Source organism: Triticum aestivum, chromosome 2D (assembly GCF_018294505.1).
Source record: "Triticum aestivum cultivar Chinese Spring chromosome 2D, IWGSC CS RefSeq v2.1, whole genome shotgun sequence".
Lineage (NCBI taxonomy): Eukaryota > Viridiplantae > Streptophyta > Magnoliopsida > Poales > Poaceae > Triticum > Triticum aestivum.
In genome coordinates, this window is record NC_057799.1 from 593,552,925 (window position 1) to 593,625,013 (window position 72,089).

The following is a 72,089-nucleotide window of genomic DNA, read 5'->3' on the forward strand; positions in this document are numbered from 1 at the left end:
ACGCCCCCATTCTACTGTCAGACTTAGAACCACGACAGTTGGCGCCCACCGTGGGGCAGGTGTCTTAGTGACTTGTTGGAGAAGTTGCAATTTTTCCGATCCTCATCAGCATGGTTTCAGGCGGAGGGTTGGCCGAGGGCCGCGAGATTCGTCTCGGCGCGCTCGTGTTCGTCGCCGACGACTCCGCTTGGCTTCAAGAGGCTCCGCTCGACGTCGAGGCGCTCCCCGTCCGCGGGGCAACGCACTTTCACGCGTGCGTCCACGGTGTCCTCCTGCGGCAGCCGTCGACCCAGTATCGGTCGACTTCTGCAGCGTCTTCATCCCCCGCTGCTCGTCCGCGCAAGCATTGCGGTCGGTCGCAGCTCCAGCGGTGGGTGAAGCACGCGGTGGCTCGCGAGTCGGCCACCTCACAAGTCGCGGCAATCGAGCCCGACGAAACTCTCTACGGCCTGTTCGACCTGTCGACTGGCTCCGTCGAGACTGCATCCGAGTGCGACAGGAGTGACCCCGCGGCGGAAGTCTTGATGGTCAACGGACCACACAGTCCACCTGGCTTCCCTCGCGATGATGGTGGTGATGGCGGAGGCGATCCGTCGCGTGTCCACGAGGAGTACCGCCCCAAGCCCCTCCCTTCGCAGTAGAAGGAAGAGCTTCGCCGCCATAACATGGATGCACTTCACACTCCTATCATTGGAGAAACCCCCGAGGCCCGGGCCTTGGAGGAGGTGCACCTGGCCAACTTGGCTGACCGCACTCGACTGGAGAACCTCCAGCACGCACTCAACGAGTGTGCTTGGCAGCGGGTTCCTGAGTCCAGTCGACGACAACTTTTTCTGCCTCCAACCCAAGTATATCGAACTCCGATCCAGAATCTCACAGCTGCGGCCCGAATAGCAGAGTCAATTCAGTCGTCCCAGTCAGAAGCTGGTAGAGGTTTGATGCAGGTCCGGGCTTTGCTCCGGGCGGCGGGAGAGCAGAACACAGCAGTGTCACAGTCTCGGAATAGGATTCATAGTAGATCTGTAATGGCAGACACAGTTCAGTCGGCTCACAGCCCAAGATCGCCTCCAAGGCGTGAGGGACGTGGAGATCGACAGGATCTGTACCGGAACCGTGAGCAGTATGATCACCGACTCGATCGCGGTGATCATCGTCGAGTGCCCACGCCTTCCCCAAGGAGTGGGTCATACGCGCCTCGGCAACACGATGATAGACGCCCTCATAGTGGTGGGCGAAGGATTCTAGTTGACCCCCGGGAGCCGGGCTTTGACGCGAGATCTATTCTCGTTCAAGGTCTGGTTGACAGGAACAGGGCACACAGAGATGGCCACGATAAAGATTATCCGACCGACAGCAGAGTGCATGTTTCAGGTCCCGAGTGTTTCAGCAGAGCCATCAGAGCAGCAGTGATTCCTCCCAACTTCAGGTTGGCGACTGGAGTCAGCAAGTTCACTGGTGAGTCCAAGCCTGACACTTGGCTTGAGGACTACCGAGTGGCTGTGCAGATTGGCGGTGGCAATGATGAAGTGGCCATGAAGCACCTTCCTCTGATGTTGGAGGGCTCGGCCAGAGCGTGGTTGAATCAGTTAGCACCCGACAGTATTTATAGTTGGGAAGAGCTTGCCCGAGTGTTTGTTAGAACATTTGAAGGTACATGCAAACGGCCAGCAGGGCTAACAGAACTGCAATCTTGTGTGCAGAAGTCGAATGAAACCTTGAGAGAATATATCCAGAGATGGATCACGTTGCACCACACGGTGGAGAATGTGTCAGATCACCAAGCGGTTTGTGCCTTCAAGGAAGGTGTCAAGTATCGAGAATTGAATGAAGTTCGGTCGGACCGGAGATATGTCTTTTAGTCGAATGATGGAAATTGCCACCAAGTATGCTAATGGTGAAGAGGAGGATCGGCTCCGGAGTGGCAAGCACAAAACAGTCATCCACGAAACCGGAGGAGGGAATTCCAGTCGGAAGCAGAAGTGCAAAGCCGAGCCAGCTGCTCCTGGAGAAGCCTTAGCCGTGACTCAAGGAAAGTTCAAGGGGAAGCCCAAAGGGCTATGGAACCCCAAGAAAATTAAAGATCAAGGTGGAAATGATGTGTTGGATTTACCATGCCACATTCACACCAAAAAAGATGAAGAGGGTAATCTCATTTACCCGAAACATACCACTCGACAGTGTCGGCTCCTAATCCAGCAGTTCCGCGAGAAACAACCCAAGGAGAAGGAAAAAGAGTCGGACAAAGTTGAGGATAAAGAGGAAGATGATGATGGTTACCCCCACGTCAATTCCACTCTGATGATTTTTGCTGATGTTGAGAGCAAAAGTCGACTGAAACTTATCAATAGAGAAGTGAACATGGTCGCTCCGGTGACACCCAGTTATTTGAAGTGGTCTCAGACTGCCATTACGTTCGACCAATCTGATCACCCAGCGCACATAGCCACCCCTGGGAGGCAAGCGTTGGTGGTCGACCCAGTTGTCGAAGGCACTCGGTTGACTAAGGTTCTGATGGATGGTGGCAGTGGCTTGAATATACTGTATGCGGAGACCTTGAAGGGAATGGGCATTTCGATGTCCAGACTCAATGAAAGCAATATGAGTTTCCATGGGGTTATTCCTGGCAAGAAAGCTGAGTCACTCGGCCAGATCGCCCTCGCTGTGGTTTTCGGTGATTCCAAGAATTACCGCAAAGAAAAGTTGACGTTTGAAGTCGTGGATTTCCAGAGTGCTTATCACGCTATTCTGGGCAGGCCAGCTTAAGCACGTTTTATGGCTCGACCATGTTAAATGTACCTCAAATTGAAGATGCCTGGTCCTAGAGGAGTGATCACTATCACTGGCAATCGGAAGAAGGCAGAAGAGTGCTTCCAAAAGGGCTCAAAGATCGCCGATGCACAAATGGCAGTAGTGGAATTGCAGGAGTATCAAAAAAATGCAGATCCGAGTGATTTGTTGCGAGCTAAGAAACCTGCCACAGATTCTGCATTTCAGTCGTCTCGTGAAACGAAGCCGATTCATATTCACCCGACCGATCCAAATGCTGCTCCGACTCACATTTCGACAACACTTGACTCCAAATAGGAAGAAGCACTCATCCAGTTCCTCCATGAGAACTGGGACATCTTTGCATGGAAACCTTCTGACATGCCGGGTGTTCCCAGGGGGCTGGCTGAGCACCGTTTGCGAGTCGACCCAAAAGTGAAACCAGTCGAAGAACATCTTCGATGGTCCGCCGTACAGAAGAGAAAAGCAATTGGTGAAGAAGTGGCTCGGCTCCTAGCAGCTGAGTTTATCCGAGAGATTTACCACTCCGAGTGGCTAGCCAATGTTGTCATCGTCCCCAAGAAGGACGACTCACTTCGCATGTGCATTGACTTCAAGCATATCAATCGGGCCTGCCCGAAAGATCACTTTCCTCTCCCCCGCATCGACCAAATAGTCGACTCGACTGCGGGGTGTGAGCGCTTGTCCTTTCTGGACGCTTATTCCGGGTATCATCATATTCGACTGTATGGACCCGATGAGATAAAAACAGCTTTCATCACTCCATTTGGACGCTTCTGTTATGTCACCATGCCATTCAGCCTGAAGAACGCTGGAGCCACATTCATGAGGATGATTCAGAAGTGCTTACTCACTCAAATTAGTCGGAATATGGAAGCATACATGGATGACATTGTTGTCAAGTCACGTAAAGGTGCCGACCTGTTGGCTGACCTTGCTGAAACTTTTGCCAACCTCAGAAGGTATGATATCAAGCTTAATCCATCAAAGTGCACATTCGGAGTTCCGGGTGGAAAATTACTCGGTTTCCTCGTTTTCGAACGAGGGATCAACGCTAACCCAGAGAAAGTTGGTGCCATACTCCGGATGAAACGCCCTGTGCGTGTGCACGATGTCCAGAAGCTTACTGGTTGTTTGGCCGCCTTAAGTCTTCATTTCTCGCCTCAGTGAAAAGGCATTGCCTCTTTACCAACTGATGAAAAAGCCTGATAAGTTCGAGTGGACTCCTGAGGCTGATGCAACGTTTGTAGAGTTCAAAGCCCTGCTTTCCACCAAGCCGGTGCTTGCTGCCCCAATCAGCAAAGAGCCTTTACTGCTTTACATTGCAGCCACTGGACAAGTTGTCAGTACAGTACTTACGGTCGAGCGGGAGGAAGAAGGAAAAGCCTATAAGGTTCAGCGCCCAGTATATTATGTTTCTGAAGTTCTGACTCCATCAAAGCAAAGATATCCACATTATCAGAAGCTTGTTTATGGGATTTATATGACCACGAAGAAGGTTGCTCACTACTTCTCTGACCACTCCATTACAGTCGTCAACGATGCTCCATTATCAGAGATTCTGAACAATAGAGATGCAACTGGTCGAGTGGCAAAGTGGGCGATTGAACTCCTTCCCCTGGATATCATGTTTGAGGCAAAGAAAGCTATCAAGTCCCAAGCAATAGCAGATTTCCTCGCCGAGTGGATCGAACAGCAACTGCCGACTCAAGTCCACTCCGAGCACTAGACCATGTTCTTTGATGGCTCCAAGATGCTGAATGGTTCCGGTGCTGGCGTGGTACTGGTATCCCCCCAAGGAGACAAGCTCAGATATGTTCTCCAGATTCACTTTGATTCCTCCAATAACGAAGCAGAATATGAAGCACTCTTATATGTGTTACGTATGGCCATCTCACTCGGCGTCCGTCGCCTCATGGTCTACGACGACTCAGATTTGGTAGTCAATCAAGTGATGAAGGAGTGGGACGTTAGAAGCCCAGCTATGACTGGTTATTGCAATGCGGTGAGGAAATTGGAAAAGAAGTTTGAGGGGTTAGAGCTCCATCATATACCCCGACTGAAAAATCAAGCAGTCGATGATTTGGCAAAAATAGGTTCTAAGAGGGAAGCCATTCCCGCAATGTGTTTTTGGAACACATTCATACACCTTCAGTTCAAGAAGATCCGTTCACAGAAGAGCCCCCGCAGCCTAAGAGTGCCACAGATCCGACTGAAGTCGAAAACCCAGCCGTGGTCGACTTGATCATGGAAGTTTTGGTCATCACTCCCGACTGGACAGTGCCATACATTGTGTATATCCTTAGAAAGGAACTCCCAGAGGATAGGAGGCTCGACAGATAGTCCGCCGATCCAAAGCCTTTACTGTAATAAGAGGACAGCTGTTCAGAGAAAGTGTAACTGGAGTCAGCCAGAAATGCATAACACAAGAAGAAGGTCGAGTGATCCTCAACGACATCCACTCGGGGACCTGTGGCCACCATGCGTCCTCGGACCATTGTGGCCAAAGCATGCCGAGCTGGATTTTATTGGCCACGGGCGAATGAAATGGCGAAAGATATAGTCGACAAATGTGAAGGCTGCCAGTTTTACTCCAATATGGCCCACAAGCCTGCGTCAGCCCTGAAGACCATTCCACTCGTCTGGCCCTTTGCTGTTTGGGGATTGGATATGGTTGGACCCCTGAGGACTGGTAGGAGCGGTTTCACTCATGTGCTTGTAGCAGTCGACCAAATGGATTGAAGCCAAGCCTATCAAGAATCTTGAAGCCAGTACTGTCGTCACCTTCATCAGAGAATTGACATTCAGATATGGAGTTCCACACAGCATCATCACTGACAACGGGTCGAACTTCGATTATGATGAGTTCAGAGCTTTCTATGCTTCCCAAGGCACACGAGTCGACTATGCTTCAGTCGCCCACCCCCATTCGAATGGACAAGCGGAAAGAGCAAATGGCTTGATTCTCAGAGGACTGAAACCCCGACTGATGCGTGATCTCAAGCACACAGTAGGCGCCTGGGTCGTTGAACTTCCATCAGTTCTTTGGGGATTGAGGACAACTCCCAATCGGTCGACTGGCCGGACTCCATTCTTCTTGGTCTATGGAGCTGAAGTTGTTCTACCGAGTGACTTGCTTCACAATGTCCCCCGAGTCGAGCTTTTCTCTGAAGATGAAGCAGAACAGGCCCGGCAGGATGCAGTTGATCTTCTAGAAGAGGAAAGAGAGATGGCCTTAATCCGTTCGACCATTTATCAACAAGACTTGCGTCGATTCCACACCAGAAACGTGAGAGGTCGAGCCTTCCAAGAGGGAGACTTGGTTCTTCGAGTGGATCAGCAGAAACCACACAAGCTCGCCCCTGCTTGGGAAGGTCCCTTCATCGTCACCAGAGTTCTGCACAATGGAGCATACCATCTTTACAATGTCGAGCATCAGAAAGACGAGCCACGGGCTTGGAATGCGGAGCTGCTCCGCCCCTTTTATACTTAAGTACTCATTCTGATGAGATGTAATAAGAAATACCTTTGTAGTTTGTTTATCAAAGATAAGAGCTTTACAGTCTTCTTAAACGATTTTTGTGAAGGAAATATGCCCTAGAGGCAATAATAAAGTTATTATTTATTTCCTTATATCATGATAAATGTTTATTATTCATGCTAGAATTGTATTAACCGGAAACATAATACATGTGTGAATACATAGACAAACAGAGTGTCACTAGTATGCCTCTACTTGACTAGCTCGTTGATCAAAGATGGTTATATTTCCTAGCCATAGACATGAGTTGTTATTTGATTAACGGGATCACATCATTAGGAGAATGATGTGATTGACTTGACCCATTCCGTTAGCTTAGCACTCGATCGTTTAGTATGTTGCTATTGCTTTCTTCATGACTTATACATGTTCCTATGACTATGAGATTATGCAACTCCCGTTTACTGGAGGAACACTTTGTGTGCTACCAAACGTCACAACGTAACTGGGTGATTATAAAGGTGCTCTACAGGTGTCTCCAAAGGTAATTGTTGGGTTGGCGAATCTCGAGATTAGGATTTGTCACTCCGATTGTCGGAGAGGTATCTCGTGGCCCACTCAGTAATACACATCACTATAAGCCTTGCAAGCATTGTGACTAATGAGTTAGTTGCGGGATGATGTATTACGGAACGAGTAAAGAGACTTGCCGGTAACGAGATTGAACTAGGTATCGAGATACCGACGATCGAATCTCGGGCAAGTAACATACCGATGACAAAGGGAACAACGTATGTTGTTATGCGGTCTGGCCGATAAAGATCTTCGTAGAATATGTGGGAACCAATATGAGCATCCAGGTTCTGCTATTGGTTATTGACCGGAGAGGTGTCTCGGTCATGTCTACATAGTTCTCGAACCCGTAGGGTCCGCACGCTTAACGTTACGATGACAGTTATATTATGAGTTTATATGTTTTGATGTACCGAAGGTTGTTCAGAGTCCAGGATGTGATGACGGACATGACGAGGAGTCTCGAAATGGTCGAGACATAAAGATTGATATATTCGAAGCCTATGTTTGGACATCGGAAGTGTTCCGGGTGAATTCGGGATTTTTTCGGAGTACCGAGAGGTTACCGGAACCCCCCGGTAACTAAATGGGCCTTAGTGGGCCCAGGTGGAAGAGAGGAGAGGAGGCCAGGGCAGGGCCGCGCGCCCCTCCCCCCAGTCTGAATAGGACAAGGAGAGGGGGCGGCGCCCCCCTTCCTTCCTCCCCTCCACCTCTTCCCCCTTTCTCTCCTAGTCCAACATGGAAAAGGGGGGAGTCCAACTTCCGGTAGGAGTAGGACTCCTCCTGGCGCGCCTCTCCTCTAGGCCGGCCGAACCCCCCTTGCTCCTTTATATATGGGGGCAGGGGGCACCTCTATACACACAATTGATCAACGATCTTTTAGCCGTGTGCGGTGCCCCCTCCACCATATTACACCTCGATAATATCGTAGCGGTGCTTAGGCGAAGCCCTGCGTCGGTATAACATCATCATCGTCACCACGCCGTCATACTGAGAAACTCTCCCTCAACACTCAGCTGGATCGGAGTTCGAGGGACGTCATCGAGCTGAACGTGTGCTGAACTCGGAGGTGCCGTGCGTTCGGTACTTGATCGGTCGGATCGTGAAGACGTACGACTACATCAACCGCGTTGTGTTAACGCTTCCGCTTTCGGTCTATGAGGGTACGTGGACAACACTCTCCCCTCTCGTTGCTATGCATCACCATGATCTTGCGTGTGCGTAGGAAATTTTTTGAAATTACTACGTTCCCCAACAGTGGTATCAGAGCCTAGTTTTATGCGTTGATGTTATATGCATGAGTAGAACACAAGTGAGTTGTGAGCGATATAAGTCATACTGCTTACCAGCATGTCATATTTTGGTTCGGCGGTATTGTGAGATGAAGCGGCCCGGACCGACATTACGCGTACGCATACGCGAGACTAGTTTCACCGTTGCGAGCACTTGTTGCTTAACGGTGACTGGCGGGTGTCTGTCTCTCTCACTTTAGTTGAACCGAGTGTGGCTACGCCCGGTCCTTGCGAAGGTTAAAACAGCACCAACTTGACAAACTATCGTTGTGGTTTTGATGCGTAGGTAAGAACGGTTCTTGCTAAGCCAGTACTGTCGTCACCTTCATCAGAGAATTGACATTCAGATATGGAGTTCCACACAGCATCATCAATGACAACGGGTCGAACTTCGATTATGATGAGTTCAGAGCTTTGTGTGCTTCCCAAGGCACACGAGTCGACTATGCTTCAGTCGGCCACCCCCATTCGAATGGACAAGCGGAAAGAGCAAATGGCTTGATTCTCAGAGGACTGAAACCCCGACTGATGCGTGATCTCAAGCACACAGCAGGCGCCTGGGTCATTGAACTTCCATCAGTTCTTTGGGGATTGAGGACAACTCCCAATCGGTCGACTGGCCGAACTCCATTCTTCTTGGTCTATGGAGCTGAAGTTGTTCTACCGAGTGACTTGCTTCACAATGCCCCCGAGTCGAGCTTTTCTCTGAAGTGAAGCAGAACAGGCCCAGCAGGATGCAGTTGATCTTCTAGAAGAGGCAAGAGAGATGGCCTTAATCCGGTCGACCATTTATCAACAAGACTTGCGTCGATTCCACACCAGAAACGTGAGAGGTCGAGCCTTCCAAGAGGGAGACTTGGTTCTTCGAGTGGATTAGCAGAAACCACACAAGCTCGCCCCTTCTTGGGAAGGTCCCTTCATCGTCACCAGAGTTCTCCACAATGGAGCATACCATCTTTACAATGTCGAGCATCAGAAAGATGAGCCACGGGCTTGGAATGCGGAGCTGCTCCGCCCCTTTTATACTTAAGTACTCATTCTGATGAGATGTAATAAGAAATACCTTTGTAGTTTGTTTATCAAAGATAAGAGCTTTACAGTCTTCTTAAACGATTGTTGTGAAGGAAATATGCCCTAGAGGCAATAATAAAGTTATTATTTATTTCCTTATATCATGATAAATGTTTATTATTCATGCTAGAATGGTATTAACCGGAAACATAATACATGTGTGAATACATAGACAAACATAGTGTCACTAGTATGCCTCTACTTGACTAGCTCGTTGATCAAAGATGGTTATGTTTCCTAGCCATAGACATGAGTTGTTATTTGATTAACGGGATCACATCATTAGGAGAATGATGTGATTGACTTGACCCATTCTGTTAGCTTAGCACTCGATCGTTTAGTATGTTGCTATTGCTTTCTTCATGACTTATACATGTTCCTATGACTATGAGATTATGCAACTCCCGTTTACCGGAGGAACACTTTGTGTGCTACCAAACGTCACAACGTAACTGGGTGATTATAAAGGTGCTCTACAGGTGTCTCCAAAGGTACTTGTTGGGTCGGCGAATTTCGAGATTAGGATTTGTCACTCCGATTGTCGGAGAGGTATCTCTGGGCCCACTTAGTAATACACATCACTATAAGCCTTGCAAGCACTGTGACTAATGAGTTAGTTGCGGGATGATGTATTACGGAACGAGTAAAGAGACTTGCCGGTAACGAGATTGAACTAGGTATCGAGATACCGACGATCAAATCTTGGGCAAGTAACATACCGATGACAAAGGGAACAACGTATGTTATTATGCGGTCTGACCGATAAAGATCTTCATAGAATATGTGGGAACCAATATGAGCATCCAGGTTCCGCAATTGGTTATTGACCGGAGAGGTGTCTCGGTCATGTCTACATAGTTCTCGAACCCGTAGGGTCCGCACGCTTAACGTTACGATGACAGTTATATTATGAGTTTATATGTTTTGATGTACCGAAGGTTGTTCGGAGTCCCGGATGTGATGACGGACATGACGAGGAGTCTCGAAATGGTCGAGACATAAAGATTGATATATTGGAAGCCTATGTTTGGACATCAGAAGTGTTCCGGGTGAATTCGGGATTTTTCCGGAGTACCGAGAGGTTACCAGAACCCCCCAGTAACTTAATGGGCCTTCGTGGGCCTAGGTGGAAGAGAGGAGAGGAGGCCAGGGCAGGGCCGCGCGCCCCTCCCCCCAGTCCGAATAGGACAAGGAGAGGGGGGCGGCGCCCCCCTTCCTTCCTCCCCTCCACCTCTTCCCCCTTTCTCTCCTAGTCCAACATGGAAAAGGGGGGAAGTCCTACTCCCGGTAGGAGTAGGACTCCTCCTGGCGCGCCTCTCCTCTAGGCCGGCCGAACCCCCCCTTGCTCCTTTATATACGGGGGCAGGGGGCACCACTATACACACAATTGATCAACGATCTTTTAGCCGTGTGCAGTGCCCCCCTCCACCATATTACACCTCGATAATATCGTAGCGGTGCTTAGGCGAAGCCCTGCGTCGGTAGAACATCATCATCGTCACCACGCCGTCATGCTGACGAAACTCTCCCTCAACACTCGGCTGGATCGGAGTTCGAGGGACGTCATCGAGCTGAACGTGTGCTGAACTTGGAGGTGCCGTGCGTTCGGTACTTGATCGGTCGGATCGTGAAGACGTACGACTACATCAACCGCGTTGTGTTAACGCTTCCGCTTTCGGTCTACGAGGGTACGTGGACAACACTCTCCCCTCTCGTTGCTATGCATCACCATGATCTTGCGTGTGCGTAGGAATTTTTTTGAAATTACTACGTTCCCCAACAGTGGTATCAGAGCCTGGTTTTATGCGTTGATGTTATATGCACGAGTAGAACACAAGTGAGTTGTGGGCGATATAAGTCATACTGCTTACCAGCATGTCATATTTTGGTTCGGTGGTATTGTGAGATGAAGCGGCCCGGACCGACATTACGCGTACGCATATGCGAGACTGGTTTCACCGTTGCGAGCACTTGTTGCTTGAAGGTGACTGGCGGGTGTCTGTCTCTCTCACTTTAGTTGAACCGAGTGTGGCTACGCCCGGTCCTTGCGAAGGTTAAAACGGCACCAACTTGACAAACTATCATTGTGGTTTTGATGCGTAGGTAAGAACGGTTCTTGCTAAGCCCGTAGCAGCCACGTAAAACTTGCAACAACAAAGTAGAGGACGTCTAACTTGTTCTTGCAGGGCATGTTGTGATGTGATATGGTCAAGACATGATGCTATATTTTATTGTATGAGATGATCATGTTTTGTAACCGAGTTATCGGCAACTGGCAGGAGCCATATGGTTGTCGCTTTATTGTATGCAATGCAATCGCCATGTAATTGTTTTACTTTATCACTAAGCGGTAGCGATAGTTGTAAAAGCAATAGTTGGCGAGACGACAACGATGCTACGATGGAGATCAAGCTGTCACGCCGGTGACAATGGTGATCATGACGGTGCTTCGGAGATGGAGATCACAAGCACAAGATGATGATGGCCATATCATATCACTTATATTGATTGCATGTGATGTTTATCTTTTATGCATCTTATCTTGCTTTGATTGACGGTAGCATTATAAGATGATCTCTCACTAAAATTTCAAGATAAAAGTGTTCTACCTGAGTATGCACCGTTGCGAAAGTTCTTCGTGCTGAGACACCACGTGATGATCGGGTGTGATAGGCTCTACGTTCAAATACAACGGGTGAAAAACAGTTGCACACGTGGAATACTCAGGTTAAACTTGACGAGCCTAGCATATGCAGATATGGCCTCGGAACACTGAGACCGAAAGGTCGAGCGTGAATCATATAGTAGATATGATCAACATAGTGATGCTCACCATTGAAAACTACTCCATTTCACGTGATGATCGGTTATGGTTTAGTTGATATGGATCACGTGATCACTTAGAGGATTAGAGGGATGTCTATCTAAGTGGGAGTTCTTAAGTAATATGATTAATTGAACTTGAATTTATCATGAACTTAGTACCTGATAGTATCTTGCTTGTCTATGTTAATTGTAGATAGATGGCCCATGCTGTTGTTCCGTTGAATTTTAATGCATTCCTTGAGAAAGCAAAGTTGAAAGATGATGGTAGCAATTACATGAACTGGGTCCGTAACTTGAGGATTATCCTCATTGCTGCACAGAAGAATTACGTCCTAGAAGCACCGCTGGGTGCCAGGCCAGCTGCAAGAGCAACACCAGAAGTTATGTACGTCTGGCAGAGCAAAGCTGATGACTACTCAATAGTTCAGTGTGCCATGCTTTACGTCTTAGAACCGGGTCTTCAACGACGTTTTGAACGTCATGGAGCATATGAGATGTTCCAGGAGTTGAAGTTAATATTTCAAGCAAATGCCCGGATTGAGAGATATGAAGTCTCCAATAAGTTCTACAGCTGCAAGATGGAAGAGAATAGTTCTGTCAGTGAGCATATACTCAAAATGTCTGGGTATAATAATCACTTGATTCAATTGGGAGTTAATCTTCCGGATGATAGCGTCATTGACAGAATTCTTCAATCACTGCTACCAAGCTACAAGAGCTTCATGATGAACTATAACATGCAAGGGATGAATAAGACAATTCCCGAGCTCTTCGCAATGCTAAAGGCAGCGGAGGTAGAAATCAAAAAAGGAGCATCAAGTGTTGATGGTCAATAAGACCACTAGTTTCAAGAAAAAGGGCAAAGGGAAGAAGAAGGGGAACTTCAAGAAGAACAGCAAGCAAGTTGCTGTTCAGGAGAAGAAACCCAAGTCTGGACCTAAGCCTGAGACTGAGTGCTTCTACTGCAAGCAGACTGGTCACTGGAAGCGGAACTGCCCCAAGTATTTGGCGGATAAGAAGGATGGCAAGGTGAACAAAGGTATATGTGATATACATGTTATTGATGTGTACCTTACTAATGCTCGCAGTAGCACCTGGGTATTTGATACTGGTTCTGTTGCTAATATTTGCAACTCGAAACAGGGGCTACGGATTAAGCGAAGATTGGTTAAGGACGAGGTGACGATGCGCGTGGGAAATGGTTCCAAAGTCGATGTGATCGCCGTCGGCACGCTACCTCTACATCTACCTTCGGGATTAGTATTAGACCTAAATAATTGTTATTTGGTGCCAGCGTTGAGCATGAACATTATATCTGGATCTTGTTTGATGCGAGACGGTTATTCATTTAAATCAGAGAATAATGGTTGTTCTATTTATATGAGTAATATCTTTTATGGTCATGCACCCTTGAAGAGTGGTCTATTTTTAATGAATCTCGGTAGTAGTGACACACATATTCATAATGTCGAAGCCAAAAGATGCAGAGTTGATAATGATAGTGCAACTTATTTGTGGCACTGCCGTTTAGGTCATATCGGTGTAAAGCGCATGAAGAAACTCCATAATGATGGACTTTTGGAATCACTTGATTATGAATCACTTGGTACTTGCGAACCGTGTCTCATGGGCAAGATGACTAAAACACCGTTCTCCGGTACTATGGAGAGAGCAACTAATTTGTTGGAAATCATACATACAGATGTATGTGGTCCGATGAATATTGAGGCTCGTGGCGGATATCGTTATTTTCTCACCTTCACAGATGATTTGAGCAGATATGGGTATATCTACTTAATGAAACATAAGTCTGAAACATTTGAAAAGTTCAAAGAATTTCAGAGCGAAGTTGAAAATCATCGTAACAAGAAAATAAAGTTTCTACGATCAGATCGTGGAGGAGAATATTTGAGTTACGAGTTTGGCCTACATTTGAAACAATGCGGAATAGTTTCGCAACTCACGCCACCCGGAACACCACAACGTAATGGTGTGTCCGAACGTCGTAATCGTACTTTACTAGATATGGTGCGATCTATGATGTCTCTTACTGATTTACCGCTATCGTTTTGGGGTTATGCTTTAGAGACGGCTGCATTCACTCTAAATAGGGCACCATCAAAATCCGTTGAAACGACACCTTATGAACTATGGTTTGGCAAGAAACCAAAGTTGTCGTATCTTAAAGTTTGGGGTTGCGATGCTTATGTGAAGAAACTTCAACCTGATAAGCTCGAACCTAAATCGGAGAAATGTGTCTTCATAGGATACCCAAAGGAGACTGTTGGGTACACCTTCTATCACAGATCCGAAGGCAAGACATTCGTTGCTAAGAATGGATCCTTTCTAGAGAAGGAGTTTCTCTCGAAAGAAGTGAGTGGGAGGAAAGTAGAACTTGATGAGGTAACTGTACCTGCTCCCTTATTGGAAAGTAGATCATCACAGAAATCAGTTTCTGTGACACCTACACCAATTAGTGAGGAAGTTAATGATAATGATCATGAAACTTCAGATCAAGTTATTACTGAACCTCGTAGGTCAACCAGATTAAGATCCGCACCAGAGTGGTACGGTAATCCTGTTCTGGAGGTTATGTTACTAGACCATGACGAACCTACGAACTATGAAGAAGCGATGGTGAGCCCAGATTCCGCAAAATGGCTTGAGGCCATGAAATCCGAGATGGGATCCATGTATGAGAACAAAGTATGGACTTTGGTTGACTTGCCCGATGATCGGCAAGCCATTGAAAATAAATGGATCTTCAAGAAGAAGACTGACGCTGACGGTAATGTTACTGTCTATAAAGCTCGACTTGTTGCGAAAGGTTTTCGACAAGTTCAAGGGATTGACTACGATGAGACCTTCTCACCCGTAGCGATGCTTAAGTCTGTCCGAATCATGTTAGCAATTCTTATGATTATGAAATTTGGCAAATGGATGTCAAAACTGCATTCCTGAATGGATTTCTGGAAGAAGAGTTGTATATGATGCAACCGGAAGGTTTTGTCGATCCAAAGGGAGCTAACAAAGTGTGCAAGCTCCAGCGATCCATTTATGGACTGGTGCAAGCCTCTCGGAGTTGGAATAAACGCTTTGATAGTGTGATCAAAGCATTTGGTTTTATACAGACTTTAGGAGAAGCCTGTATTTACAAGAAAGTGAGTGGGAGCTCGGTAGCATTTCTGATATTATATGTGGATGACATATTGCTAATTGGAAATGATATAGAATTTCTGGATAGCATAAAGGGATACTTGAATAAGAGATTTTCAATGAAAGACCTCGGTGAAGCTGCATATATATTGGGCATCAAGATCTATAGAGATAGATCAAGACGCTTAATTGGACTTTCACAAAGCACATACCTTGACAAAGTTTTGAAGAAGTTCAAAATGGATCAAGCAAAGAAAGGGTTCTTGCCTGTACTACAAGGTGTGAGATTGAGTAAGACTCAATGCCCGACCACTGCAGAAGATAGAGAGAAGACGAAAGATGTTCCCTATGCTTCCGCCATAGGCTCTATCATGTATGCAATGCTGTGTACCAGACCTAATGTGTGCCTTGCTATAAGTTTAGCAGGGAGGTACCAAAGTACTCCAGGAGTGGATCACTGGACAGCGGTCAAGAACATCCTGAAATACCTGAAAAGGACTAAGGATATGTCTCTCGTTTATGGAGGTGACAAAGAGCTCATCGTAAATGGTTACGTTGATGCAAGCTTTGACACTGATCCGGACGATTCTAAATCGCAAACCGGATACATGTTTACATTGAACGGTGGAGCTGTCAGTTGGTGCAGTTCTAAGCAAAGTGTCATGGCGGGATCTACGTGTGAAGCGGAGTACATAGCTGCTTCGGAAGCAGCAAATGAAGGAGTCTGGATGAAGGAGTTCATATCCGATCTAGGTGTCATACCTAGTGCATCGGGACCAATGAAAATCTTTTGTGACAATACTGGTGCAATTGCCTTAGCAAAAGAATCCAGATTTCACAAGAGAACCAAGCACATCAAAAGACGCTTCAATTCCATCCGGGATTTAGTCCAGGTGGGAGACATAGAAATTTGCAAGATACATACGGATCTGAATGTTGCAGACCCGTTGACTAAGCCTCTTCCACGAGCAAAACATGATCAGCACCAAGACTCCATGGGTGTAAGAATCATTACTGTGTAATCTAGATTATTGACTCTAGTGCAAGTGGGAGACTGAAGGAAATATGCCCTAGAGGCAATAATAAAGTTATTATTTATTTCCTGATATCATGATAAATGTCTATTATTCATGCTAGAATTGTATTAACCGGAAACATAATACATGTGTGAATACATAGACAAACAGAGTGTCACTAGTATGCCTCTACTTGACTAGCTCGTTGATCAAAATGGTTATGTTTCCTAGCCATAGACATGAGTTGTCATTTGATTAACGGGATCACATCATTAGGAGAATGATGTGATTGACTTGACCCATTCCGTTAGCTTAGCACTCGATCGTTTAGTATGTTGCTATTGCTTTCTTCATGACTTATACATGTTCCTATGACACTGAGATTATGCAACTCCCGTTTACCGGAGGAACACATTGTGTGCTACCAAACGTCACAACATAATTGGGTGATTATAAAGGTGCTCTACAGGTGTCTCCAAAGGTAATTGTTGGGTTGGCGTATTTCGGGATTAGGATTTGTCACTCCAATTGTCGGAGAGGTATCTCTGGGCCCACTCAGTAATACACATCACTGTAAGCCTTGCAAGCATTGTGACTAATGAGTTAGTTGCGGGATGATGTATTACGGAACGAGTAAAGAGACTTGCCGGTAACGAGATTGAACTAGGTATCGAGATACCGACGATCGAATCTCGGGCAAGTAACATACCGATGACAAAGGGAACAACGTATGTTGTTATGCGGTCTGACCGATAAAGATCTTCGTAGAATATGTGGGAACCAATATAAGCATCCAGGTTCCGCTATTGGTTATTGACCGGAGAGGTGTCTCGGTCATGTCTACATAGTTCTCGAACCCGTAGGGTCCCCACGCTTAACGTTACGATGACAGTTATATTATGAGTTTATATGTTTTGATGTACCGAAGGTTTTTCGGAGTCCCGGATGTGATCACGGACATGACGAGGAGTCTCGAAATGGTCGAGACATAAAGATTGATATATTGGAAGCCTATGTTTGGACATCGGAAGTGTTCCGGGTGAAATCGGGATTTTTCCAGAGTACCGGGAGGTTACCGGAACCCCCCGGTAACTTAATGGGCCTTATTGGGCCTAGGTGGAAGAGAGGAGAGGAGGCCAGGGCAGGGCGGCGCGCCCCTCCCCCCCCCCCAGTCAGAATAGGACAAGGAGAGGGGGGCGGCGCCCCCCCTTCCTTCCTCCCCTCCACCTCTTCCCCCTTTCTCTCCTAGTCCAACATGGAAAAGGGGGGAGTCCTACTCCCGGTAGGAGTAGGACTCCTCCTGGCGCGCCTCTCCTCTAGGCCGGCCGAACCCCCCCTTGCTCCTTTATATATGGGGGCAGGGGGCACCGCTATACACACAATTGATCAACGATCTTTTAGCCGTGTGCGGTGTCCCCCTCCACCATATTACACCTCGATAATATCGTAGCGGTGCTTAGCCGAAGCCCTGCGTCGGTAGAACATCATCATCGTCACCACGCCGTCGTGCTGACGAAACTCTCCCTCAACACTCGGCTGGATCGGAGTTCGAGGGACGTCATCGAGCTGAACGTGTGCTGAACTCGGAGGTGTCGTGCGTTCGGTACTTGATCGGTCGGATCGTGAAGACGTACGACTACATCAACCGCGTTGTGTTAACGCTTCCGCTTTCGGTCTACGAGGGTACGTGGACAACACTCTCCCCTCTCGTTGCTATGCATCACCATGATCTTGCGTGTGCGTAGGAAATTTTCTGAAATTACTACGTTCCCCAACATGTTGTTGCTTATGTTTGCGTCTCAAATCCCCCAGTGGGTGACTTAGCCGCGAATCTGTTTCGCCTAAGTTTGAAAAATCCTACCGAGTGATGAGCAAGCCTCTCACTCGGGGGCTTAGCCGCGGACCCGTTTCGCCTAAGTTTGAAAAATCCTACCGAGTGGTGTGCAAGCCTCTCACTCGGGGGCTTAGTAGCAGTCCAGTACTCGCCTAAGTTTGAAAAATCCTACCGAGTGATGAGCAAGCCTCTCACTCGGGAGCTTAGCCGCGAACCCGTTTCGCCTAAGTTTGAAAAAATCATACCGAGTGGTGAGCAAGCCTCTCACTCAGGGGCTTAGCCGCGAACCCGTTTCGCCTTAGTTTGAAAAATCCTACCGAGTGGTGAGCAAGCCTCTCACTCGGGGGCTTAGTTGCAGTCCAGTACTCGCCTAAGTTTGAAAAATCCTACCGAGTGGTGAGCAAGCCTCTCACTCGGGGGCCTAGCTGCAGTCCAGTACTCGCCTAAGTTTGAAAAATCCTACCGAGTGGTGAGCAAGCCTCTCACTCGGGGGCTTAGCTGCAGTCAAGTACTCGCCTAAGTATGAAAAATCCTACTGAGTGGTGAGCAACCCTCTCACTCGGGGGCTTAGCTGCAGTCCAGTACTCGCCTAAGTATGAAAAATCCTACCGAGTGGTGAGCAACCCTCCCACTCGGGGGGCTTAGCTGCAGTCCAGTACTCGCCTAAGTATGAAAAATCCTACCGAGTGGTGAGCAACCCTCTCACTCGGGGGCTTAGCTGCAGTCCAGTACTCGCCTAAGTATGAAAAATCCTGCCGAGTGGTGAGCAACCCTCCCACTCGGGGGCTTAGCTGCAGTCCAGTACTCGCCTAAGTATGAAAAACCCTACCAAGTGTTGAGCAACCCTCCCACACGGGGGCTTAGCTACAGTCCAGTACTCGCCTAAGTATGAAAAATCCTACCGAGTGGTGAGCAACCCTCCCACTCGGGGGCTTAGCTGCAGTCCAGTACTCGCCTAAGTATGAAAAATCCTACCGAGTGGTGAGCAACCCTCCCACTCGGGGGCTTAGCTGCAATCCAGTACTCGCCTAAGTATGAAAAATCCTACCGAGTGATGAGCAACCCTCCCACTCAGGGGCTTAGCTACAGTTCAGTACTCGCCTAAGTTTGAAAAATCCTACCGAGTGGTGAGCAACCCTCCCACTCGGGGGCTTAGCTGCAGTCCAGTACTCGCCTAAGTTTGAAAAATCCTACCGAGTGATGAGCAAGCCTCCCACTCGGGAGCTTAGCTGCAGTCCAGTACTCGCCAAAGTTTGAAGCCCATCCCTATCCGCAAGGACGACGAGGTGCAGGTCGAATGCAACCTTCTCCTTTGGATCTGCTCCACAAGTACAACAAGCGCTCCATCCCTATCCGCAAGGACGACGAGATGTAGGTCGACTGCAACCTTCTCCTTCGGAGCTGTGCCACAAGTACAACGTGCGATCCATCCCTATCCGCAAGGACGATGAGGTGCAGGTCGACTGCAACCTTCTCCTTCGGAGCTACGCCACAAGTACAACGTGCACTCCATCCTTTTCGCAAGGACGACGAGGTGCAGGTCGACTGCAACCTTCTCCTTCGGAGCTGCGCTGCAAGTACAACGTGCGCTCCATCCCCATCCCTATGGGTGACGAGGTGCAGGTCGACTAGCTCCTCCTCAAAGCTGCATTTCAAGCACAAAGATTAATCCAAATCAAGAACAAGATTCACTCGACGACAAACACGAGCATATTCAGAGATAAACCAAGTTCGGATAAATCCTAAAGTTCCGGATCACGGATCGAAGTACTCAGGCTTCAAACCCGAAGGAGTTTAACGATTACAAAATCACTCGTCATTCAGAGGCAAATTTAAAGTAAGGCATAAAGTTTGTTCATTCTACAGGAGGCGGGCTAGGAGGATCAACGAACTCGTCCAGGTCAATTCCGTCAGCAATCCGAGTGGCAGCAGCGATGAAGGTCTCCATGAAGGATTGGAAGTCGTGCCTTTTGGTGTTGGCGACCTTGATTGCTGCTAGCTTGTCTTCTCGCGCCTCCTTGCAGTGGACGCGTACCAGGGACAGAGCCACATCGGCGCCGCACCGCACAGAAGACTTCTTCCAATCTTGCACATGGCTGGGGATCTCATTAAGTCGAGTCATCAAAGACTCGAGGTCATTTGGAAGAGTCGCCCTTGGCCAGAGTGTTGTGTCGATCCTTGACACCGCAACCTTCAAACGAGCAAGATAGTCGACGACACCAGCGACGCGGGATTCCAGTCGGAGCACGTTCATGGCAGCTTCATCCTTCACCGGAGAATTGATGGGGTCCAAGCTTGTCTCAACACGCCCAGTCTCTTCTTCAAAGTTCTCACAAAATTCTGCATGCACAATTCAAAGACAAGTCAATGATTGTACATCGAGTCGACAGCATCAAGTCAGTCGGAAGAAAGAAAATACCTTCAAGCATGACGAACAGCTTCTTGGCAAGATCTCCCAGATAATTTTCCAAGTCATTCCTCTTGCGGGCGGTTTCTTCAAACTTGTCGTTCAAGGATATCTTGTCCTTCTTCAGACGAGTCACCTCCCTATTGGCTTCATTCAAAGCAGTCTTCAGCTTAGTATTCTCTTCCTCCAGTTTGCCGACTGAAGCCAGCTTCTGGTCAGCGAGTGCAGTTTTCTCGTCAGCGGTTTTCTGCGCAGCTGCAAGGTCCAAATCCTTCTTTGCCAGAGCTTGGTTCATTTTTTCTGAAAAGAAACGACGATAAGCTCAGAGAAAAAACAAATACCACCCGGATCAAAAACAAAACAGTCGAACGAATTCCTCTTACCAGCAGCTTCATCCTAGGCCTTCTACAAGTCCTTCTTGGCCAGCTCCAGATCGAGCCAAACACAAGTCCTTCTACAAGTCCTTCTTGGCCACCTGGATCAAAAACGTCTTTTCGTCAGTCTGCTTGTTCTGTTACCAGACTGACGAAAAGACGTTTCAAAAGAAGTTTTCAGGTACCATATCCTAACAGAACAAGCCAGAAGAGTCAGTCGACGGTTTGCTAACCTGGACGTTGCTCTGGAGAGCAGAGCTGGCATCATAAGCAGCTTGGCTGACTTCCCGCACCATCTTCATCTTCTCCATCATAATGCCCGCCTGGTGTATAGCCTCTTTTGCAGCACCCACCTGGTCCTCTGGGACGTGATACGCAGCAAAAATGGATGGTGGGTCGGCGGGAGTCTGTGCGGCTGACGCTGAAGGCTGAGCACTCGACAGCGCTATGGCGAAGGAGACAGAAGTCCGATTGGCATCACCGGCGTCCTGAATTACCGGTTCCGCCAACGGCGTCGACTGAGGCGTTTTGCCAGCAGACGTTTTCCTGCTTCTCCTCACCAAGGACCTCTGTGGCTCGTCCTTGTCGTCGTCAGGGAGGTCAATGACGTTGAGAGGAGCTGTAAAAGATCAGTCACCAAAAGATCATCTTTGATTGGTTATATCGCAGTTCAAACGACAAAGCAAAGACAAAGATCGCAAAGATTATACCTGGGCGGGAAGTGACCGCATCTTCCATGTTCTCATCCTTGTTTTTGTAAGCTGAGGTCCCAGAGGTAGCGGCTCTGCTAGTTTCAAGATTCGATTGGTCAAACCAAGGAAAAGCAAACAACACAGAATGTTGGGTAAAACTGAAGACAAGACACTTACGCAGAGGCGACAGGGATTTCGATTTTGATTCTGGGTAGCGCATTTCGGGTCTTCGGCGGTACGACCTTGGATTGTTTCGGAGCCTTTTCAGTCGGTGCTGGAGAAGATGTCCGAGGATGCTTTGACGACTGCCCAGTCGGAACAGTTACCATGTCGCGGGCGCTTGCGGGATCGTGAGTGAGCTTGGATCGCCTTTCCCTGCGAGGAGGTGAGTCGACCTCCTCTTCATCACTCGGATTGCCGCTCTCCTCGTCCCCCTCACCATCAGAAGTCCACTCGCCGCTTTCGCCTCCGCTCGCCTCTCCCTCTGGGTCCTGCTCCTGCTCCCCGTTGGGCATTGAGTACATCTCAGTCAGGGCCTAGAAGACAGCAAGCAAGACAAAGTCAGTCGGTTGACTATAAACAGTTGCATGATAAATCAAGATAGCACTCGGCAATCCAGAGTCGGACCTTGTCTGCTTCGAAAGATTGGTCGAGTGGAGGAATTCTCCTGGCTCCCCTGGGGTTATCTTTGTTGCCAGTGATACTCCTCAGCCACCCCTCCAACGTAGCTTCGTCGACTTCTTCTGGATGGATCCGAGTGGTGTCATCAGTGCCCGAATACATCCACATCGGATGGTCACGAGCTTGAAGCGGTTGAATGCGTCGCCTGAGGAAGACCTCGAGCAGATCCATACCAGTTACCCCATCACGGACAAGTTGAACTACTCGATCGACCAGCACCTTCACTTGTGCCTTCTCCTCCGAGATCACCTTCAAGGCGGAGGGCTTCCCCACTCGGGCCATGGAAAAAGGGGGAAGTCCAGTCGACTGACCTGGAGTCGGCTGGTCTTTGCAGTAGAACCAGGTCGACTGCCACCCTCTGACCGACTCGGGGAGGATCATGGCTGGGAAGGAACTTTTACCCCTCATCTGAATCCCAAGACCCCCACACATCTGGATCACTTTTGTCTTCTCGTCACTCGGATTGGCCTTTTTGACCGACTGGGAGCGACACGTGAAAATGTGCTTAAAGAGGCCCCAGTGGGGTCGGCAACCCAAGAAATTTTCACATAGAGACACGAAAGCAGCAAGATACACGATGGTGTTTGGGGTAAAATGGTGGAGTTGCGCCCCAAAGAAGTTCAAGAAACCTCGAAAGAAAGGGTGGGGAGGCAAGGAGAACCCGCGGTCGATGTGAGTAGTGAGGAGAACACACTCACCCTCCTGCGGCTGCGGCTCGGTCTCGTTCCCCGGGAGTCGCTCCGATTCATGGGGGATCTGTCCCCCCTCGCCCAAGTCGTCGATGTCGTCCTGACGGATCGCCGAGCGAATCCAGTCGCCCTGGATCCGTCCCGGCGGCACAGCGGACCTTGAGGAAGATCCGCCCCGGCTGGACTTCTTCCCCTTCGCCTTCGCCGTCGCCGTCTTCGCACGCTCCAGTGCCACCGTCTACTCCTTCCCCATCGCGGCGAGCAGAGCTCGAAAGGGGCGGCGGCACTGGCGCAGGAGCGGATGCAGCGGAGAAAACTGAGAGGAAAAGAGAAGAATGAAGACGCACTGTTCAAAAAACCCTGACCCAGCGCCTTATATGGAGTCGCTTCCGAGTGACTGGCCTGTAGGCCCGGGCAATCTTATCAAATCCCGCAATAGTTGCACGCGCGATATGTGGCGAAAAAGGTGGCGTAGAAATCGAGGCGTCCCTGCCTTATCCAGCCCGATTACTGCGGCCTCCTCCGCCCCGCACGCTTCCCAAAATTCGAATCCCGCGAGATCCGCGGACAGCAGAACAACTGGTCAGACGGAAGATCTTCTCCGTATCAGCACTCAAAGTTCCTCTAGCTGAAAGTTCACTCGACGAAAATCAATAATGGACCAAGGCGACTGAAAAAGAAGTTGGCGCCACCACGATTGATTCGTCAGTCCGGACAAAACGCACCTGAAGCGCGAAAAGTAGGTCGGCAGTATTTTCAACTCCTTCCCCACTCAAACCCTGATCCATTCGGGGGCTAATGATGAAACTACGTACCTAGGGTAGGGTCATAGGCCTGTCCAAGATACCCTCCCCAAGGACATCACCCTAAAACCAGAAGCATTCGAAGAAGAATCATCATCCACTCGACCATGAAGCGTTCCACTCGGAAGACTCGAAGTCACTCGACCATGGAGACCGTCACTCGACCGCTAGAAGGTCTAAATCCACTCCGTACTGCAACGATCGGACATTACGTCATAGCTTTAATGGTCATTATGTCTCTTCATTACTAGCGTTACTAGTAACGCCCCCTCTTGATGTACCTTAAATCTCTTGTAACATGGGCTGGCTGGGATGCTGGCGCACTCTATATAAGCCACCCCCTCCACATGCACAAGGGTTCGCACCCCCTGTAACACACACGCATATAATCCAGTCGATCGCCTCCGGGAACCGAGACGTAAGGCTGTTACTTCCTCCGAGAAGGGCCTGAACTCGTAAAACTCGTGCGTACAACTCCTCCATAGCTAGGATCTTGCCTCTACATACCTACCCCCCATTCTACTGTCAGACTTAGAACCACGACAGGTGTCGCCCCCCTCCTTGTCCAATTCAGACTAAAGGGGGAGGGGCCGCGCGGCCTACCCTGGCCGCCCCTCCTCTTCTCCACTAAGGCCCAATAGGCCTATTACACTCCCCAGGGGGTTCCGGTAACCCCCCGGTACTCCGGTATATGTCCGCAACCTCCCGAAACACTTCCGGTGTCTGAACATAGTCGTCTAATATATCGATCTTTACGTCTCGAACATTTCGAGACTCCTCGTCATGTCCGTGATCATATCCGGGACTCTGAACTACCTTCGGTACATCAAAACATATAAACTCATAATACCGATCGTCATAGAACTTTAAGCGTGCGGACCCTACGGGTTCGAGAACTATGTAGACATGACCGAGACATGTCTCCGGTCAATAACCAATAGCGGAACCTGGATGCTCATATTGGTTCCTACATATTCTACGAAGATCTTTATCAGTCAAACCGCATAACAACATACGTTGTTCCCTTTGTCATCGGTATGTTACTTGCCCGAGATTCGATCGTCGGTATCTCAATACCTAGTTCAATCTCGTTACTGGCAAGTCTCTTTACTCGTTCTGTAATGCATCATCCCACAACTAACTCATTAGTCACATTGCTTGCAAGGCTTATAGTGATGTGCATTACGGAGAGGGCCCAGAGATACCTCTCCGACAATCGGAGTGACAAATCCTAATCTTGATCTATGCCAACTCAACAAGTACCATTGGAGACACCTGTAGAGCACCTTTATAATCACCCAGTTACGTTGTGACGTTTGGTAGCACACAAAGTGTTCCTCCTGTATTCGGGAGTTGCATAATCTCATAGTCATAGGAACATGTATAAGTCGTGAAGAAAGCAATAGCAACATACTAAATGATCAACTGCTAAGCTAACGGAATGGGTCAAGTCAATCACATCATTCTCTAATGATGCGATCCCGTTAATCAAATGACAACTCATGTCTATGGCTAGGAGACTTAACCATCTTTGATTCAACGAGCTAGTCAGGTAGAGGCATGCTAGTGACACTCTGTTTGTCTATGTATTCAGACATGTACTAAGTTTCCGGTTAATACAATTCTACCATGAATAATAAACATTTATCATGATATAAGGAAATATAAATAACAACTTTATTATTGCCTCTAGGGCATATTTCCTTCAGTCTCCCACTTGCACTAGAGTCAATAATCTAGTTCACATCGCCATGTGATTTAACACCAATAATTCACATCACCATGTGATCAATATCCATAGTTCACATCGTTATGTGGCCAATACTCAAAGGGTTTGCTAGAGTCAGTAATCTAGTTCACATCGCCATGTGATTAACACCCAAAGAGTACTAAGGTGTGATCATGTTTTGCTTGTGAGAGAAGTTTAGCCAACGGGTCTGCCAAATTCAGATCCGTATGTATTTCGCAAATTTCTATGTCTACAATGCTCTGCACGGAGCTACTTTAGCTAATTTCTCCCACTTTCAATATGTATCCAGATTGAGACTTAGAGTCATCTGGATCAGTGTTAAAACTTGCATCGACGTAACCCTTTACGACGAACCTTTTATCACCTCCATAATTGAGAAACATATCCTTATTCCACTAAGGATAATTTTGACCACTGTTCAGTGATCTACTCAGATCACTATTGTACTCCCTTGCCAAACTCAGTGTAGGGTATACAATAGATCTGGTACACAGCATGGCATACTTTATAGAACTTATGGCTGAGGCATAGGGAATGACTTTCATTCTCTTTCTATCTTCTGCCGTGGTCGGGCTTTGAGTCCTACTCAATTTCACACCTTGTAATACAGGCAAGAACTTTTTCTTTGACAGTTCCATTTTGAAACTACTTCAAAATCTTGTTAAGGTATGTACTTATTGAAAAAACTTATCAAGCGTCTTGCTCTATCTCTATAGATCTTGATGCCCAATATGTAAGCAGCTTCACCGAGGTCTTTCTTTGAAAAACTCCTTTCACACACTCCTTTATGCTTTCTAGAACATTCTACATCATTTCCAATCAACAATATGTCATTCACATATACTTATCAGAAAGGCTGTAGTAGTGCTCCCACTCACTTTCTTGTAAATACAGACTTCACCGAAAGTCTGTATAAAACTATATGCTTTGATCAACTCATCAAAGCGTATATTCCAACTTTGAGATGCTTGCACTAGTCCATAGATGGATCGCTGGAGCTTGCACACTTTGATAGCACCTTTAGGATCGACAAAATCTTTTGGTTGCATCATATACAACTCTTCTTTAAGAAATCCATTGAGGAATGTAGTTTTGACATCCATTTGCCAGATTTCATAAAATGCGGCAATTGCTAACATGATTCGGACAGACTTAAGCATCGCTACGACTGAGAATATCTTATCGTAGTCAACACCTTGATCTTTGTCAAAAACCTTTTTCGACAAGTCTAGCTTTTGTAGATAGTAACACTACTATCAGCGTCCGTCTTCCTCTTGAAGATCCATTTATTTTCTATGGCTTGCCGATCATCGGGCAAGTCAACCAAAGTCCACACTTTGTTCTCATACATGGATCCCATCTCTGATTTCATGGCCTCAAGCCATTTATCAGAATCTAGGCTCATCATCGCTTCCTCATAGTTTGTAGGTTCGTCATGGTCAAATAACATGACCTCCAGAACACGATTACCATACCACTCTGGTGCGGATCACTCTGGTTGACCTACGAGGTTCGATAGTAACTTGATCTGAAGTTACATGATCATCATCATTAGCTTCCTCACTAATTGGTGTAGGAGTCACAGGAACAGATTTCTGTGATGAACTATTGTCCAATAAGGGAGCTGGTACAGTTACCTCATCAAGTTCTACTTTCCTCCCACTCACTTCTTTCGAGAGAAACTCCTTCTCTAGAAAGGATCCATTCTTAGCAACAAAGATCTTGCCTTCGGATCTATGATAGAAGGTGTACCCAATAGTCTCCTTTGGGTATCCTATGAAGACGCACTTCTCCGATTTGGGTTTGAGCTTTTCAGGCTGAAACTTTTTCACAGAAGTATCGTAACCCCAAACTTTAAGAAACGACAACTTTTGTTTCTTGTCAAACCACAGTTCATACGGTGTCGTCTCAACGGATTTAGATGGTGCCCTTTTTAACGTGAATGCAACTGTCTCTAATGCATAACCCCAAAACAATAGTGGTAAATCGGTAAGAGGCATCATAGATTGCACCATATTGATACATCTCCCATGTATCTGTAATTTATGAAGTATTCATGCTATTATATTATCCATCTTGGATGTTTAATGGGCTTTACTATGCACTTCTATAATATTTTTGGGACTAACCTATTAACCCAGAGCCCAGTGCCAGTTTCTATTTTTTTCTCCTTGTTTCAGTGTTTCGCAGAAAAGGAATATCAAATGGAGTCCAAACGGAATGAAACCTTCGGGAGAGTTATTTTTGGAACGGAAGCAATCCAGAAGACTTGGAGTATACGTAAGGGAAGAAATGAGGAAGGCACGAGGCAGGGGGCGCGCCCACCCCCCGGACGCGCCCTCCACCCTCGTGGGCCCCTCGTGGCTCCCGTGATGTATCCATATACCCTAAAAACATCGGGGAACAGAATAGATCGGGAGTTCCACCGCCGCAAGCCTCTGTAGCCACCAAAAACCAATCGGGACCCTGTTCCGGCACCCTGCCGGAGGGGGGGTCCCTCACCGGTGGCCATCTTCATCATCCCGACGCTCTCCATGACGAGGAGGGAGTAGTTCACCCTCGGGGCTGAGGGTATGTCCTAGTAGCTATGTGTTTGATCTCTCTCTCTCGTGTTCTTCATTTGGCACGATCTTGATGTATCGCGAGCTTTGCTATTATAGTTGGATCTTATGATGTTTCTCCCCCTCTACTCTCTTGTAATGGATTGAGTTTTCCCCTTGAAGTTATCTTATCGGATTGAGTCTTTAAGGATTTGAGAACACTTGATGTATGTCTTGCGTGGGATGCCCGTGGTGACAATGGGGTATTCTATTGATTCACTTGATGTATGTTTTGGTGATCAACTTGCGGGTTCCGCCCATGAACCTATGCATAGGGGTTGGCACACGTTTTCGTCTTGACTCTCCGATAGAAAGTTTGGGGCACTCTTTGAAGTTCTTTGTGTTGGTTGAATAGATGAATCTGAGATTGTGTGATGCATATCATATAATCATACCCATAGATACTTGAGGTGACATTGGAGTATCTAGGTGACATTAGGGTTTTGGTTGATTTGTTTCTTAAGGTGTTATTCTAGTACGAACTCTATGATAGATCGAACGGAGAGAATAGCTTCGTGTTATTTTACTACGGACTCTTGAATAGATCGATCAGAAAGGATAACTTTGAGGTGGTTTCGTACCCTACCATAATCTCTTCGTTTGTTCTCCGCTATTAGTGACTTTGGAGTGACTCTTTGTTGCATGTTGAGGGATAGTTATATGATCCAATTATGTTATTATTGTTGAGAGAACTTGCACTAGTGAAAGTATGAACCCTAGGCCTTGTTTCCTAGCATTGCAATACCGTTTACGCTCACTTTTATCGCTTGTTACCTTCCTGTTTTTATATTTTCATATTAAAAAAACCTATATCTACCATCCATATTGCACTTGTATCACCATCTCTTCGCCGAACTAGTGCACCGATACAATTTACTATTGTATTGGGTGTGTTGGGGACACAAGAGACTTTTTGTTATTTGGTTGCAGGGTTGCTTGAGAGAGACCATCTTCATCCTACGCCTCCCACGAATTGATAAACCTTAGGTCATCCACTTGAGGGAAATTTGCTACTGTCCTACAAACCTCTGCACTTGGAGGCCCAACAACGTCTACAAGAAGAAGGTTGCGTAGTAGACATCAAGCTCTTTTCTGGCGCCGTTGTCGGGTAGGTGAGTGATTGAAGGTATATCTTTAGATCTTGCAATCGAATCTTTTAGTTTCTTGTTTTATCACTAGTTTATTTTATAAAATAAAACTACCAAAAAATGGAATTGAGGTTGCCTCATATGCTTCATCTTTTTAATGTCCTCCGTGAAAATAAGGATTCCGATAATTGTGCTCAATTGCTAGAGGAAGAATGCATTAAAATGCTTGGCACTAAATATTTAAATGATGAGCATGATTGCAATGTTGTTAGTATGAATTCTTTGAATACCCACGATGCTAATGATATGCAAAGCCACAAGCTTGGGGATGCTATGTTTGATGAAGATGATATTTTTTATCCCCCAAGTTTTGATGAGCAAATTTATTATGATGAAAGGATGCCTCCTATTTATGATGATTATTGTGATGACACGTATGCTATAAAGAATAAAGGTAACCATGAAACTTTTCATCATGATTTTAATTTTCAATTGGATTATGCTTCACATGATAGTTATTTTGTTAAGTTTGCTCCCACTACTATTCATGAGAAGAAATTTGCTTATGTGGAGAGTAATAAAAATTCTATGCTTGTAGATCATGAAAAGAATGCTTTATGTGATAGTTATATGGTTGAATTCATTCATGATGCTACTAAAAATTATTATGAGAGAGGATCATATGCTTCTACATATTGCAATAATATCAAGTTTCCTCTCTATGTGCTTAAAGTTTTAAAGTTATGCTTGTTTTGCCTTCCTATGCTAGTTGATTATTGTTCCCATAAGTTGTTTGCTCACAAAATCCCTATGCATAGGAAGTGGGTCAGACTTAAATGTGCTAGTCATATTCTTCATGATGCTCTCTTTATGTTTCAATTCTTATCTTTTATGTGAGGATCATTGAAATCATCATGCCTAGCTAAAAGGCATTAAAGAAAAGCGCTTGTTGGGAGACAACCCAATATTTACCCCTACTGTTTTTGTGTGTTCACATGATTAAGCTACTGTATTAATCATGTTTTATAGCTTTTGTTTCAATAGAGTGTCAAGTAAGGCCTATAGGATCTTCTTGGATGATAGTTATTTGATCTTGTTGAAAATTCCAGAAACTCTCTGTTCACGAAAACAATTGTTTAAAATCACCAGAACGTGATAAAATACTGATTCCACTTGAAGTAGATCAATAATCAAATTATCTAGGTCTTCATATTTTGGTAGAAATTTTTGAGTTCCAGAAGTTTGCATTAGTTACAGATTACTACAGACTGTTCTGTTTTTGATAGATTCTGTTTTTCGTGTGTTGTTTGCTTATTTTGATGAATCTATGGCTAGTAAAATAGTTTATAAACCATAGATAAGTTGGAATACAGTAGATTTAACACCAATACAAATAAAGAATGAGTTCATTACAGTACCTTGAAGTGGTGTTTTGTTTTCTTTTGCTAACGGAGCTCACGAGACCTTCTGTTAAGTTTTGTGTTGTGAAGTTTTCAAGTTTTGGGTAAAGATTCGATGGACTATGGAATAAGGAGTGGCAAGAGCCTAAGCTTGGGGATTCCCAAGGCACCCCAAGGTAATATTCAAGGATAACCAAGAGCCTAAGCTCGTGGATGCCCCGGAAGGCATCCCCTCTTTCGTCTTCGTTCATCGACAACTTTACTTGGAGCTATATTTTTATGCACCACATGATATGTGTTTTGCTTGGAGCGTCATTTTATTTTCTTTAGCTTTGCTTGCTGTTTGAATAAAATACCAAGATCTGAAATTCTTAAATGAGAGAGAGTCTTCACATAGCTACATAATTATTTAACTACTCATTGATCTTCACTTATATCTTTTTGGAGTAGTTTGTCATTTACTCGTGTGCCTCACTTATATCCTATGAGTAAATGGTTGAATGATTTGAATGTCATAAATCTGAAATTATATATGTTTCATATGCCTTTCCCATGGGGAGTAATGCCTTCTCATATAGAAGTAGAGGTGGTAAATTTTTTGAAGGTTAGCAAACATTGTATTGGTCACTTGAACAATTCATGAAAGAATATTGAAGGAAGAGAGATTTCACATATAAATATACTATCTTGGACATCTTCTATGATTGTGAGCCCCATTAATTATTTTCAAACCTGAGAAAAATAGTTCAAGTTGGACAAGGAAGACAACATAATGAGTTATGCTTGGGTATATTTGTATAGAAGTTATATTGTTATGGATCCTCTAACATGTGGTGATTGCTATTTAGAATCCTTTGCTAGCCACAATATCTGTACTAAGCGGGAATACTGCTTGTGCATCCAAATTCCTTGAACCAAGTTTCTTCCATGAGTGTCCACCATATCTACCTATATGCGGTATTTACCTGCCGTTCCAAGTAAATTTGCATGTGCCAAACTCTAAACCTTCAAATAATAATTTGTTTTGTATGTCTGAATCGCTCATGTAGCGACTAGGGGTTGTCAGCATCTTCCATGCTAGGTGGGTTATTCTCACGATGAGTGGACTCCACTCATCATTCACAAGAAAATGGCCGGTAACTGGGATGCCCAGTCCTATGATCAAAAGATCAAAAACAAATTCGCAAATAATTTAAACAAAACTCCCCCAGGAATGTTGATAGTTGGATGGCACCCGTTGTTTCAGAGAAGGCGTGGAGTGTGAATGTTGGTGGAGGGGGAGTAAAAACTTTACCTTTCTGCGTGGGAACCGCCTATAATGTATCTAGTATGGAAGATATTGGGAACTCTTGGTCGTTATGTTGACAATCAAAGCATACCTCTCAAAATTATTTTCATCTCTATTTTAGCTTCGAGCTCTGGCACCTCTGCAAATCCCTGCTTCCCTCTATGAAGGGTCTATCTTTTACTTTTATGCAAGAGTCAGTAGTATTCCTTCTCATTCCAACCTAATCTTTAGTTGGCAAGCATCATGTGGTGGAGAAAGATCTAAGCATATATGGCCATTCAAATATATTTGATCATAAATTATTATTGTTGACAATTATCTATATGATAAATAAGTTGGGAGGCGAAACATTAAGCCCCTATCTTTCTCTGTGTTCGATGGATGCTATTTGTTCTAAAAGTATGCTTTGAGTGGTAGCAATCATGGAAGACTATATGATAGTTGAGTATGTGGGATTTGCTGAATCAAAGCTCTGACATAGACTCTTCCTGAAAATAAGATGAATTGTAATTGTTTGATGACTAATAACACGGTTTGTTAGTTTTCAAAAAAGTTTATGACCTATGCTTTAACACATGTGAATAGTTTGTTACTTGATCATGAAAAATTTTATGAGTTGAGCTACTGTTATGACATATAATGATGCTAGAAAAGGTGATTGAAATTATCATTGATCAAACTTATGCAACTGCTAGAATTCACACTTCATAAATTATTTCTTTTATCATTTACCTACTCGAGGACGAGCAGGAATTAAGCTTGGGGATGCTGATACGTCTCCAACGTATCTATAATTTATGAAGTATTCATGCTATTATATTATCCATCTTGGATGTTTAATGGGCTTTACTATGAACTTTTATATTATTTTTGGGACTAACCTATTAACCCAGAGCCCAGTGCCAGTTTCTGTTTTTCTCCTTGTTTCAGTGTTTCGCAGAAAAGGAATATCAAACGGAGTCCAAACGGAATGAAACCTTCGGGAGAGTTATTTTTGGAACGGAAGCAATCCAGATGACTTGGAGTATACGTAAGGGAAGCAACGAGGAAGGCACGAGGCAGGGCGCGCGCCCACCCCCTGGGCGCGCCCTCCACCCTCGTGGACTCCTCGTGGCTCCCCTAATGTACTTCTTTTGCCTATATATATCCATATACCCTAAAAACATCGGGGAACAGAATAGATCGGGAGTTCCGCCGCCGCAAGCCTCTGTAGCCACCAAAAACCAATCGGGGCCCTGTTCCGGCACCCTGCTGGAGGGGGGATCCCTCACCGGTGGCCATATTCATCATTCTGATGCTCTCCATGACGAGGAGGGAGTAGTTCACCCTCGGGGTTGAGGGTATGTACCAGTAGCTATGTGTTTGATCTCTCTCTCTCTCGTGTTCTTCATTTGGCACGATCTTGATGTATCGCGAGCTTTGCTATTATAGTTGGATCTTATGATGTTTCTCCCCCTCTACTCTCTTGTCATGGATTGAGTTTTCCCCTTGAAGTTATCTTATCGGATTGAGTCTTTAAGGATTTGAGAACACTTGATGTATGTCTTGCGTGGGATGCCTGTGGTGACAATGGGGTATTCTATTGATTCACTTGATGTATGTTTTGGTGATCAACTTGCGGGTTCCGCCCATGAACCTATGCATAGGGGTTGGCACACGTTTTCGTCTTGACTCTCCGGTAGAAACATTGGGGCACTCTCTGAAGTTCTTTGTGTTGGTTGAATAGATGAATCTGAGATTCTGTGATGCATATCGTATAATCATACCCACGGATACTTGAGGTGACATTGGAGTATCTAGGTGACATTAGGGTTTTGGTTGATTTGTGTCTTAAGGTGTTATTCTAGTACGAACTCTATGATAGATCGAACGGAAAGAATAGCTTCGTGTTATTTTACTACTGACTCTTGAATAGATCGATCAGAAAGGATAACTTTGAGGTGGTTTCGTACCCTACCATAATCTCTTCGTTTGTTCTCCGCTATTAGTGACTTTGGAGTGACTCTTTGTTGCATGTTGAGGGATAGTTATATGATCCAATTATGTTATTATTGTTGAGAGAACTTTCACTAGTGAAAGTATGAACCCTAGGCCTTGTTTCCTAGCATTGCAATACCGTTTACGCTCACTTTTATTGCTTGTTACCATGTTGTTTTCATATTTTCTGATTACAAAAACCTATATCTACCATCCATATTGCACTTGTATCACCATCTCCTCGCCGAACTAGTGCACCTATACAATTTACCATTGTATTGGGTGTGTTTGGGACACAAGAGACTCTTTGTTATTTGGTTGCAGGGTTGCTTGAGAGAGACCATCTTCATCCTACGCCTCCCACGGATTGATAAACCTTAGGTCATCCACTTGAGGGAAATTTGCTACTATCCTACAAACCTCTGCACTTGGAGGCCCAACAACGTCTACAAGAAGAAGGTTGCGTAGTAGACATAACATATCAAATAAAGTATGGTTACGATGTTCGGACACACCATTACGCTGTGGTGTTCCAGGTGGCCTGAGTTGAGAAACTATTCTGCATTGTTTCAAATGAAGACCAAACTCGTAACTCAAATATTCTCCTCCACGATCAGATCGCAGAAACTTTATTTTTTTTGTTACGATGATTTTCCACTTCACTCTGAAATTATATGAACTTTTCAAATGTTTCAGACTTATGTTTCATCAAGTAGATATACCCATATCTGCTCAAATCATTTGTGAATGTCAGAAAATAACGATACCCGCCGCGAGCCTCAACACTCATTGGATCGCATACATCAGTAAGTATTATTTCCAATAAGTTAGTTGCTCGCTCCATTGTTCCGGAGAACGGAGTCTTAGTCATCTTGCCCATGAGGCATGGTTCGCAAGCATCAACTGATTCATAATCAAATGATTCCAAAAGCCCATCAGCATGGATTTTCTTCATGTGCTTTACACCAATATGACCTAAACGGCAGTGCCACAAATAAGTTGCACTATCATTATTAACTTTGCATCTTTTGACTTCAATATTATGAATATGTGTATCACTATGATCGAGATTCAATAAACCATTCACCTTGGTTGTATGACCATTGAAGGTTTTATTCATGTAAACAGAACAACAATTATTCTCTGACTTTAAATGAATAACCGTATTGCAATAAACATGATCAAATCATATTTATGCTTAACGCAAACACCAAATAACATTTATTTAGGTTCAACACTAATCCCGAAAGTATAGGGTTAGTGCGATGATGATCATATCAACCTTGGAACCACTTCCAACACACATCGTCACTTCACCCTTAACTAGTCTCTGTTCATTCTGCAGCTCCCATTTCGAGTTACTAATCTTAGCAACTGAACTAGTATCAAATACTGAGGGGTTGCTATAAACACTAGTAAAGTACACATCAATAACATGTATATCAAATATACCTTTGTTCACTTTGCCATCCTTCTTATCCGCCAAATACTTGGGGCAGTTCTGCTTCCAGTGATCAGTCCCTTTGCAGTAGAAGCACTTAGTCTCAGGCTTAGGTCCAGACTTGGGCTTCTTCAGTTGAGCAGCAACTTGATTGCCGTTCTTCTTGAAATTCCCCTTCTTCCCTTTGCCCTTTTCTTGAAACTAGTGGTCTTGTCAACCATCAACACTTGATGCTTTTCTCTATTTATACCTTCATCAATTTCAGCATCATGAAGAGCTTGGGAATCAATTCTGTTATCCCTTGCATATTATAGTTCATCATGAAGTTCTAGTAACTTGGTGATAGTGACTAGAGAACTCTGTCAATCACTATCTTATCTGGAAGATTAACTCCCACTTGATTCAAGTGATTGTAGTACTCACACATTCTGAGCACATGCTCACTAGCTGAGCAATTCTCCTCCATCTTGTAGGCAAAGTACTTGCCAAAGGTCTCATACCTTTCGACATGGGCATGAGTCTAAAATACTAATTTCAACTCTTGGAACATCTCATATGCTTCGTGGCCTTTCAAAAAACGTCTTTGAAGCCCCGATTCTAAGCCGTAAAACATGGTGCACTAAACTACCAAGTAGTCATCTTATCGAGCTTGCCAAACGTTCATAACGTCTGCATTTGCTCCTGCAATTGGTCTGTCACCTAGCGGTGCATCAAGGACATAATTCTTCTGTGCAGCAATGAGGATAATCCTCAGATCACGGATCCAATCCGCATCATTGCTACTAACATCTTTCAACTTAGTTTTTTCTAGGAACATATCAAAAATAAAATAGGGAGCTAAACGCGAGCTATTGATCTATAACATAGATATGCTAGTACTACCAGGACTAAGTTCATGATAAATTAAATTTCAATTAATCATATTACTTAAGAACTCCCACTTAGATAGACATCCCTCTAATCATCTAAGTGATTACGTGATCCAAATCAACTAAACCATGTCTGATCATCACGTGAAATGGAGTAGTTTTCACTGGTGAACATCACTATGTTGATCATATGTACTATATGATTCACGCTCGACCTTTCGGTCTCAGTGTTCCGAGGACATATCTGCATATGCTAGGCTCGTCAAGTTTAACCCGAGTATTCTGCGTGTGCAAAACTGGCTTGCACCCGTTGTATAAGAACGTTGAGCTTATCACACCCGATCATCACGTGGTGTCTCGGCACGACGAACTTTGGCAACGGTGCATACTCAGGGAGAACACTTGTTCCTTGAAATTTTTAGTGAGAGATCATCTTATAATGCTACTGTCAATCAAAGCAGAATAAGATGCATAAAGGATAAACATCACATGCAATCAATATAAGTGATATGATATGACCATCATCATCTTGTGCCTTATGATCTCCATCTCCAAAGCACCGTCATGATCACCATCGTCACCGGCGCGACACCTTGATCTCCATCGTAGCATTGTTGTCGTATCGCCAACTATTGCTTCTACGACTATCGCTACCGCTTAGTGATAAAGTAAAGCAATAACAGGGCGTTTGCATTTCATACAATAAAGTGACAACCATATGGCTCCTTCCAGTTGCCGATAACTCCGTTACAAAACATGATCATCTCATACAATAAAATATAGCATCATGCCTTGACCATATCACATCACAACATGCCCTGCAAAAACAAGTTAGACGTCCTCTACTTTGTTGTTGCAAGTTTTACGTGGCTGCTACGGGCTGAGCAAGAACCGTTGTTACCTACGCATCAAAACCACAAGGATAGTTCGTCAAGTTAGTGATGTTTTAACCTTCAACAAGGACTGGGCGTAGTCACACTCGGTTCAACTAAAGTTGGAGAAACTGATACCCGCCAGCCACCTGTGTGCAAAGCACGTCGGTAGAACCAGTATCGCGTAAGCGTACGCGTAATGTTGGTCCGGGCCGCTTCATCCAACAATACCGCCGAACCAAAGTATGACATGCTGGTAAGCAGTATGACTTGTATCGCCCACAACTCACTTGTGTTCTACTCGTGCATATAATATCTACGCATAAACCTGGCTCGGATGCCACTGTTGGGGAACGGAGTAATTTCAAAAATTTCCTACGCACACGCAAGATCATGGTGATGCGTAGCAACGAGAGGGGAGAGTGTCGTCTACGTACCCTCGTAGACAATTAAGCGAAAGCATTATGACAACGCGGTTGATCTAGTCGTACGTCTTTAGATCGACCGATCCTTAGTACCGAACGTACGGCACCTCCGCGTTCAGCACATGTTCAGCTCGGTGACGTCCCGCGAACTCACGATCCAGTAGAGCTTATGGGAAGAGCTTCGTCAGCACGACGGCGTGGTGATGGTGTTGATGAAGTTACCGACGCAGGGCTTCGCCTAAGCACCGCTATGATATGACCGAGGTGGATTATGGTGGAGGGGGGCACCGCACACGGCTAAGAGATCAATGATCAATTGTTGTGTCTTGGGGTGCCCCTCTGCCCCCATATATAAAGGAGCTAGGGGGGAGGCGGCCGGCCAAGGAGGAGGGCGCGCCAAGGGGGGAGTCCTACTCCCACCGGGAGTAGGACTCCTTTCCTAGTAGGAGTAGGAGAAGGGGGAAGGGAAGGAGAGAGGAGGAAGGAAAGGGGGCGCCACCCCCCTCCTTGTCCAATTCAGACTAGAGAGGGAGGGGGCACGCGACCTGCCCTGGATGTCCCTCCTCTTCTCCACTAAGGCCCAATAGGCCCATTACACTCCCCGGGGGGTTCTGGTAGCCCCCCAGTACTCCGGTATATGTCTGAAACCTCCCGAAACACTTTCGATGTCCGAACATAGTCGTCCAATATATTGATCTTTACGTCTCGAACATTTCGAGACTCCTCATCATGTCCATGATCATATCTGGGACTCCGAACTACCTTCGGTGCATCAAAACATATAAACTCATAATACCGATCGTCACAGAACTTTAAGCGTGCGGACCCTACGGGTTCGAGAACTATGTAGACATGACCGAGACACGTCTCCGGTCAGTAACCAATAGCGGAACCTGGATGCTCATATTGGTTCCTACATATTCTATGAATTCTTTATCGGTCAAACCGCATAACAACATACGTTGTTCCCTTTGTCATCGGTATGTTACTTGCCTGAGATTCGATCGTCGGTATCTCAATACCTAGTTCAATCTCGTTACTGGCAAGTCTCTTTACTCGTTCCGTAATGCATCACCCCGCAACTAACTCATTAGTCACATTGCTTGCAAGGCTTATAGTGATGTGCATTACCGAGAGGGCCCAGAGATACCTCTCCGACAATCGGAGTGACAAATCCTAATCTCAATCTATGCCAACTCAACAAGTACCATTGGAGGCACCTGTAGAGCACCTTTATAATCACCCATTTACGTTGTGACGTTTGGTAGCACACAAAGTGTTCCTCCTGTATTCGGGAGTTGCATAATCTCATAGTCATAGGGAACATGTATAAGTCATGAAGAAAGCAATAGCAACATACTAAACGATCAAGTGCTAAGCTAACGGAATGGGTCAAGTCAATCACATCATTCTCTAATGATGTGACCCCGTTAATCAAATGACAACTCATGTCTATGGCTAGGAAACTTAACCATCTTTGATTCAACGAGCTAGTCAAGTAGAGGCATACTAGTGACACTCTGTTTGTCTATGTATTCACACATGTACTAAGCTTCCGGTTAATACAATTCTAGCATGAGTAATAAACATTTATCATGATATAAGGAAATATAAACAACAACTTTATTATTGCCTCTAGGGCATATTTCCTTCAGAAACAAGGTCTTCAGAGAAGACAATGCTATCTGATGAAGCGCGTGTCTTGCTGGTTACAGATAGCTCCTCGGAGGAGGATTCAGAGACAGATGACTAGTCCTATTCCCCCCCCCCCCCGAGGTACATGCTCTAACTTGGCAGGGTTATGTTGCTCATATCGTGTGTATGGTATCTTGCATTGCTATGTCATTTGCTTAGTTTAGACATGCTTTGTGTGAATGCCACCTGTTTAGTGTCTAATTACCATATATGTGAATTATGCAATGTTATCTTGTTGTAAGGCATTATATATGTGAATTATGCAATGCCATGCTGTTTAGCCAAGCGTCATATATGTACCAGATACATATGGTGGTTGAAACATCATTGAGAAGGTTCCTCCAACTCAATCCCAATTAAAGTATTCATTAACAACCCAACAAATTAATTTAGAGTGATGAGATCAAATCAATAATTCAAGTACCAGATACTCAAGATGTCCATAACCGGGCACACAGCTAACCATGATTAGTTTATACACTCTGTAGAGGTTTGCGCACTTTTCCCCACAATACTCGATCTCTTCCGTTGGATTTCTCGCAATTCATGGTGTTTGAGAAACGGATGACCGAGACACAGTCTTTCAGAAGCATTAACTCTTTACTCTGGGTAGACAGTTACACCTACTTCCCCTCTACATCTGCTAGCCTACCACTGAAAGAGGTCACGCAACGTACTCAACTATGACAGAGCCCATAATGGCTTGTGGCTGCACACGGAAGTTTCTAGCATGAATAATCTTATGATCCCTTTGAGCCTGGGTGGTGGACCGTAGGATGATCACACGGGTACTCCGGGATATCCTAGGACAACACTGGATTCTCCAGGTGCCCACAAGCAATCCACCCAGATGTGTATTAAAGTTGCCACCTTAAGTTGAACCATTAATTAACAACTCACATCCGTCATGTATTCACTCAAACCCAATCCACGTCTACGAGCATAGCATGGCAATATAAGTATAATGTAGAAGTAACTCCCAAGGGTTTGATAATGAAACAGGTAATAGGTTCTACCTCATCATCTACTTCCCAAACCCACATGTTAAGAGATCCTACTCATGCAATGTGTGAGGGTTGTAACTAGTGCATAAAAACTGGGTGTGAAAGGGGTATGATCAATGTGTTACTTGCCTTGCTGACGATCCGCAAAACCTAGTGACTCGTAGTAGCATGCTTCGCACTCCGGGAATTCAGTCACAAACAAACAAGAGCATACATAAGCAATCAAGCAAAGATACACGGGTAAAACTCAAATAAGAAGATCTAACCAGAAAGTTCAACTGAAGAACTCCGGTTTGCAAAAAGAATCAAATCAAACGGAGCAACGAAACTCAAACTACGGAAGAAACAAGATCCGTTTACTAATCTGGACTAAAGTCAAATTTTACAGTACCAAAATCTTGTTCAAGTTGGTTAAACAGAAAGAGGGCTTCGATACACAGATCTAGGCGCTTGTTTCACCTGATTTGGATAAACGAGCGAAAAGATAAACTAAAACGAAGATTAGGGCAGAAATCGCGATCCGAAATAATCGCGGAAAAACCCTGGAAAAAGAAAAACTGACGAACGGGCTAATGAACGAACATTCGCTGTCTGTGACTAACGGATGAACAACGTTCATTAAAACAAACGTACGGACGAACGTCCGCTAAATAACTTAAATCGAGAAAAACTGAACGAACCGATCTAAAATAATAATAACCGATCTAGGGTTTTTTTAAAGAAAACCGGGGTTTTTACCAAAAACCGAAAAAAAACCGTCGGCTCGGATCGGATCGGGACGGCGGCGGCTCCGGTGACATGCGGCGCGGCTCCGGCGAGGAGGGGCAGCGGCGGCGGCGGGCGGCGCGGGCGAGCGGTGGCGCGGCGCGGCAGTGGCAGCGGCGGCGAGCGGCGCGGCGCAGAGCGGGCGGCGAGCGGCGCGGCGCAGAGCGGGCGGCGGGCGGCGCGGGCTTGGCGCCGGGGCTGGCGGCGGCGGCGGCGAATCGGGGCTCCTGGGGGGCCCCGGGTGGGCTTTTAAAGGGGGGCGAGGTGGCGGCGGTGCCCGATTTGGGGAGGGGGTCGCGGCGGCGGGTGCGGCTCGGACTCCTCCGAGTCCGGCGGCGGCACGGGAGCGGCGAGGCGGCGCGGCGGCTGGGCCAGCTGGGCCTCGGCCTAGTTCGGTCCGGCGGGGAGTTTTTTTTTAAAACAGATTTCGCCAGAAAAAAATCCTAGAAAATAAAATAAAAATCTAAAAAATACCAAAACAAAACTTCACCGTCTAAATAAAATTTTTAGAACAAAGTGAACATTTTCTTGGCCCTAAAAATGCAAATTTTAAATATGCAAATTTTTCTAATTCAAATAAAATAGCAATAAAAGTCCAAAATATTATTTATTTGATTTTTAATATTTTTCCTCCAATATTTCATTTATATTGGAGAAGTCATGTTATCTCCTCTCATATATTTTTAATTTGGAAATATTTTCGGAGAGAAAAATATTAAAACCAAAATGATCCCTGTTTTGATATTTGAGAAAAATTCAAATATGAAAACGTGAAATCCCCAACTCTCTCCGTGGGTCCTTGAGTTGCTTAGAATTTCGAGGATCGCAAGACGAAATGCAATAAAAATATGATATGCATGAATGACCTATGTATAACATTCCAAATTGAAAATTTGGGATGTTACAACTGTATTTACTCATACCAACTAATTTCAAATTTGAAGGATGGAATTAAAACTCCAATGGCGCAACAGGTATATTTTAAACCTATTTCTTTAACGTGTTTGCTTTTGTAACTTGCTCTATGTTGATTTCAGTTTCAATTGAATAAACTGTTATGTTCTCATGCCATGCGCATTACAAGTGTTGTTATTGTTGTGTAGTTTCCCACACTTATATTCTGTCTATGCTGCTTTGTCTTAAATAGATATGATTCGAACTGTATCTATCGTGATTTGGCAACATAAACTAGAATGATATAGACCATACAGTGACCATACTACATAGATATATGTTTGTTTCATGCTGTTATCCTGTCCACCTTACTGCTGAACTGGTTTACCAAAATGAGTTTCATATACTACATTATAAACCTGTGATGTGTTTGTTTGTTTCTCTTTTAGAACGCGGATAAAATATTGGAGAAGAGTACCCCGTTATGCAATGGTAAAGGAAGTAATGCAGATAAGGTTCAAGATACTGAGACATCCCTGTTGGTCTCCAAGAAATCTGATAAAAACTATATTGAAGACACTGAGACAACCTCAAAGTCTTGTCTTGATGTAGTGTTTGAGTTACTGGCTACTACTGCTGGCACCAACTCTTCAAACTCGCTGCCTGAATCAGTTCGGCTTCTTGAGTCTCAACTTCAAGTTGAAAGACATCAATCAGATGTTATGCGACAGGAAGCCGAAGGACTGAGGAAATCTCTGCAGAATTCAGATGCATACTTTCTGGTGCAACAGCAAGTGCTGGAGGATTTAGGCGCCAAACAAGAGAAAGTTAATAAGCTTGCTAAGCATCTTGCCAGCATTATGGGTACCCAGGATATTGTTTCTTGAGCTCTTCTGAAGTGGTTTCAGTTCTGGACATGTTTTGCTGCGGCGTTTACATGCTGCTTTGTTCCCTATATTTGCACTGGTGGGGAACTTTGATGTAGCGTAAGTTGCTTGCTTATTTATTTCCTTATTGTCTTGTTTAATTGTTTTCTTATAGTCAGTGCAGTTCTTTTTCCGCGGTTTGCTAGTGGCTGCAATAACCTATTATTTAAAACTAGGCCACAATATCCATGGGCTACATATTTACTTTAGTTAATATGGGCCTCCTACGGGCCGTAGAAACAATGTGCCTTCTAAGGGTTGTAGAAACAATGGGCCTTCTGCGGCGTAGAAACAATGGGCCTTATATGGGTCGTAGACACAATGGGCCTTCTACGGGCCGTATCATCAATGGGACTTCTACGGGCCGTATGATTGGTTGGCCAAACATGGGCCAATAACAGACCACATTATGGCCGTAAATGGGCTAGAGTTGAAATCGTCCGTTCATGGGCCGACTATAACGGGCCGTCGTTAATCGGCCGTATTTTATGACGCTATGAAAACGGCCCAACGTATTAACGGGCCACAAACGGGCCGACTGTAACCACGGGCTGAATTTGGCCCACAAGCAGAAAATGACAGTAACGGGCCGTAAGTAAACGAATGCTGGAAATGAGCCCAAGAATAAATGGGCCCTGAGAAGGCCGAAAGATAACATGGGCTGGAAACGGCCCAACGGAATAATGGGCCGTTAATGGTATAAACTGATACACTTTTCATTACGGGCTAGTTTCACCACGTGCCGTTAATGGGTATAAAGTGATACACTGTTCATTACGGGCCAGTTTTACCACGGGCCGTTAATGGGCCGAGAGTTATTAAGGGCCTCATATGGCCAGAAAGACGTCATGGGCCATACATGGACCGGAAGTGAAAACGGGCTGGACTTATATTGGACGGCCCAGATGACGATACTGGGCCTAATTCGGATAGGCCGTAAATGGGCCCTGGGTTAGCGCTATATGCGAACAGGTCGTTAACAGGCTTGCCGTGGGCCGGCCCGCCACTTTTTGACCAAGTCAAACAGGTCGGCCTTTTCACAGGAATGGGCCTCTGTTGGGCCGTGCCACGTGTCGACGTATCATAGGCACTTTGGGTCCAATGAGTGGATGACATCTGTCCCAACGGTGAGCCGACACGTGTTTCCTCCAGCCAATGATGATTTTACACGTGGAAAATCCCCATTGGTCGGGGCTGTTAACGGGTTATCGGATCCAAAACCGGACCCGATAGCTTAACGGCGTTCCGTTACGGTGGATGCCACGTGTCGGTCACCCTTGACGAAAGCACTTCTGTGACGCGCGATTTATCGTCATGGAAGTGGACACTTCCGTGATGATAATTTTGGTAATGTCATGGAACACTTCTACGATAGCACAGGTATGACTATCTTGATTCTATCATAAAATTGTCATGGATGTACATGCATGACAGAAAACGTGACCTACTGTGACAAACACATATCATCACGGAAGTGTGTTTTTTTTGTAGTGCAAGATATTTAGCTTGGACTAGAGAATCATACATAGTGTGCGAGAGAGACCTATAGATGGAGTATATATGCATACGAACTAGAAAGACCCCCCCCCCCCACACACACACACACAAAGAGAGAGAGAGAGAGAGAGAGAGAGAGAGACGGAGAGAGAGGGAGAGGGACAAACAAGGTTTGTGTGTTGGATGCGTGCGACAGAATTGAAGATTGTTGGAGAGAGAGAGAGAGAAAGAGAGAGAGAGAGAGAGAGAGAGAGAGAGAGAGAGAGAGGAGGAGTCCGGGAGAGGGGGAGGTCGTGTTTTATGCATCAAAGACTGATATAAACCATGTTTCGATATAAACTTGCATTCAAATATTTAAATTGGAGAACATGTTGTCTGCAATCCACACATGAACGGAGATATGCGTATATCAAACAAGTTCATTAATTTGACTCTCAACATGTTCATGGAGTACTATAATACTGTACAACATGCTACTCGATTGAGGTGTTTAATTTTGGATTTAGTTCACTATTTTGCCCTGGTGAACGAGCTATTTCATTGAATCGAGATATTTCATTTTGGGTTTGATTCCCGTTTTTGAGTGGGTCAACTATTTGTCATATAGTAAATCGCTAGCAACGAGCATATAAAAACACATTACTCCCGAGCATCATCTCTCCATCTAAAAAAGAAGTGGCAAGCTAATATTTCAAAATTTGATTCGAATCGACTTGGTAAGGTAGACGTGGATGCTCGTTCTCCCAAAATTGGAACGAACCGTTAAACACCCTTTGCTCAGTGGAATTCGCCCGAGCAAATAAATGGGAGACGCGAAATTACCGGCCTATGTGGGACACGCATCAATTGGCCTGTTGTACATCGAGGGTAGGTTCATAACTTCATCCAAGCGCGCCTTCTCCTCGGCCGAAATGACATGTGCCGAATAATTCATAAACCATGGTCGGCATAACACCCTCTCCTCGCCCAAAATAGCTCGCACCCACTATTTCAAAACACGCTCTCCTCGCCTGAAATCGCTCGCGCCCACTATATTTCAAAACACGCCCTCCTCGCCCGAAATTGCTCGCGCCCACTATATTTCAAAACATGCCCTCCTCACCCGAAATCGCTCGCGCCCAGTATATTTCAAAACACGCCCTCCTCGCCCGAGATCGCTCGCGCCCACTATTTGGGAGAAGCAAAGTTACTCTACTATCCCCGACCTTCAGTACACAAACCCAAGCCGAGAAGCCTAAAGGCAGGGGTAGAACTGTAACTCCCCCCACATTTCAGACAAATGCGTCCGTAAGACATGGTTCCCCCTCCCAATTCCCCATTCATACCTCGTGGGCGCCAAATCACCTTCTCCCCGGAGCTCCCTTCTCCCGAGCCGCGAAACCTCAGCCCCTCCTCCATGGCGCCCCCCACCGCACCAAATTCATAGCTGCCCTCCTCTCTAATCCCGGAGACGCTGTCCATTTGCCCTCGTGCACTGGGCCGTGTGCCTCTTACTCCGTGCTGCCGGAGCTGCCTCGACAACGGACGCGTGAACCGTACCAGAGCCGATTCACCACCGCCGTTGTTCACGGTGCCGGAGCGGCTCCAACTTTGGACCCGTCCAGAGCCCCGGCACTGCTTCCCCGTAGCCGTCGACGATCGCGACATCTCTACTTCCCTGTCGCCGGTAGCCACCGCCACCGCGCCGGCCTCATCGACTAGGCAGCTGGAGCTGCCTACTTCACCGGGCCACCAGATAGGTCGCACCCTCATCTCAAATCACTTTATTTAGGCGTCACTTGTCTGAATTTTTATTCTGGGCCATTCAATTCCCAATGGGAAGCAGCACCCCTTGAGCCGGCGGAGCTCCTAAGCTGCCGGTTGGCTGGTGTCTAACGTAAGTAAGGGTGCGGGGGCGCAAGTTTGCCGCGGAAGCAGCGCTTAGATGGCTATCTTAGAGTTGCGTGGGTTGAAGGTACTGTCGCCGCCGGATCTGGATGACGGCGAGTCTTTGTGGATTGGCCCGGGGGCGGCGCAACCACAGCAGTGCGGTGGGGCGGGGAGCGGGGTTTTGGTCGGGACCACGGACGGTGGAGGCAGGCTGCTCTGCCGGTGGTCGCTGGCTCTTCGGGGAAGATTCCGAACAGTGTCAGCCGGGAGGCACAAGACGGCCATCAAGCCATCGGGCGTAGATCGGACAATACCAAAATAAAATAAAATCGTGTGACCCCAATTTAGTCTTCAGTCAACAGACTTGTGACCACTCTCGTACCTTGCTGTTGATCTATTAGGGTATTTCTTCAAATCAGAGAGATGTGTCGTTCTTAACATTATGCGTTTTCTGCATCTTTAGCCACACCGTCTTTTGACTCACCGCAGCTGCTCCAACAAGGGAAGCATGCACCAGAAGGGAGCTATAGTCCCCACTCAAGAGTTACCTGCATTGAGTGCGCGTGCCTGACATGGACAGCCACAACAACTGCAGGGCCAGATAGGTTGTACCCTCATCTTACTTGTGTGCAACATTTATGGCTTTGTTATTCATCTAAGCATTGAAAATAGATTATCACATTTCACTTTATATTCATGTTGATCTCTTACGGGTCTTCTTCAGGAGTTAACGTTGTTCCATAGTTCAGCTAAGAGACTTGTTCTTTAGGTAACGTTGTTCCATAGTTATCATCCATCAGCCAATGTTATCCCACGGGCTGGTGATTATAGTATTATACCACTTCTAGTATAACCTATGTTGTTCCTTAATACTTTTGTGTGACATCTAGTTAATCTTGAGTACAAACGATACATATTCTGTAGCTTTCATCTGTGTTCTCCCTTTAGTTTTTGAGACCTGTTGCTGCTAGTTAACCCCAGTCCTACTATTTATGTCGTCTCCTATAGGCACTCATTACATAAATCTAACTACTAGTTGTCTTCCATGCATGTCATATATAATTGCACACACTGATTTATCCACAAGAACCTCACGGAGCAATGTAACGACCAACGAACTTGACGTCAATGATACCCAATATGATGGAACATGTAAAGGCAGTTCTTCACAAGACTTGCAGAAAGATGATGAATCCTATTCACCCCATAAGGTCCTTGCTCTAACTTGGCCCTTGATATGGGTACAACATGCATATAATGTCCTGGAGTGCATCTACTCTGTTGCAATGCCTTGTGCTTCGCCTGCTGATCATGCATGTAAATATGGCATGCTTTCCTGTTTTTAGTACCTATTCCATTAATGATAACATGTTTTCAAATTCAAGTACTGTCATTCTACTCTATCGCAATACCATCTGCTTAGTTTGGACATCATGCTTCTCAATATCTTATGCATTGTTATTCATTAGTATGTACTTCATCTGTCTACCATACCATGTTCTTTTTTTACATTGAAGTGATGTTCTAGTGGTCTCTTGCGATGCCGTCTTAGTTTCCCAATCATACACGCATATGTTGCCTTAGTGTTTTTCTGTAATGTATTCCGCTCGCATACAGTTTTACATTCAAGTAGTATTTTTTTACACTGTTGTCCTATCGTATCCCTAGCTCTTACATCATACACCCTCCGTCCGGATTACATGTCGCAGAAATGGATACAACTGGATGTTCTAGAACTGAAATAAGCCTAGACCCATCCATTTATTTCCGGATGGAGGGAATACATGTCAATATGTCATGCCTTTCTATTCTTCGGTGCCTATTCCATCTTTGTTGTAGCATGTTTATAATTGAAGCACCATTCTTCTATATAAGGCATGCAAGGGGAAGATGGCTATGTTAGAATCTGAAGGGTTACAAACTATGTCTTTGCAAAAGATCCAAACGCCAGGAGATAATAAACCAACTCCAGTTTTCATAGATACTGCTCCAGCACAGAGAAACCCAACTCCCACTGATAATAAGCAGATTCCAGTGGCCAAAGAACTAGTCCGCTCCAGTCCAGCAAAAATATGTCAACTCCATTCTAAGAAGCGTGTGCGTATCCTCGCATCATGAAATTTTATAGCATTATGATCATATTTTCTACATGTTTCTTACCCATCTCTCTTTTAGAAAATAAGGTTAAACGATAGAATATTCCCTCCATTGGGATCGTATTCGAGGAAAGTATCTTGCGGGAATTCTCTGTGCTCTAATGCTGATGTAAGTACCTGCTGTAGATCACTATATTTTTACATCAGCATGTATTTTGTTAATCGGTGTGAATCCAACCTTTATCTGATCTAAATGCAGTTGTAGCAAAATGTTAAAGGCGACAATGTTGATTTTTGTAAGGAAAACTGCCTGGTAGTTTTGCATACTGAGCTGCATGAGTGTACTATCTCATATCATGCACATTACTGAATTGTAGTGCTGCTCTGGTTGCCCATTCATTCATTGTGTCAATGTTGCTTTCGTATTACCTTACCTGGCTGATGATAGATGTGCCATATTGTGTTAATTTGGTGTAGGCTGGTGTGGTCTGGTTGCTGATACGTCTCCAATGTATCTATAATTTTTTATTGTTCCATGCTATTATATTATCTGTTTTGGATGTTCAACGGGCTTTATTATACACTTTTATATTTTTTTTGGGACTAACCTATTAACCGGAGGCCCAGCCCAAATTGCTTTTTTTGCCTATTTCAGTGTTTCGAAGGAAAGGAATATCAAACAGAGTCCAAACGGAATGAAACCTTCGGAAACGTGATTTTCTGAACAAACATGATCCAGAGGACTTGGAGAGGACGTCAAGCAATCAACGAGGAGGCCACGAGGCAGGGGGCGCGCCTACCCCCTCTGGGCGCGCCCTCCAACCTCGTGGGCCCCTCGTAGCTCCACCGACCTACTTCTTCCTCCTATATATACCTACATACCCCGAAAACATTGGAGGAGGAGCAAAAAACCTATTTCCACCGCCGCAACCTTCTGTACCCGTGAGATCCCATCTTGGGGCCTTTTTCGGCGCTCCGCCGGAGGGGGCATCGGTCACGGAGGGCTTCTACATCAACACCATAGCCTCTCCGATGATGTGTGAGTAGTTTACCTCAGACCTTCGGGTCCATAATATTAGCTAGATGGCTTCTTCTCTCTCTTTGGATCTCAATACAAAGTTCTCCTCGATTCTCTTGGAGATCTATTCGATGTAATCTTATTTTGCGGTGTGTTTGTCGAGATCCGATGAATTGTGGGTTTATGATCAAGATTATCTATGAACAATATTTGAATCTCCTCTGAATTCTTTTACGTATGATTGGTTATCTTTGCAAGTCTCTTCGAATTATCAGTTTGGTTTGGCCTACTAGATTGATCTTTCTTGCAATGGGAGAAGTGCTTAGCTTTGGGTTCAATCTTGCGGTGCTCGATCCCAGTGACAGTAGGGGAAACGACACGTATTGTATTCTTGCCATCGAGGATAAAAAGATGGGGTTTATATCATATTGCATGAGTTTATCCCTCTACATCATGTCATCTTGCTTAAAGCGTTACTCCGTTCTTATGAACTTAATACTCTAGATGCATGCTGGATAGCGGTCGATGTGTGGAGTAGTAGTAGTAGATGCAGGCAGGAGTCGGTCTACTTGTCACAGACATGATGCCTATATACATGATCATACCTAGATATTCTCATAACTATGCTCAATTCTATCAATTGCTCGATAGTAATTTGTTCACCCACCCTAATACTTATGCTATCTTGAGAGAAGACACTAGTGAGACCTATGGCCCCGGGTCTATTTTCCATCATATTAATCTCCCGTCAACAAGCTATTTCTGGCGCCGTTTATTTTTGTTTTCTTTACTTTTAGTCTTTATCATAAAAATACAAAAAATATTATCTTATCATCTCTATCAGATCTCACTTTTGCAAGTGGCCATGAAGGGATTGACAACCCCTTTATCGCGTTGGTTGCAAGGTTCTTATTTGTTTGTGTAGGTGCGTGGGACTTGAGCGTGGTCTCCTACTGGATTGATACCTTGGTTCTCAAAAACTGAGGGAAATACTTACACTACTTTACTGCATCACCCTTTCCTCTTCAAGGGAAAACCAACGCAGTGCTCAAGAGGTAGCAAGAAGGATTTCTCGCGCCGTTGCCGGGGAGTCTACGCACAAATCAAGACATACCAAGTACCCATCATAAACTCTTATCCCTCGCATTACATTATTTGCCATTTGTCTCTCGTTTTCCTCTCCCCCACTTCACCCTTGCCGCTTTATTTGCTCTCTTCCCGTTTGCCCTCCTTTTGCCATGGCCGAATCAAAAAGGGCTAGGGGTCCTATCCTGGGTCTCAATACCTTGGATAGTCCTTCTGTCCTCTCTAAGCTCATAAATAATGATGCTATGGAAAACCTACCGGGGTTATCAATGAGAATCTAAATAATTTTGATGAAGATGACCCAGAAATTTTTCGTTATTTACTTGATGAGTCTTTGGAAGATGCATGGGATAGACTATTAAGGATCAGGGCTAGCTATGTGCCCCAATACCAAATTGAAATATACTTAAGAAGCTTTTATGTTGCCCTACCTTCTTCGTTTAAACATGTCTTAGATTCTATCTTTGAAGAAGGTTTTCTAGAAGGGGATGTCGTAGATACCTATGAAAAGATGAAAGCCATATTTGGCCACCCCATGAATGAGAAGGTCGAATCTACCTCTCTTTTGCTCTCTTATCAAAACGAAACTATTAAAGAGATGAAGGCTAGCTTAGATGCAAATTTTCGTGACGTACTTAATTTTTATTCTATCATTAATGGACATATGCTCTGTCAAAATAGAAAGATTAATGCTATAGATAATAAGTTTTCCCTTTTCTTTCCTAAAACCAAAGATGATAATACTTAGATCTATCCTTGCTTTTATGCCTAGCTAGGGGCATTAAACGATAGCGCTTGTTGGGAGGCAACCCAATTTTATTTTAATTTTCTTGCTTTTTATTTCTGTTTAGTAATAAATGTTTGATCTAGACTCTGGTTAGATGTGTTTTATGTTTTAATTAGTGTTTGTGCCAAGTGAAACCTATAGGATCTTCTTGGATGATGGTTATTTGATCTTGCTGAAAATTCCAGAAACTTTCTGTTCATGAAAACAATTTTTTAAAATCACCAGAACGTGATAAAATACTGATTCCAATTGCAGTAGATCAATAAACAAATTATCTAGGTATTCCTATTTTGGTAGATTTTCTGAGTTCCAGAATTTTGTGTTTGATACAGATTACTACAGACTGTTCTGTTTTTGACAGATTCTGTTTTTCGTGTGTTGTTTGCTTATTTTGATGAATCTATGGCTAGTAAAAGAGTTTATAAACCATAGAGAAGTTGGAATACAGTAGGTTTAACACCAATATAAATAAATAATGAGTTCATTACAGTACCTTGAAGTAGTGTTTTGTTTTCTTTCGCTAACGGAGCTCACGAGATTTTCTGTTAAGTTTTGTGTTGTGAAGTTTTCAAGTTTTGGGTAAAGATTTCATGGATTATGGAACAAGGATTAGCAAGAGCCTAAGCTTGGGGATGCCCAAGGCACCCCAAGGTAGAATTCAAGGACAACCAAAAGCCTAAGCTTGGGGATGCCCCGGAAGGCATCCCCTCTTTCGTCTTCGTCTATCGGTAACTTTACTTGGGGCTATATTTTTATTCACCACATGATATGTGTTTTGCTTGGAGCGTCTTGTATGATTTGAGTCTTTGCTTTTTAATTTACCACAATCATCCTTTCTGTACACACCTTTTGAGAGAGACACACATGATTCGGAATTTGTTAGAATACTCTATGTGCTTCACTTATATCTTTTGACCTATATAGTTTTTGCTCTAGTGCTTCCCTTATATATTTTAGAGCATGGTTGTGGTCTTATTTTATAGAAATTATTGATCTCTCATGCTTCACTTATATTATTTTGAGAGTCTTAAACAGCATGGTAATTTGCTTTAATTGTGAAATTAATCCGAATGTGATAGGCATCCAAGATGAGCATAATAAAAACTTCCATATTGAGTTCATTGAATATCATGAGAAGTTTGATGCTTGATAAGTGTTCTGAGATATAAAGGTGGTAATATTAGAGTGTGCTAGTTGAGTAATTGTGAAATTGAGAAATACTTCTATTAAGGTTGGCAAGTCCCGTAGCATGCACGTATGGTAAAAGTTGTGTGACAATTTTGACACATAAGGTGTTCTTTTATTGCTTTCCTTATGAGTGGCGGTCGGGGACGAGCGATGGTCTTTTCCTACCAATCTATCCCTCTAGGGGCATGCGTAGTAGTACTTTGCTTCGAGGGCTAATAAACTTTTGCAATAAGTATATGAGTTCTTTATGACTAATGTGAGTCCATGGATTATACGCACTCTCAACCTTCCACAATTTTCTAGCCTCTACCGTACCGTGCATTGCCCTTTCTCGTCTTGAGAGTTGGTGCAAACTTCGCCGGTGCATCCAAACCCCGTGATATGATACGCTCTATCACACATAAACCTCCTTATATCTTCCTCAAAACAGCCACCATACCTACCTATCATGGCATTTCCATAGCCATTCTGAGATATATTGCCATGCAACTTACCATCGTTCCGTTTATTATGACACGCTCCTCATTGTCATAGTGCTTTGCATGATCATGTAGTTGACATCGTATTGGTGGCAAAGCCACCTTTCATAATTTTTTATACATGTCACTCTTGATTCATTGCATATCCCGGTACACCGCCGGAGGCATTCACATAGAGTCATATTTTGTTCTAAGTATTGAGTTGTAATTCTTGAGTTGTAAGTAATAGAAGTGTGATGATCATCATTCTTAGAGCATTGTCCCATGTGAGGAAAGGATGATGGAGACTATGATTCCACCACAAGTAGGGATGAGATTCCGGACTAAATAAAATAAAATAAAAGAGGCCAAAGAAAAAAAGAGAAGGCCCAACAAAAAAGGAAAAAAGGAGAAAAATGAGAGAAAAAGAGAGAAGGGACAATGTTACTATCCTTTTTCCACACTTGTGCTTCAAAGTAGCACCGTGATCTTCATGATAGAGAGTCTCCTATGTTGTCACTTTCATATACTAGTGGGAATTTTTCATTATAGAACTTGGCTTGTATATTCCAATGATGGGCTTCCTCAAAATGCCCTAGGTCTTCGTGAGCAAGCAAGTTGGATGCATGCCCACTTAGTTTCTTTTGTTGAGCTTTCATATATTTATAGCTCTAGTTCATCCGTTGCATGGCAATCCCTACTCCTCTCATTGACATCAATTGATGGGCATCTCCATAGCCTATTGATTAGCCGCGTCAGTGTGAGACTTTCTACCTTTTTGTCTTCTCACATAACCCCCATCATTATACTTTATTCCACCCATAGTGCTATATCCATGGCTTGCGCTCATGTATTGCGTAAGGGTTGAAAAGGCTGAAGCGCGTTAAAAAGTATGAACCAATTGCTCGGCTTGTCATCGAGGTTATGCATGATGAGAACGTTTTGTGTGATGAAATTGAAGCATGGCCTAACTATATGATTTTGTAGGGATGAGCTTTCTTTGGCTATGTTATTTTGATAAGACATAATTTCTTGGTTAGCATGTTTGAAGTATTATTGTTTTTATGTCAACATTAAACTTTTATCTTGAATCTTTCAGATCTAAATATTCATGACACAATAAAAAGAATTACATTCAAAATTATGCTAAGAAGCATTCCACATCAAAAATTCTGTTTTTATCATTTACCTACTCGAGGACGAGCAGGAATTAAGCTTGGAGATGCTTGATACGTCTCCAACGTATCTATAATTTTTGATTGTTCCATGCTATTATATTATCTGTTTTGGATGTTCAATGGGCTTTATTATACACTTTTATATTATTTTTGGGACTAACCTATTAACCGGAGGCCCAGCCCAAATTGCTGTTTTTTGCCTATTTCAGTGTTTCGAAGGAAAGGAATATCAAACGGAGTCCAAACGGAATGAAACCTTCGGGAACGTGATTTTCTGAACAAACGTGATCCAGAGGACTTGGAGTGGACGTCAAGCAATCAACGAGGAGGCCACGAGGCAGGGGGCGCGCCTACCCCCTGGGCGCGCCCTCCCCCTCGTGGGCCCCTCATAGCTCCACCGACCTACTTCTTCCTCCTATATATACCTACGTACCCCAAAAACATCAAAGGAGGAGCAAAAACCCTATTTCCACTGCCGCAACCTTCTGTACCCGTGAGATCCCATCTTGGGGCCTTTTCCGGTGCTCCGCCGGAGGGGGCATCGATCACGGAGGGCTTCTACATCAACACCATAGCCTCTCCGATGATGTGTGAGTAGTTTACCTCAGACCTTAGGGTCCATAGTTATTAGCTAGATGGCTTCTTCTCTCTCTTTGGATCTCAATACAAAGTTCTCCTTGATTCTCTTGGAGATCTATTCGATGTAATCTTCTTTTGCGGTGTGTTTGTCAAGATCCGATGAATTATGGGTTTATGATCAAGATTATCTATGAACAATATTTGAATCTCCTCTGAATTCTTTAATGTAGGATTGGTTATCTTTGTAAGTCTCTTCAGATTATCAGTTTGGTTTGGCCTACTAGATTGATCTTTCTTGCAATGGGAGAAGTGCTTAGCTTTGGGTTCAATCTTGCGGTGCTCGATCCCAGTGATAGTAGGGGAAACGACACGTATTGTATCGTTGCCATCGAGGATAAAAAGATGGGGTTTATATCATATTGCATGAGTTTATCCCTCTACATCATGTCATCTTGCTTAAAGCGTTACTCCGTTCTTATGAAGTTAATACTCTAGATGCATGCTGGATAGCGGTCGATGTGTGGAGTAATAGTAGTAGATGCAGGCAGGAGTCGGTCTACTTGTCATGGACGTGATGCCTATATACATGATCATACCTAGATATTCTCATAACTATGCTCAATTCTATCAATTGCTCGACAGTAATTTGTTCACCCACTGTAATACTTATGCTATCTTGAGAGAAGCCACTAGTGAAACCTATGGCCCCCGGGTCTATTTTCCATCATATTAATCTCCCGTCAACAAGCTATTTCTGGCGCCATTTATTTTTGCTTTCTTTACTTTTAGTCTTTATCATAAAAATACCAAAAATATTATCTTATCATCTCTATCATCTCACTTTTGCAAGTGGCCGTGAAGGGATTGACAACCCCTTTATCGCGTTGGTTGCAAGGTTCTTATTTGTTTGTGTAGGTGCGTGGGACTTGAGTGTGGTCTCCTACTGGATTGATACCTTGGTTCTCAAAAACTGAGGGAAATACTTACGCTACTTTACTGCATCACCCTTTCCTCTTCAAGGGAAAACCAACGCAGTTCTCAAGAGGTAGCAGTTGCCCAAACATTCGTTGTGTCAATTTCCTATTATCTGACATGGCCAATGATAGCAATGCTAGTGTGTTAATTTGGTGCATGCTGCTAAAGATAAGAAGACAAACTCTGAAAACAGCAAGGCAACCCCATTGTTTCTTTCCAATAAATCTAGGACAGGTAATATGGCAATAACTCATGATTAATCTGTTCGGTTCCCCTCCTAATTTATGTTATGATGCGGTGGTCGAGACACTCTCCACTATCAATAATACAAGCCTGCCAAAATCGCCATCTGAATCTGTTCAGTTTCCTCTATCTCGAATGCAACGGAAAAATGTATGTTTGTGAACCAATTAATGGCTGAAGCAATGATGGAAATGGTGGAGGAATCAGAGCTGCACATTCGTGTGCAACAACAACTGATCAATGTTTTCAGAGACAGTGTAGCAAAGCAGCAAGAACTTGCCCACATGCTTATGGGCGTCATCCACGCCGAGGTTGCAGATTGTGACGTTGTAGATCGTTAGGTTCTGTTCATTTATTTGCACTGGCATCAATCTTTGATTGCCCAGTGGATGTAATTTCCTGTAATATATGCTGGATGTGCAATGTTTTTCCCTGTATGCCTTACCTTTGCTTGATCGGTTTTGGTCCTGTGCATAATTGCTCGTCGTAATGGGCTCAAATTATCTAATTGGGCCTAAAGACATGTACGAACTTTAGTGGGCCCATTAAGTTAATGGGCCGTTACCAGGCTGAAAGTTAATGGTCAGCCCTCTTACCTCCCGGGTCATTAACAGCCCGACATCGAAGCGGGCAACAGGTGGGCCCATTTGATTTCAAGGGACATTAACAGGCCGTTACTAAGGTCGGGCTACATATGGCCCAACTATACTTTGGGCCTTTAGCAGGCCGAAAGACACAGCGGGCTCGTACTGGACCATGAAGAGCATGGGCCGCTAAGAGGCCGAAAGTCAGGTCGTACTGTAAATGGCCCAACTGTGTTGTGGGCCTTTAGCAGGCCGAAAGAGAAACCGGGCTGGTATTGGACCATGAAGAGCATGGGCCGTTAAATGGCCAAAACTCAGGTCCGACTACAAAAGGCCCAACTCATTTATGGGCCGTCAACAGGCTAAAAGACACACCGGACCGGGAATTGGCCCAACACTTAAATGGGTCGCTGAAAGGCCAAAACTAAGGTCCGACTACAAATGGCCCAACTCATTTATGGGTCGTCAACAGGCTGAAAGACACACCGGGGCAGAAGTTGGCCCAACACTTAAATGGGTCGCTAAAAGGACGAAAGATGTACATCCTGAGAATTGGCCCATCCCTTGAATGGGTCGTTAACAGGCCGAAATCACATCGGGCCGATATTGAGCCCAAATATATAGCGGGCTGTTAACGGGCTCGAATTGACGATGGGCTGCAATGGTGTCAAATCTTTAACGGGCCGTTGACGGGCTGACTTGGCACATCTCGTATGGGCCGTGGGCTTAAATGGACCTGACACAAGTAGGCCTTATATGGGCCGGCCTGCTAATTTTTACTGGGTCGGCCTTCTTCACCGGAGTGGGCCACTGTTGGGCCGTGCCACGTGTCGACCTATCATAGGCGCCTCCTGTCTAATGAGTGGATGACATCTATCCCAACGGTGAGCCAACACGTGTTTCCTCCGGCCAATGAGAATTTTACACATGGAAAATCCTCATTGGTCCAGGCTGTTAACGGGTTATCGGATCCAAAACCGGACCCAATAGCTTAACGGCGACCCGTTACGGTGGATGCCACGTGTCGGTCACCCTTGACGAAAACACTTTCAGGATGCGCCATTTATCGTCATGGAAGTGGACACTTCCGTGATGATAATTTTGGTAATGTCATGGAACACTTCTACGACAACACAGGTATGACTATCTTGATTCTGTCATAAAATCTTCATGGATGTACATGCATGAAAAAAAACGTGACCTACTGTGACAAACACGTATCATCACGGAAGTGTATTTTTTTTGTAGTGCATACCGATGACAAAGGGAACAACGTATGTTGTTATGCGGTTTGACCGATAAAGATCTTCGTAGAATATGTAGGAGCCAATATGAGCATCCAGGTTCCGATATTGGTTATTGACCGGAGATGTGTCTCAGTCATGTCTACATAGTTCTCGAACCCGTAGGGTCCGCACGCTTAACGTTCGATGACGATTTATATTATGAGTTATGTGATTTGATGACCGAAGTTTGTTCGGAGTCCCAGATGACATCACGGAAATGACGAGGAATCTCGAAATGGTCGAGAGGTAAAGATTCATATATAGGACGATGGTATTTGGACACCAGAAGTGTTCTGGGTGATACTGGGTCACCGGAAGGGGTTCCGGGCAACCCCCGGCAAAGATATGGGCTTAATGGGCCAAGTAAGGGAACACAGTAGCTCACAAGGGGCTGGTGCGCCCCCTATAGGGCCAGCCACATGGAGAGAAAGGGAAAGGAGTGGAGGAAAAGGAAAGTATGAAGTAGGACTCATACTTCCTTCCCCTCCCCCCTCCTTCCTTTCCCCCTTGTCCAAATATGGTAAGGGGGGAATTGGACTAGGGGCCCAAGTAGGATTCCTCCTACTTGGGCGCGCCCTAGGCTGCCTCCCTCCCTCTCCCTCCTTTATATACGTGGGGAAGGCACCCCTAGAACACACATCAATTGTTCCTAACCGTGTGCGGCGCCCCCCCCCCTCCACAGTTAACACCTCGATCATATCATCGTAGTGCTTAGGCGAAGCCCTGCGCCGGTAACATCATCATCACCGTCACCACGCCGTCGTGCTGACGGAACTCTCCCTCGTCCTCAACTAGATCAAGAGCTCGAGGGACGTCATCCTGCTGAACGTGTGCTGAACACGGAGGTGCCGTATGTTCGGTACTTGGATCGGTTGGATCGCGAAGACGTTCGACTACATCAACCGCGTTACTAAATGCTTCCACTTTCGGTCTACGAGGGTATGTGGACACACACTCTCCGCTCGTTGCTATGCTTCTCCTAGATAGATCTTGCGTGATCATAGGCATTTTGTTTGAATACTACGTTCCCCAACAACATAAGCATCACGTCCAAGATTAGTAGACCGACTCCTGCCTGCATCTACTACTATTACTCCACACATCGACCGCTATCCAGCATGCACCTAGTGTATTAAGTTCATGGAGAAACAGAGTAATGCAATAAGAACGATGACATTATGTAGACAAGATCTATCTATGTAGAGATAGACCCCATCGTTTTATCCTTAGTAGCAACGATACATACGTGTCGGTTCCCCTTCTATCACTGGGATCAACCACCGTAAGATCAAACCACTACAAAGCACCTCTTTCCATTGCAAGATAAATAGATCAAGTTGGCCAAACAAAACCCAAATATTGGAGAAGAAATACAAGGCTATAAGCAATCATGCATATAATAGATCAAAGAAACTCAAATAACTTTCATGGATATAAAAAGATAGATCTGATCATAAACTCAAAGTTCATCCAATCCCAACAAACATGATAATCCCCAAGTGCAGGGAATCATCGTAGAAATTTCCAAAGGTGGAAGTGATAAGTATGGAGTGTCGAACCCACAAGGAGCTAAAGGTAAGATCAATATTCTCTCAAGCCGTATCTACCACTGATACGACTCTAAGTGCACCGAACGTTTGCTTCCAACTAGAAACAAGAAATAAAACTATGTTGTTGGTATAAAGAGGATAACTTTGCATGGTATAGGAGAGCTAAAATATAAAAGTAGGTGTTGTTATCATAAAGTTAGAATATATTACTAAATATTATAAATAGCGAGTGTGGAATAATGGTGGATCGATGTGCGGAATTGTCCTAGGCAATTGTTAACAAGACCGATAGTCGTCATTGCAGTTTCATATGAGGGAGAGGCATAAGCTAACATACTTTCTCTACTTGGATCATTTGCACTTATGATTGGAACTCTAGCAAACATCCGCAACTACTAAAGATCATTAAGGTAAAACCCAACCATAGCATTAAAGCATCAAGTCCCCTTTATCCCATACGCAACAACCCCCTTACTCGGGTTTATGCTTCTGTCACTCAAGCAACCCACTATAAGCGAATCATGAACGTATTGCAACACCCTACAACGGGAATCTCTCACGCTTGCGCGACACGGAGGGCACCATAGGACAGCACCAAAGTAAAACATACAACTCGTACCAATCTAGATCATCAATCAACCCAAGGACAAAAGATATCTACTCAAAACATCATAGGATGGCAACACATCATTGGATCATAATATGTGGAATAAAGCACCATGTTCAAGTAGGGATTACAGCGGGGTGCAGGAGAGTGGACCGCGTAAAAGAGATGAGGATGGTGATGATGGTGGTGATGTTGATGAAGACGATCACCGCGGCGATGATTCCCCTCTCGATGGCACTCCGGTGCCACCAAGAGAGAGGAGGAGAGGTTCTCCCCCTTGTGCTTCCTCCTCCATGGCCTCCCCCCTAGATGGGGAAAGGTTCTCCCTCAGATCCTTGACCTTCATAGCGATGATGGCCTCTCCGGGGTACTCCTCCATGGCCACCGGTGATGATGGCCCCCTCCGGCAGGGTGCCGGAGAGGGCCTAGATTGATTTCTCATGGCTACAGAGGCTTGCGGCAGCGGAACGCCTGATCTAGGTTTCTTTCTGGAAGTTTGGGTATATATGAGAGGTGTTGGCGTTGATTTCACGTCAGGGGGTTTCCGGGCTATCCACGAGGTAGGGGGGCGTGCCCCCCACCCTCGTGGGCAGCCCGGGACTCTTCTGGCCCAACTCCGGTACTCCGTGGTCTTCTTCTAGTCCAAAAACAAGCTCCGTCAAGTTTCAGGTCAATTGGACTCCGTTTGGTTTTCCTTTTCTGTGATACTCTAAAACAAGGAGAAAACAGAAACTAGCACTGGGCTCTAGGTTAATAGGTTAGTCCCAAAAATCATATAAAATATCATATAAATGCATATAAAACATCCTAGAAGGATAATATAATAGCATGAATACTTCATAAATTATAGATACGTTGGAGACGTATCAGCATCCCCAAGCTTAATTCCTACTCGTCCTCGAGTAGGTAAATGATAAAAGAGATAATTTATGAAGTGTGAATGCTAACAAGTGCATAAGTTTGATCAATGATAATTCCAATCACTTTTTCTAGCATCATTATATGTCATAACAGTAGCTCATCTCATAAGACTTTTCATGATCAAGTAACAAGCTATTCACATGTTTAAAGTATAGATCATAAACTTTCTTGAAAACTAACAAACCGTGCTATCAGTCATCAAACAATTACAATTCATCTTATTTTCAGGAATAGTCTATGTTAGAGCTTTGATTTAGCAAACTCCACATACTCAACTATCATTTAGTCTTTCACAATTGCTAACACTCACACGATATTTATGGGTTCAAAGTTTTTATCAGACACAGAGAAAGATAGGGGCTTATAGATTCGCCTCCCAACCTTTTACCTCAAGGGTAATGTCAACAATAATAGTTCATGATGCCTTACATCCAATTGGATATATATACCAGAATCTTTCCAACACAATGTGCTTGCCAAAGGATAAAATGTAAAAAGGAAAGGTGAAAATCACCATGACTCTTGCATAAGGGTAAGAGATAAAAGTAAAAGATAGGCCCTTCGCAGAGGGAACCAGAGGTTGCCATGTGCTTTCAGGGTTGGATGCACAAAATCTTAATACGAAAGAACGTCACTTTATATTGCCACTTGTGATATGGACCTTTATTATGCAGTCCGTCGCTTTTATTTCTTCCACATCACAAGATCGTATAAAGCTTATTTCCTCCACAGTAATCAATCATACATATTTATAGAGCAATTTTTTTTGCTTGCACCGATGACAACTTACTTGAAGGATCTTACTCAATCCATAGGTAGGTATGGTGGACTCTCATGGCAAAACCGGGTTTAAGGGTATTTGGAAGCACAAGTAGTATCTCTACTTAGTGCAAAGAATTTGGCTAGCATGAGGGGGAAAGGCAGGCTCAACATGTTGGGCGATCCATGACAATATACTTTATTTCAGATATAAGAAAACATAACCCATTACGTTGTCTTCCTTGTCCAACATCAACCTTTTAGCATGGAATATTTTAATGAGTGCTCACAATTACAAAAGATGTCCAAGATAGTATATTTATATGTGAAATCCCTCTTCCTTCAATATTCTTTCATGAATTGTTCAAGTGACCAATTCTACGTTTGCTAACTTTCAATAAGTTTACTACCTATACTTATTATGTGTGAAGTCATTACTCCCCATGTTATAAGCATATGAAACATATATAAATTCAGATTTTATGGCATTCAGTTTATCCAACCATTTACTCATAGGATATACGTGAAGCACATGAGTAAATGACAAACTACTCCAAAAGATATGAGTGAAGAACACTGAGTAATCAAATAATTAACTAGCCATGGGAGGATTATTTTTCATTCAATATTTAAGATCCAATGATTTAATTCAAACAGCAAGTAAAATTGAAAATACGCTCCAAGCAAAACACATATCATGTGACGAATAAAAATATAGCTTCAAGTAAGGTATACCGATAGTTTTGAAGACGAAAGAGGGGATGCCTTCCGGGGCATCCCCAAGCTTAGGTACTTGAGTCTTCCTTGAATATTACCTTGGGGTGCCTTGGGCATCCCCAATATTAGGGTCTTTCCACTCCTTATTCTCCTCATATCGATATCTCACCCAAAGCTTGAAAACTTCAATCACACAAAACTTAACGGAACTTCGTGAGATAGGCTAGTATGATAAAGTGCAAACCATTCACTTTGGTACTGTCAAATACAAGGTTCATAGTTGTTATCACACAATGCCTACTGTACCTTATCATTTGTACAATTTATATTGAGAAATATAAGCCATACAAACTAGAAAACAAGCAAACTATGCAGTGAAAACAGAATCTGTCAGAAACAGGACAGTCTGTAATAATCTGAACAATAACCATACTTCTGCTACTCCAAAAATTATGAAATAAATTGGTGGACGTGAGGAATTTGTCTATTAATCTTCTGCAAAAATAATCAACTCAAAAGCACTCTTCTGTAAAAAATTACATCTATTCTCGTGAGCGCAAAGTTTCTGTTTTTTACAGCAAGATCACATTAACTTTCACCCAAGTCTTCCCAAAGGTCTTACTTGGCACTTTATTGAAATAAAAGCTATAAAACATGATTAATACAGTAGCTTAATCATGTAGACACACAAAAACAGTAAGGTTAAATATTGGGTTGTCTCCCAACAAGCGCTTTTCTTTAATGCTTTTTAGCTAGGCATGATGATTTCAATGATGCTCACATAAAAGATAGGAATTGAAGCACAAGGAGAGCATCTTGAAGAATATGACTAGCACATTTAAATATAAACCGCTTCCTATGCCTAGGGATTTTGTGAGCACACAATTTATAGGAACAAGAATCAACTAGCATAGGAAGGCAAAACAAGTATAACTTCAAAACTTTAAGCACATAAAGAGTAAACTTGATATTATTGCAACTCCTACAAGCATGTATTCCTCCCTCATAATAATTTTCAGTAGCATCATGGATAGCAACTTTGTTCTCATACTCAATTGGAACCTCTTCCGAAATAGTGGAGTCATTACTAGCTAAAGTTGACACTCTTCCAAATCCACTTTCATAAATATCACACTAAGATTCAACACCCTCCAAAATAGTGGGATCACTAATTCCTAAAGTTGACACTCTTCCAAAACCACTTTAAATGATAGTATTATTCATACTCCAAAAGATATAAGTGAAGTTCATGGAGCATTCTACAATTGATATAGACTAACCAATATCCAAGCTCAAAATGTATAAGTGAAGCACATGAAGCATTCTATAAAACCATACTCAAAAGATTTAAGTGAAGCACATAGAGCAACTCTATAAGATCATACTTAAAATATTTAAGTGAAGCACATGAATTATTCTATAAATCAATGAAGGGCTATCTCATGCTAGCATGGTTCTTAAAGGAAAAACAAAAACACAAAGGACACAAATCATGTGAACAAAACGAAAACCGAGGTATACCGATATTTGTTGAAGAAGAAAGATGGGATGCCGCCCGGGGCATCCCCAAGCTTAGATGCTTGAGTATCCTTTGAAATATTTACTTGGGGTGCCTTGGGCATCCCCAAGCTTGAACTCTTGCCTCTCTTTATTCTTCTCATATTGATATCTCCTCGACCTTCAGACACTTCATCCACACAAAACTTTAACAAAAACTTGTGAGATCCGTTAGTGTAATAAAGCAAATCACTACCTTTAGGTACTGTAATGAACTCATTCTTTATTTATATTGGTGTTAAACCTACTGTATTCCAACTTCTCTATGGTTCATACCCCCCGATACTAGCCATAGATTCATCGAAATAAGCAAACAACACACGCAAAAGAGAATCTGTTAAAAACAGAACAGTCTGTAGTAATCTGGAAGTTTGGTAAACTTCTGTAACTCCTAAAATTATGAAATAAATTTGACTATTTGAACAATTTGTACAGAAGTAATGCGCAAAAAGTTTCAGACCCATTTGAATTTCCAGTAAAAAATGTAAATTCACGCACTACAGCCAAAGTTTCTGTTTTTGTTCTGCACATAGTAAACAAGCAATCTAATCGTCCTAAAACCAAAGCTTGGCACATTATTTTTATAATACAATGGATATATACAAGGGGATAATTATTTACAGAGAAACTTCCATGAAAAACTCTACATTGTTTCCGTGAGCATGAACACAAGTGCTCAAGGTCGACCCTCACTTCTTCAATGCATAACTTTCCAATCACTTCTCTTTTTGAAAAGCTTTTTAGGCATGAAAGGCAAGTAAAATTTTTTGTATTTTCATTCTTTTTAATTTTTTCTGTATGTTTCACCCACAACTAAACAGAAACAAAAAGGAAAAAACAAAATCTACTTACTGAAGAAAGCAAACAAGCACACACGAGAATATCAACCCCACGCTATTGCTCCCCGGCAACGGCGCCAGAAAAGAGCTTGATAATCCCCAAGTGCAGGGAATCATCGTAGCAATTTCCAAAGGTGGAAGTGATAAGTATGGAGTGTCGAACCCACAAGGAGCTAAAGGTAAGATCAATATTCTCTCAAGCCCTATCTGCCACTGATACGACTCTACGTGCACCGAACGTTTGCTTCCAACTAGAAACGAGAAATAAAACTACGTTGTGGATATAAAGAGGATAACTTTGCATGGTATCGGAGAGCTAAAATAGAAAAGTAGGTGCTGTTATCATAAAGTTAGAATATATTACTAAATATTATAAATAGCGAGTGTGGAATAATGGTGGATCGGTGTGCGGAATTGTCCTAGGCAATTGTTAACAAGACCGATAGCCGTCATTGCAATTTCATATGAGGGAGAGGCATAAGCTAACATACTTTCTCTACTTGGATCATATGCACTTATGATTGGAACTCTATAGCACCCGCAACTACTAAAGATCATTAAGGTAAAACCCAACCATAGCATTAAAGCATCAAGTCCCCTTTATCCCATACGCAACAACCCCCTTACTCGGGTTTATGCTTCTGTCACTCAAGCAACCCACTATAAGCGAATCATGAACGTATTGCAACACCCTACAGCGGGAATCCCTCACGCTTGCGCGACACAGAAGGCACCATATGACAGCACCAAAGTAAAACATACAACTCGTACCAATCTAGATCATCAATCAACCCAAGGACAAAAGATATCTACTCAAAACATCATAGGATGGAAACACATCATTGGATCATAATATGTGGCATAAAGCACCATGTTCAAGTAGGGATTACAGTGGGGTGCGGGAGAGTGGACCGCGTAGAAGAGATGAGGATGGTGATGATGGTGGTGATGTTGATGAAGACGATCACTGCGGCGATGATTCCCCTCTCGATGGCACTCCGGTGCCACCAAGAGAGAGGAGGAGAGGTTCTCCCCCTTGTGCTTCCTCCTCCATGGCCTCCCCCCTAGATGGGGAAAGGTTCTCCCTCTAATCCTTGGCCTTCATGGCGATGATGGCCTCTCCGGGGTACTCCTCCATGGCCACCGGTGATGATGGCCCCCTCCGGCAGGATGCCGGAGAGGGCCTAGATTGATTTCTCGTGGCTACAGAGGCTTGCGGTGGCGGAACTCCCGATCTAGGTTTCTTCCGGAAGTTTGGGTATATACGAGAGGTTTTGGCATTGATTTCACGTCGGGGGATTTTCCGGGCTGTCCACGAGGCAGGGGGGCGTGCCCCCCACCCTCGTGGGCAGCCCGGGACTCTTCTGGCCCAACTCTGATACTCCGTGGTCTTCTTCTGGTCCGAAAACAGGCTCCGTCAAGTTTCAGGTCAATTGGACTCCGTTTGGTTTTCCTTTTCTGCGATACTCTAAAACAAGGAGAAAACAGAAACTGGCACTGGGCTCTAGGTTAATAGGTTAGTCCCAAAAATATATAACATATCATATAAATGCATATAAAACATCCTAGAAGGATAACATAATAGCATGAATACTTCATAAATTATAGATACGTTGGAGACGTATCAAAACACACCGCAAAAAGAGTTACATCATATGGATCTCCAAGAGACCATTGTATTGAGAATCAAACGAGAGAGAGGAAGCCATCTAGCTACTAACTACAGACCCGAAGGTCTACAAAGAACTACTCACGCATCATCGGAGAGGCACCATTGGAAGTGGTGAACCCCTCCGTGATGGTGTTTAGATTGGATCTGGTGGTTCTGGGCTCTGCGGTGGCTAGAATTGATTTTCGTCGACTCCCCTAGGGTTTCTGGAATATTGGGGTATTTATAGAGCAAAGAGGCGGTCCGGGGGCACCCAAGGTGGGCACAACCCACCAGGGCGCGCCAGGCCCAGGCGCGCCCTGGTGGGTTGTGCTCCCCTCGGAGCACCCCTAGGCGCTGCCTTGGCCCATTGGGTGTCTTCTAGTCCATAAACAATCTCCGTAAAGTTTCATTGCATTTGGACTCCGTTTGGTGTTGATTTCCTGCGATGTAAAAAACATGCAGAAAACAACAACTGGCACTTGGCACTATGTCAATAGGTTAGTACCAAAAAATGATATAAATGACTATAAAATGATTATAAAACATCCAAGATTGATAATATAACAGCATGGAACAATAAAAAATTATAGATACATTGGAGACGTATCAGCATCCCCAAGCTTAACTCCTGCTCGTCCTCGAGTAGGTAAGTGATAAAAACAAATTTTTTGATGTGGAATGCTGCCTAACATGTCATCTCATATTTCTTTTCTTTATAGCATGGACATTTGGACTTTTATATTGTTCAAAGCAATAGTCTAGCTTTGACATGACAACTTAAATACTCAGGCATATCAACAAGCAACCATATCTTTCAAAATATCAATGCTAAAATAAGCTATCCCTAGCCCATCATGCTCAATCATTGATCCATTCATGAAACACACTCGCATATTAACTACACCGAATGCTCAAGTACGATCATAGTGCCTACTAGTTTGTGCTTTATAAGAGAAGATGGAGACTCAAATTCAAAATAAAAATTGCATAAAGTAAAAGAAAGGCCATTCGTAGAGGGAAGTAGGGATTTGTAGAGGTGCCAGAGCTCAAAGCGAAAAACTTTGAGATAAAAACATTTTGGGAGGTGTGTCCTTCCCACCAACAAAAACGACTTAGAGTTCCCAACACTTTCCATGCTAGATATATCATAGGCGGTTCCCAAACAGAAAATAAAGTTTATTCCTTTTTCCACCATACTTTCACTTTCCAAGGCTAACCGTATCCACGGGTGCCTTCCATACCAACACTTTCCAAGGAATTTATTATTTGACAACATAAAGTAAATTCATTTTTCATTTCGGGACTAGGCATCCCTAATACCTTTGCCTTACTCTCATGCAATGACAAGTGAATAAACATTCATCATGATAATAACACATCTAGCATGGAAAATATTAGCCACCCCTCACCGCCTCGCGAGCGGTACGAACACACAAAAGAGAAGTTTATTTCGAAAATTAGAGATGGCTCATAAAAATTTGCTTAGAACGGCAAAGAATACCGCAAATAAGTAGAATAGTGGACTCATGTGGCAAAACTGGTTTAAAGGTTTTTGGATGCACAAGTAGTGATCATACTTAGTGCAAAATGAAGGCTAGCAAAAGATTGAGAAGCGACCAACCAAGAAACAAATAATCTCATAAGTGAGCATTAAGCATAATTAACACCGAATAATGCACCACAAGTAGGATATAATTTCATTGCATAATTATTCACTTTCGTGCTTGCATAGGGAATCACAAACCTTAACACCAATATTCTTACTAAAGCATAATTACTCATCAACATGACTCACATATCACATCATCATATCTCAAAACTATTAGTAAGAGTCAAGCTTATTTTGTCCAAAGATCTTCATGAAAGTTTTTATTATATCCTTCTTGGATATCTATCACTTTGGGACTAATTTTCATGTGTTGCTTTTGATAAGCTCAAACAAATATAAGTGAAGATCATGAGCATAATATTTCTTTCTCTCAAATTAATTTAAGTGAAGCAAGAGAGAATTTCTTGAAATTTTTAATAAATATCAAATGAATCTAAGTGACTCAAGAGAGAATTTCTTCAAAAATACTAAAGCACACCATGCTCAAAAATATATAAGTGAAGCGCTAGAGCAAGTCCATAGCTCATAAAAATTTAAGTGAAGCATAGAGAGCAATTTTAACAAGTCATGGCATAATTTTGGCTCTCTAAAATAGGTGTGTCTAGCAAGGAATCAAGACTTAAAACACAAAATAAAACAAGCAAAGACTCATATCATACAAGACGCTCCAAGAAAAATACATAGTATGTGACGAATAAAAATATAGCTTCGAGTAAAATACCGATGGTCGTTAGAAGAAAGAGGGGATGCCACTCGGGGCATCCCCAAGCTTAGTTGCTTGCTCTCTTTTGAATAATAGCTTGGGATGCCGGGGCATCCCCAAGATTAGGCTCTTTTTACTCTTTATTCCTTCATCCATCATAAGATAACCCAAAACTTGAAAACTTCAATCACACAAAACTCAACAAAATCCTTCGTGAGATCCGTTAGTGTAAGAAAACAAATCACTACTATAAGTGTTGTAGTAAACCAATTCATATTTTGTTCTTGCATTATATCTACTGTATTCCAATTTTTCTATGGCAAAAACTCATCAAAGAAAACCATGGAGCCATCAAAAGAAGCACACAACACAAAGAAAACAAAATCTGTCAAAAACCGAACAGCCTGTAGCAATCTGGATAATTCGAATAATTCTATAACTCCAAAAACTCTGAAAAATAAGGACGACCTGGGACATTTGTATATTAATCTACTTCAAAAGTAATTGATATTTTATTGCTCTCTGGTTAAAAATGAAAATTATTTTCGCGAGCGCAAAAGTTTCTGTTTTTTCAGCAAGATCAAACAACTATCACCCAAGAAGATCCTAAAGGCTTTACTTGGCACAAACACTAATTAAAACACAAAAAACACAATCATAACAGTAGCATAATTGTGCAAACACTCAAGAACAGAAAGCAAAAAACAAAAATAAATTTTATTCATTGGGTTGCCTCCCAACAAGCGCTATAGTTTCACGCCCTTAGCTAGGCATAAAGCAAGGATCTAAGTTTTGTCATCTTTGTTTCGAGATCCATAAGATGCCCTCATGATTGATTCATATGGTGGCCTAATTCTTGTTCTTGGGAAGTGTTCCATACCCTTTCTCAAAGGAAATTGGAACTTAATATTGCCTTCTTTCATATCAATCACTGCATCGATAGTGCGTAAAAGCGGTCGACCAAGAATAATTAGACAAGTCGGATTGCAATCAATATCAAGAACAATAAGATCTATGGGCACATAATTCCTATTTGCAAGAATAAGAACATCATTAATTCTTCCCATAGGCTTTTTAATAGTAGAATCCGCCAAATGCAAATTTAAAGAGCATTCTTCAATATCGGTAAGACCAAGCACATCACATAAAGATTTCGGAATTGTAGAAACACTAGCACCCAAGTCACACAAAGCAAAGCACTCATAATTTTTAATCTTGACTTTGATAATAGGTTCCCATTCATCATGCAATTTTCTAGGAATTGAAACTTCTAATTCCAACTTTTCTTCTAAAACTTTCATCATAGCATCAACAATATGTTTAGTAAAAGCTTTATTTTGTTCATAAGCATGGGGTGAATTTATCATGGATTGCAACAAAGAAATACAATCAATCAAAGAGCAACTATCATAATTAAAGTCTTTGTAATCCAAAAGAGTGGGCACAATACTAGTTAAAGTTTTGACCTCTTCAAACCCACTTTTATCAATTTTCCCAACAAGATTTTCACCCTCCGAATTATCGGGACGCCTTTTATCTAAAGTTGACTCTTCTCCAGTTCCATTTTCATCAATCTTAACTTCACTAAACAAGGAATCAATTGAAGAAACACCAATCATTTTAAGATCATCATTTTTATCTTCTAACGAGATTGGTTTAGCGGCCATTTGATTTACTAGGGTAGCTTGTGCATCGGATATTTTTCCTAGCAAACATTCGGCAAAAGCATACTTAGATTGGAGATTGCAAACTTCTCTACTAATATCATCAAGTTGTTTTATTATAGCATCAAGCACAAAAGAGTGCTCCTTAAGTTCTTCAGTAAAATACTTGTTATGCTCAAATTTTGTAGTCATATATTCCTTAGTACTTTTCTCAATTTCAAGCAAAATATTTGGGTAAGGAACATCGTAATATTTTCTTTGAGGCATCATGACTACGCAAACAAGAACACACGCAAAAACAGATCCGGCAAGAAAACGGCGAACGAAAAAGAGGGGCGAATAAAAACGGCAAATTTTTGTGAAGTGGGGGAGAGGAAAACGAGAGGCAAATGGCAAATAATGTAAATTGCGAGGAGATGAGATTTGTGTTTAGGAACCGGGTATATGTTGAAGATCCTCCCCAGCAACGGCGCCAGAAATTCCTTTTGATGGCGGCTTGAAGCTACGTCGGTATTTCCCCAAAGAGGAAGGGATGATGCAGCACAACAGCGGTAGGTATTTCCCTCAGTGATGAAACCAAGGTTATCGAACCAGTAGGAGAACCAAGCAACAAAACGTAAATAGCACCTGAACACAAATAACAAATACTTGCAACCCGACGTGTAAAAGGGGTTGTCAATCCCTTTCGGGTAGCGGCGCCCCAAGATGGGCAAACGGACGTGAATAAAATTGTAGTAGATTGATAGATCGAACGCCAAATAAAATAATTAAAAATAAAATGTAGCAAGGTATTTTTGTATTTTTGGTTTAATAGACCTGAAAATAAAAGCAAAGGAGAAGTAGATCGCAAAGGCAAATATTATGAGAAAGAGACCCGGGGGGCGTAGGTTTCACTAGTGGCTTCTCTCGAGAAAAATAGCAAACGGTGGGTAAACAAATTACTGTTGGGCAATTGATAGAACTTCAAATAATCATGACGATATCCAGGCAATGATCATTACATAGGCATCACATCCAAGATTAGTAGACCGACTCCTGCCTGCATCTACTACTATTACTCCACACATCGACCGCTATCCAGCATGCATATAGTGTATTAAGTTCATGGAGAAACGGAGTAATGCAATAAGAACGATGACATGATGTAGACAAGATCTATCTATGTAGAGAATAGACACCGTCGTTTTATCCTTAGTAGCAACAATACATACGTGTCGGTTCCCCTTCTGTCACTGGGATCAAGCACCGTAAGATCGAACCCACTACAAAGCACCTCTTCCCATTGCAAGATAAATAGATCAAGTTGGCCAAACAAAACCCAAATATCGGAGAAGAAATATGAGGCTAAAAGCAATCATGCATATAAGAGATCAAAGAAACTCAAATAACTTTCATGGATATAAAAAGATAGATCTGATCATAAACTCAAAGTTCATCCGATCCCAACAAACACACCGCAAAAAGAGTTACATCATATGGATCTCAAAGAGACCATTGTATTGAGAATCAAACAAGAGAGAGGAAGCCATCTAGCTACTAACTACGGACGCGAAGGTCTACAAAGAACTACTCACGCATCATCGGAGAGGCACCAATGGAAGTGGTGAACCCTTCCGTGATGGTGTATAGATTGGATCTGGTGGTTCTGGACTCAGCGGCAGCTGGAATTGATTTTCATTGACTCCCCTAAGGTTTCTGGAATATTGGGGTATTTATAGAGCAAAGAGGCGGTCTGGGGGGCACCCGAGGTGCGCACAACCCATCAGGGCGCGCCTGGGCCTCCTGGCGCGCCCTGGTGGGTTGTGCTCCCCTCGGAGCACCCCCCCCCCCCCCCAAGGTGCTGCCTTGGCCCATTGGGTGTCTTCTGGTCCATAAACAATCTCCCTAAAGTATCGTTGCATTTGGACTCCGTTTGGTATTGATTTCCTGCCATGTAAAAAACATGCAGAAAACAGCAACTGGCACTTGGCACTATGTCAATAGGTTAGTACC